Genomic DNA, 68,431 nt, shown 5'->3' on the forward strand with positions numbered 1-68,431 from the left:
GATCGTTGGTAATCAGCCCTGTGGTGTCGCATATTGGTCAATATACCCACCATCCCATGATGGTCGGAGCAGACTCGCAGCAGAATGTAGCTTCTGATCAATCCTCACGAAGCTCGACCCACCACACCTCTCCCTCCACCAATACCTCCCGATCCGCTGCGACACCTTCTGCTCGACCTCCAATCAGCCGAGCAGCTTCAGACCAATCCTCAAGGAATGCTACGCCTGTTGCTCCCTCACAACCAACAGTACAAGCTCCCTCTCAGGTGATGAATCCTACCACGTCTCCAGCGCAGGCAGCCCGCGCTCATCCCTCCTCACACCTTAATCAACACAGCCGAGGATTCGACCAATCTGGATTTCCCCTTACTAATGCCCCTCGACTCGCCTCATATTCTCCATCATCTCCTCGTCTGCAGCCTACATATCGGTCAAGTAGGTCACTGGGCGGATCGGAGGCCACTTCACCTAGCCGCATTCGAGTTCGGGATCTATCACACATACAGAGTTTTGCGAGCGAGGAGCTCTTGACCCGGCCACGGTTTCCTCATCGAACAGTCAGTGGGTTTTCGGATGCTGGCCGACAGTATGAGATAAGTGCCATGCCGGTCTGTGATATCATAGAAATGGTGGCAGGGCTTCTGACCAAGATTACCACCACCAACGACAAACAGTACGAGCATCTACACAGACCTGTTCCTCAAAGCGAGGATGGAGCTGCTATGAGCACACAGACTACCAGTGTGCTCGCCTTTCACGGAAAGAATGTTCCAACCATCACAATTTTGAGCTATCTCAGTCGAATCCACAAATATTGTCCTACAACATATGAGGTGTTCTTGAGCCTGCTGGTTTATTTTGATCGGATGACAGAGGTGGTCAACCGTAGATTCCTGCAAAAAATGCGCCGAGATACTGCTCGAACTCCAGTGTCGCCCATCAGCCCACCTCCTCCTACATCACCTGCGGCGAGCAGCGGGGACACGCCCAGATCCAGGTCATCACCAGCAGGCGAGGCCACTCCACCACCTTCGGGATCAATGGCTCCGGAAGATCCTCCTAATCGTCCGGCCTCCCTCTCAGGCCCCGGTTCCCTGCCTAATACGCATGGCGACCTCTCTCAATTCTTTGTGGTGGATAGCTATAATATCCATCGTCTTGTGATTGCTGGCGTGACATGTGCTAGCAAGTTCTTCTCGGATGTTTTCTACACTAATTCAAGATATGCAAAGGTAAGCAAACGCTACACAGTTTTCCTTTCCAGGCTAACCTTCCACGTAGGTTGGCGGCCTTCCCCTTGCAGAACTTAACCACCTGGAGCTGCAGTTTCTGCTTCTGAACGATTTTCGATTGTCCATTGCGGTGGAAGAGCTTGAAGCATATGGCACTATGCTTGTCGAGTTCTACGCTCGAGAAGTCGTAGTCCAACAGCAGCAGGCAGCCCAACCTCATGCGCAACAAATAAGCAGCATGCATGCTGGTGCGGATGAAGTCTACATGCGAGATCGGTCAGCCACGTCTGATTCGACACAAACACCAACACCGCCGTGAGATTTGTCTCGTCTGGGAGATGGGTTCGGATTATTCTTGCCCGGGACACTGATGATGGCGTTCGACGAAATGGTAATTCCTTTAAATTTTGCAGAGAACAAGGCATTACTATAGAGCCGTCATGTGTCCTCACCGTTTGCTACTGTGGATTCAACTGATAGACCAAGCATCTCCCGCTTCGTTCTCTAATTCCATTTGGTGGCCCGCCCCCGACCTTCTGGCCGGTAAAGGTGGACCTGGTCTGATGTTATGAGCATTGATGATGGGATGAATGGAACGATACCCTTATAGCTTCTCGTTGCTCTCATGGCTGCTCGTTTGCTTGGTCGAAGCCCCGACGGTGGGGATAAGGATTTAGATTCCGGTAGAGGCTTGTCGAGGGCGACTGCATTTCAAGTTGGGCAAATATTAGATTGTACAGACGAAAGATTGGCCGTATGCAACAAGAACAGCTTCAACGAGTCTCGAGCTCTCCTATTAGATTTGAATAGAGCGTGACCATCTGCGGGAACTTAGGGGCAGTTATGGTTATGCATCTCTTCAGCTGTTGAACGTTACAGTACATATGTAACCGGGAGAGAGCCGGAGAGTGAGTCACAACTCCGCCACTGGGATCAGCCACCGCTGGCTACAAGCTGGCTACAAAGACCATCATTATTCTATGACTCCTCACTCTGGTTTCTGATTTAACTACTACTTTTCAGCTACTTTCTTTCTTTTGTGCCACGAATCTCTTATCTCGTTCACGGGGCTGTTTTTTTGAAGCCTCAGGGTTGGTCAGGACACTTTCCTCTCCTCACACCGTGCACCCGAATACCTTCTCCCGAGTCACCTGAAAGTTTGCGTCAAAGCATAGTCCAGATGTCGTCTGTCAATACGATCCCTACTCCGGTTGCTACCCATGCCGCTACGGACACTACATCCGTCAACAGACCACCTAGGAACAGGAAAAGAGGTCGAGGTCCGCCCAAAGATGCCGGCAAAGATGGCCGAAGTATGCGGCTACATTCTTCCAATGCAGAACCAGCAGGAACGGCTGGAATAGCGGATTCAAGACTCAACGGGGATGCCCGAGAGTTTGTTCCGGCTTCGACACTTCCTACCGCAAAGCGAGAACGGCCGAAACGACATCAGAATTTGAAGCAGCCTCCGCAAGGTGGCAAGAACCATATTGAAGCGACTGCTATTACACCACCGACCGATGTGGCTACAGGGCCGAGCAAAAGACGAGCGTCTCTATTGCGGTCGACTGCGCCTGACATTGCGACTAGGGTTCATGAAGATATTGCGAAAAGCATCTACGAATGTGCGATATGCACGAATGAAATTGGCAGAAACTCCAAAGTGTGGTCGTGTCGTACATGTTGGACGGTTTTCCATATCGGTTGTATCAAGAAGTGGTCCACAAATGAAGGTTCTGCAGCACCGCAAGGTCAGGTTCAAGATGGACAACTCCCTCCTGCGAAGCAATGGCGGTGTCCCGGGTGTAATCTACCGCAGGAGACGCTACCTTCGGCATATAGCTGCTGGTGTGAGAAGGAATTGGATCCGAGACCTATTCCTGGTTTACCTCCACATTCTTGTGGACAAACTTGCGGCCGACAGAAGACTTTCCCCAAACCGTGCCCTCACCCATGCAATCTGATGTGTCATGCGGGTCCTTGTCCTCCTTGTCCACACATGGGTCCACTGCAAAGTTGTTTCTGTGCAAAAGAGGCAACATCAAGACGATGTTTAGACACGAATTATGAGTCTGGATGGAGCTGTGGCAAGACTTGTGGTGATGTGATGCCTTGTGGCAAACATACGTGTCCTCGACCTTGCCATGAGGGGCTTTGTGGAGCTTGCGAAGCTGTTGTTGAAGCACGATGTTATTGCGGAAAAGTCGATAGGAAGATAAAATGTGGGGAGTTAGGTCAAGAGAAGGAAAGCTACGACTGGATTGGGCAATTTGACTGTCAGCAAACCTGCGACCGTCTCATGGACTGTGGAAAGCATCGATGTGAGAGGACTTGCCACCCGCAAGATCATGAGGTTCCGCGTTGTCCTCGGTGGCCCAGTGCAGTCACTCATTGTCCTTGCGGAAAGACAGAATTGGTTGAACTATCTCAAGAGCCTCGGTCCTCTTGCACAGATCCTATACCTAACTGCAACAAGTCCTGCGGGAAAAGACTGGCTTGCGGACACAACTGTGAGCAGATATGCCACGCTGGGGATTGTCTTCCGTGCCTGCGAAGGGTCTCAATCAAATGCCGCTGTGGAAGAAACGCATTCAGTACTATCTGCCATCAAGGGGTTGAGGAGCCGCCCCAGTGTTTGAGAGTTTGCAAGGTCAATCTAAACTGCGGCCGGCACGAATGCGGAGAGCGCTGTTGCACAGGAGAACGGAAAGCCATGGATCGTCAAAACGCAAGAAGGAAAATGAAAACGATACAGCTCAACTTTGGCGGTCTGCCGAGGGACGAGATCGAGCCCGAGCATATCTGCACGAGAATGTGTGGCCGCACGCTCAAATGTGGCCATCATGCATGCCAGAATCTATGCCATAAAGGACCTTGCGATAGTTGCAAGGAAGCCATCTTTGAAGATTTGTCATGTAACTGTGGTCGAACTGTCCTTCAGGCTCCTCTACCTTGTGGCACTGGACAACCACCTTGCACGTTCCCTTGCAACCGGCCAAAGTACTGTGGTCATCCACAAACTGCGCATAACTGTCATACAGACGAGGAGTCCTGTCCGAAGTGTCCGTTCTTGACTGATAAGCCATGCATGTGTGGCAAGAAGACGCTCAAAAATCAACCTTGTTGGCGGTCAGACGTTTCCTGTGGACTAGTGTGCGGCAGAAAGCTCAAATGCGGCTCCCACTCTTGCCAAAAGCTCTGCCATCGAGCTGGAGACTGCGAGGACGCACACGCATCGTGTCAACAGCAGTGTGGAAAGGCGAAGAAGAGCTGTAGTCATCCTTGCGAAAAGCCTTGCCATGCACCTTCGGCATGCAAGGAAGACAAAAATTGTCCCTTTAAGGTCATGATAACATGTGCATGTCAACGGAAAAGGGAGGAAGTGAGATGCAATGCTCGGGCGGGTTTGCCGGAACCAGCTGGGCGTTCGAGCTCTCTCAAGTGTGACGAGGAATGTGCAAGACTAGAGAGAAATCGCAATCTAGCGGCTGCTTTACACATCTCAGATGGCCATTCAGACGATCATGTGCCCTACTCAACCGCTACGATGCACGCATACCTTGAGGATGTCAGTTGGGCGCATGCCCAGGAGGAGCTGCTCCGAGCATTTGCGGCCGATCCCAACGAGAGGCGGCTGCGGTTCAAGCCAATGAAACCACACCAGCGCACCTTCATCCACAGCATTGCAGAAGATTTCGGTTTCGATAGCGAGAGCATGGATCCTGAGCCACACAGACACGTGATGGTGTTCAAGACACCAAAATTTGTTGCAGCTCCCATGAAGACACTGCAGCAGGCGGCCAGGATCAAACGTGCAGCGCTCAATGTTGGAGCACCAATTCACAATGTTCCAGGCACGACCTCCACAAGCAGTCGTGGGACCAGCCCTAGGCCAGACCAACCGAAACCTCACTGGAACGGAATCCTCTTGACTGGGCCCCGCTTTGCCTTGACCGAAAGTGAGCTGCTGCCGCATCTGGTGAAAGCCGCTCCAACGACTGTATTTGATGTGTTCTTTCTTGCTGAACGCGATCAAGTAGTCCTACGTCCATCAGGCTCTTCGACCTCGGAACGCACACGCCAGTCCGCTGGAGTTCTCGAGGCTCTTGAACCGAGAATATCAGACGAAGTCAGGAAGCACGGTCTGGCAAAAGATGTGTCACTCGCTGTTTTCGATATGTCGACTGCGGCAGAGCCGCAACTCATGCAACGGAAGGAGGGAAAGGAGTCAGCGCTGAGCAAGTCTGGTGCAGATGGCTGGTCACAAGTTGCTGCGAAGAGCTCCGCACCGGCAAGGGCACCACAGGTTCAGGCCATTGGCCAGAAGCCCGTGTATACCGTGCTCGGGAGCAGACTAGCAGAAGCGAGGAAGAAGAAGTTGGAGAACGAGGAGAAATTACGGAAACAGGCTGAGGTTGTTGATGATTGGGAAGAAGAGGTTGAGAAGGATGAGCTAGTCAACAAGGCTGGTAGGGAAAGGGAAAATGCCGGGACTGAGGCTTCTCAGGATTCCGATGGTCATAGTGCAGATGACGCAGGCGAAGGTGTTCTAGTGATGGAGAGTGGCGAGGGCTTAGAGCCTGTCGCGCGAACAGTATGAAGATGGTTGTTGGTATGGCAGAGGATGACATAGTCATAGCTGTACGAACTATTTTGCCATCACTGCACGCAATACTCCGTACTGACACCGTAATTCCATACCATGATTCCTTGGATGAATGATCCTCGGCTAGATATCCGCTTGATTCAGGGAGCAGGGAGGCCAAGCCGCACTCCCTTGGTTATCGATAAACACTTGAAGCTCAGGCAATCCCGCCCTTGACATCTGGCTCCATCCTCATTCCACCCTCCTGCCCACCTTGATCGATTGCCAATGGGTCAATCACAGTCGGGAGAAGCCCCTCACCAGCTATCCACTGGTATGTCTCGTCTTCTGCGTTCGCTCCTCAAACCTTGCTTAACCACAGGCTTCCATCAGAACAACTGTCCCACGAACTTGCCCTTCGCTTTGCCTCGAAATGTTTTACCCACCTTGAGATCGCCCACTTTAAAGACAATTTCAAAGCTCTAGCAGACCATCAAGATGGCGTCGAGTACTGGAAGGAAGAGACACTCGGTCGATTCTTACTCCTGCCGGATGCCCTTCGTGTTGGTTCAGTCGTCTACCAGATGGCCACCTACCTAGGCGCCTTTCCCTTTCCTAGCCTGGCCCCCTGCATCTTGACAAGAGAAGCGATGCTCAAGGTGGTCACGATCATGACGGAAAGATACGGAAAGGTGCTGAAAAGAGGCAAAAGAGATCGCGTGAGGTTGTTGTTCAGGAGCATGGCTGTCTTCGATCGAACCAGGGCGCTGTCACTTACGGCAGAGAAGCCGACCATGGAGCAGCTGGTGGCAGAGCAGAAGCCAGACGATATGATGGAGGGAGAAGCAGCCATCAAAGAGGTTCGGTCAGGCGTGGCAGGTTTTGCAATTGACGAGCCTGTCGACGATGACCTTGACGAAGAGGAAGACGACGATGAGCTGGCTTTAGCGGCTTTGGATTCACTGGATGCAATTGAAGTGTTCAAAGAGGATCAAAAAGCCACAAGGGAGAAGAAGATACATCATGCACAAATACCAGTCGACAACTTCAGGCGGTTGCTCATGTTGCTACTTGTCCTGGCTCCTCTTAGACCGCAAGAGAACATGGCAAAATACGGAGAAGACTTGTCTGAAGCAAAGCTTAGAGAACTGGAGAGCGAGGCAGAGTGTATACTAGCAGCGTTCGATCCAGATGAAGCGACTGGAGCAATCAGATATACAGCTTTCACAAGGGCGATCTCAGCATCATTTCCATTTCTGTTCGATCCCTTGAACGCTTTGTTCGAGCACTTCCTGTTCAGCAAGAACATCGATCTATCGAAACATAGGATTTCTTCAATCTCAACACCCCCACCATCCATGTCACCAAAGATCAATCCAATCACGTCTGACTCTTCAGATCAGTCCTGTATCCTGACTTCTGAGCTGGTGTCTCACCTGTCCACATTCCTGGTCACCAAACCGGTTTCGACATCTCCAGTAAACCTCTTCCACACTGGTACCCGCTTTCATCCCGTCTACTCAACCACCGCTCATGGAACCTCGCTCACTTCATTCTCTCGACAAGTCATGTCATGGCAATCCGCAACTCTCCTTCTTGTCACAGGAACACCAACTCCTCCTGCATCAAACACCTCTGACTTCTCGCGTCCCATCACAGTAGGCGCCTTCCTCCCAAGTCCGTGGTCTAAATCCTCCTCATCCTCTTCTAGCGATTCCTCCTCTCCCCAACCCCTTCTCTTCCTCCTTTCGCCCCGCCACGCCCTCTGTCCTCATAACCCCTACAACCACTCTTCTGCCTCAAATTCTCACTGCAGCCCAAAAACCGGCATTGCACTTGGCTGCATCATCCCACCTGCCAGCCGTACAAGTGCAGCGTCTCAACCCCCAGTCCTCGGACCTGTAAGTTTGAGAATTGATGCCGATATTTCGACCGCCATATTCCAGCATGATGCGGGAGCTGGGACTGGAGCCTTCTTACCCGACCCAGGGCTTGAAAAGGCCCAGGCTGAGCCCAATGCTGGCAGAGGAGCTGTAGGAAGAAAAGTGGAATTCGACATCGACACCTTGGAGGTCTGGGGTATCACGAATCCTGAGGCAGGCGAAGAGGGCGAAGATGAGGTGGTGAGGCAGAAGAGGAGACTGGACTGGGAGGAAGCCGAGGCAGCGAGAAGAGCGGGAGTCAATTTCGGTGGAGACAAAGATGGCGCAAGAGCGCTCTTGGAGATGGCGGGCCTGGTGGGCGACAAGGGGAGAAGTGGAGGGAGTGTCTGAATCACATGCAACAGAAGGACTTGTGTATTGCAGTGCTACAGGAACAAAGGCCAGTCCTAAAAAGTGACGTAAGTGATCCTCCTTCACTCTGGATCGGCTCTTCGCTGGAAATTGTCATCGTTCTAGCCAGCCATTCCTGCTAGCTCCCTCGACAACGACGACGACGACGACGGAGCACGTATCAAGCTGTCATACCAAGCCGGCCAGAGCGCCAAGCAGAACCAAACATGACTGCTCGGAACTGGCCGCCAAATCTCTTTTTTTCCTACCGACCCCGAAACCGAACTGGGCCCGGCCCTGCTCTTGATTTCTGGCACCGAAGTCATACACCACACCACACCATCCAACCTGCTGATCTGGCACCCCATCTTTCGCAATCATGTGCGAGTCTCGTACAGTATGCAGCGAAGCACTATCATGGGGGCTGATACCCAGCAGCTCCGGACCTGCAGCGCGCACCCTTACAGGGAGATACAGAAGTGGTCGTTTTCACGCCTCGAGAGCTGGTCGACTCCTCCCAGACCGCCTGCCTTTAGCCCCAAACTAACTACCACGCCAAGCCCCGCCAACGACGTCGGCGGTAAGTTCAGCCAGCAGAACGTGACCGTCTGCATTATGATGAATAGGTAACCTCTTTTTTCTTACCTTGGAGGATTTCTCCGGCATAGGGCTAGGGCTAGGGAACGTGGAACGGGGAGCGGGGCGGCTAGATCCCTCCATCCAGGAACAGGAATTGCATGCTGCTGCTGCCGCCTCATATTGCTTTGGGCTCGGCTCGGCTCATTGTGAATCCCCAAAGTTAGTAACTTAGTAGTCGATCATATAATCAAAAGGAAATCTTTGGCTTAGGCAAGGGCAAAAAGCAAAAAACATACCGTACTATATTCTTTGGACTCTTCTGGCGTTTTTCTGGACGGCCCCCTTCTACGTCTACGGAGTATTTCCTGTGCCCCTGAAGTCCAGAAGACAAAGCTCGTCCCTGATCTTTTTTTTGGTTGCTGACATGTTTCCCCCAACGTACCTGGCTGGCTACGGTAGGCCTCCATCGGGACAACTTAAGACGTACTATATACAAGCTTCCGCCCGGAATCCTGCGGCTTCAACTGATACGGAAAAGGGTCTTCGGCCTGACTATAATATAAAATTCGGGAAGTGTTGGATAAGTGGGCGCACTAATCATGGCTAGTTAGTTAGCTAGCCATTGCTAGCCAAAAACGAGGCATAACTAGCCATTGCTTCACTAAGCGTGCCTTAAGTGAGTTCTCAGTGCTGATGACGGGGGGCTGAACAATGCTTTACAATGGTTAGGCTGGGTCAGGTCAGGTTAGGTTGCTTTCTGCTGGGCTCGTCCAATTTGGTTGTGAGGGATTTCGCTATCGGTAGCTGGAGGTAAGTGGACTGGGAAGTTTGGTGCCATTTTATTTATTGGCCCTTGAAGACCTTGGAAGCTCTCATGTGTGCTTCGTGTCCGCAATCGGTCGATTCCTGGCACCTGCGGGATGGGGGGGGGGGTTGTTGACGGCCGGGTTCTTCTGTTTCCCCCTCCCAGGAGAGCTGACGATCTTGATGATTGATTGATAGATTGATAGATTGATTGATGGGAGATCTTTCTTCGCTTGCAGAGAAGACTGCATGGCTTGTCTGAAAGGATCAGGGAATGTCATCATACTGAGCTTCTCTTCTTGTGCCGATTATTCCCGGACAGGGAAGCCCACTTCTTTCAGATCTAGTTAGCACTCGACCAAGACACTCCGCCGTCGACTAGAAGTTGCTGCTCAAACCCATCCGTATTGGTCATGTCTTCAAGCTCTAAATCCTAGGTATCATCAGCAATCTCTTTCCCCTTGGGCAGTACCTTGATTCTCAGTAATCAGCGGCCGCAAACTTCCACTTCCACTTTGCATGTACAACGGCTTCAAATCCTCCTTTCAGTTCACATCACAGCTCATGTCCCGTTTCTCACAGACCTTTGGCGCTCTTCCAGCCATAGCGCTCATACATCTTCCTCCCCACCAAAAAACTCTTCTGCGGATGTGACATTTGATGTTAGCGTTCATTTAGGTTGCCATATCCCATTTGCCACTGTTGCTAAACGAGTGACACCAGTAGCTGCTCCTCCTGGGGAAACACCGATGGTATTCATCAGCTGACGAGTCATCCCGCAGCCAAGGATGAAAAATACGCTGTACAGAGGAACCAAGGCTTTAGGGGGACAGTCGTGAGCTCGGAGTGGATCCTGAAGAATCTTTCTTCTTGCGTTGATAACGTTACAAATCGTTTATACAAGACTAGGTCGGGAGGAAGAAGGAGATAGGACCAAATTGGTTACATTTATGTTCGGAAGCAGTTCCGAAGACGACGCCGTAGTACTAGCTACGTGCGCAATGCAAGGAAAAAAGGAGAATAAGGAAAGACGAGGTCTGGAAAATTCCTCATATGTTGCTAATTTTTGTGATTCAACCAAGTGGACAGAAGAGAAACCGGAGATTAGAAGGAACAGAATTCCAGGACTCCAGGAATTCCTACGTCCGTCAACTGGAAAATGAAGGTACAAAAGGGCCACAAGAGAAGCCAAGGGCCATCCAAATGAGGCTGATCATTTACACGACTTGAGCCGAGGGCGGAGCTGGAAGACTTGAGATTCTGTTACAGCTTCGTATTGCTCCTTGTATGATCGATATAGGCCAAGTCCCTCCTCTGAATCGTCCCATTGTAATGATAGCTGCCATGACCGGTAGTCCCCAGAACGCTGGAAGCTGGTACCTGAGTAAAGCAGAGTAAAAAGGATAGGTGCAAATCCAGGCGCGAGAATTGAGTCATGAAATCATGACTTTGAGTGATTGTGAGAGAAGTAGATACAGAGAGAAGAAGGGCCGAATGGGCAGAGAATGGAAAGGGAAGGACAACAGTGAAAGCGATACTACCAGTAGGTGTATGATGGTAGATGTCATCCACTCATGTCAGCATCAGCTTCTCCGGAGGCTCGTCCGCGGATATACATATGCAACTCGGGGTTCAAGTTGTTGCCGCTCAGAAATGAGATTTCGCCCTAGAGGGTATAGTGTGTAGACCAGGATATTTGACCAATCAGATGCCGTAGATCCTCTTCGTTGGAGCTGAGTTTTGCTCTCTCTCCTTGTTATAGCTATCTCGTACAAAATCCTTAGTGTTGTATCCTTCGCTTGGAGTTCTGTGTAAAACATAAGAGCGATAACAACTTTTATGGATGAAAATGTGCAGTTTGAGTGGTGTATTAGAAACGTAATTAATACCCAGAAACCAGAAGACTTGATGGAAACTTGGACAAAATGGCGTATCGCTCATTACAATGCGCTTGTATCAATCTAGGCGGCACCTCATAGCAGCAGGAGCTGTCAAATCAACGTGTGGAGTTAGGGGTTCGTGCGAGAGCCAAGGCTGTACTATGTACGCACTAGTACGGGGCGCATGAGTTATTGTTAGTTCAGCGCTAGAATTTCTACTCGAAAACGTCTGTTGTACATAACAGCTAAGCCCAGATTAGGTTAAACGTCAATTTTAACTCGTTAGAATGGATGTGCTCAAGTCAAGCTTTGCAATACCAAATCACAGCACAATGATAGAGTAACTGTGACCAGTCGCTACTAGCACCAGCCCAACAATACTTATGCATCCCCCCACACGGGTAGTACAGAGTAGTACGTAGTAAAGGCTGTAGCCTGGCTCGTCTGGGGCGTTGGGGTGGACATGCCCGAAACAGTTAGCACGTAACGAGATGTCAACTCGATCAGTGGTCACATCACACTACCGGATGCAAATAGTCTGGAAGCTCTTCGAACCAACCCCGGATTCACTACCAGAGCGCAGAGAAACCCAATGCTGCTGTACTTTCCGTGCAAGGCAGGCAATCACAATCACATCGGGTATATGAGCGTGACTGGCAGGAATTCGCTGCCTGGGAAATTTTAAATGTCGTCAGCATGAGCTCCTCTCGATCGATCATAAGCGAATCCAGGATATACAAGCGCACATGTCGGGTCAATTCCTACTCGCTGTGTTAAGAGTACTGGATTCCTCGCGCCTGCACTTACCTCGTGGTGTGGGGAAATGGTGTACTTGGTACTGCCTGTGAGTGGTCCTAGGGCATGCACCCCATCGAACATTGAGGCGATAGGCTGCAACGCCAAGCTGATGGAGTGTCTCAGTTCACAGGCGAGCTACTCATAGGCCCTGTACCGTTACCCTTTCAGGGATACTACACCATTCACAAACTGCACAAGTGCAGTGTGATAGGATCTGCTCCACAGCGGGGTTGAAAGGTGGCCCATCACATCAGCTGATCTTTCATCAAGTAGCCGGAGCAGCATGTGCTGTATATATTGTGACAGTCTTCCTGATCAGCACTTCTTCTCTTCATCTTCACCATCGTCCAACTCGCAAACAACTTCTCCTGAAAACCAGCATCATAATACCTCAAATCTCAAACCCCCCAAACCATCAACAATATCAATCATGGGTGGCTGTGCCTGCTGTTCTCACGAAGGTGACTGTAACGGCTGTGGTTGCTCTACTTGTGGTGTATGTGATGACGCCCTCCATTGTTCTGTCATATGTTCTTCCATCCTAGCTTGGTATCCTCAAGATTAAAGGACCTTGACTGATTGTTATTCTTCGCGTAGCATTGAGAAGTCGCTCTCATAAACACCCATACAGGCTTCGTCGTGCCATGACTCGTTGAACGGAGAATTCGGTGAGCTAGGAGGTTGGACTGGTTGAGAGTTGGCTGGACATATTACAAATGTCGTATGATGCTTTTGGTCGGATATGTAGTTACCTTCAACAGGCACACTCATTTGGAAGGTTGAATCCAATAAATTCAAGAGAGATCTTCAATTTGTAGTTGAAATTGACTTGCAAGAATGCTCTTACCATTTCTCCTTCCAAGAATAATTGAAGTGATTTGCATTGCCTGTCTCTGTCGGCCTGTCCCTCCAGCTCTTCTGCCGTAACCGAAGGTCCGGTAGGAAGGTTCGGTACAAAGGCCCTTTGGTGTGGAGAAATGCCAAGGCAGAATGTTGCAAGCTTCTTCCTCAAGCGATTTGATAGGCGTTTTGAGGGTTCTCCTGGGAAGTCGAGCCGTGGACGTCACTTGGGCCGGTAGCCATGGCAATCCGCTCACTTCGCGGCTTGAGATGGGATCGATGCGTGAATACTTGATGGGGTATAGTCAAAATGCTGATGGCTGTGAATGGCATTTATTAGACCTCAAATGAGCATGTAGAGCTTGTAGGTTTGAACCGCGAAATGAAGTGTCTCTGTTCGAGAGTAAGATTCAACAGAGATTCGGTAAGAAGACGCGTCGATCTTCCAAGTAGACCTGTACCATTAGTATGATTGCCACGCATTTCAATCAAAGTTGCGAGCATGGACGATACAGGGGACGAGACCTGAATCGCAAGAATGTAGATGTGAAGGATGCGGATTTTGGGGAATTGAAAGGGAATGATGAAGTACACGTCTGAGCAGCTGATAGACCGAGGCTGTTGAAGTGCTTTGCATCGACTCAGCTATCGTTACAATGGAAAGTTAAGGCTGAGGACTCCGAAGGTTAATCTTGCGTCAATACAAAAGGACACAATGTGTCAAGCCCAATTACCAAGTAAGGCCATCAATCCTGTTGGATCCAAGATTAGCTCAATATTGGCAAGAATTTCAGAGACATAACTGACCAGCTCCCAAGGACATGAACCCGAATGCAAGTAAAGTCAATTTTATCGGCGCATTCATCATTGCACGGCTAAACATGAATTCATGCGCAATGAGCTCCACCAGACCAGTGTAGATCAGGATACCCGCACTGATCGAGTCGAAGACGCCGTTGACGATCAAGGTGGCTTGGCCACCAGGTGGGTAGCTTTCCCTCACACCGAGACCTATGGCGATTGCGACAGGAGTGGTGAGACCATAAGCCAAGGCGAGTATATATGGGGTCCAGCTCTTCTTCTCTGGCCATGGTGTCACCGCAAGCCGACTACCCAGACCTAGGCCCTCAAAGGTCTGATGGAACACCAATACAACATACAGCGTCCTGAATTCTTCGCCAGCCACCGCAAGAGTTAGACCAATAAAAATCGAATGGAAGATAACACCAAATTCTAGGACGAAAATAGCAGTCATCTGGGCAGCGTAATTATCGAGTGTCGGATCGTAACGGGTAAAGGCATCTTCGATGTCAACATGTTGCTCGCTATGGCCATAGTGATCGGCTCCTGGCACGAAGCTGGCTCGACGTGAATTGGATCCGTTGCTTGCACCTTTGGCAGCAAGCATATACAGGGTCTTATCCTCCTTCTTGATTGATTGTTTGTTATTCGTACGCTCTGCTTTCATCAATACTCGGGTGACCATCAATTCAATGAAGAAGAGGACAAATATCATCATCAAGGAGATACCCTCTGGCCATGGGTATTCGGCAATGACGGTATCGGCTAGACAAGCTTCGCCAAGGGCCTCGTTTGCAGGAGCTAACAGCTGAGTAATGTTAGCTTGCAATAAGCTGAGCGTCCACCATGATCTAGGAGCCATAGGAGCCAGAGGAGTGAACATTCTTTAGGCGGCTTGAATCAACAAACTTGAACCCAATACCGTAGAGCCGAAGCTTGGCAATCCTCCACCTGAAAGCATTGCAATGGAGACAGTCACTCACATGAATGAAGGCTGTGGCAACGATCACCCCCGAACCAAAAAATTTGACAAAAAAGAAGACCCAATCTGGTACTCCTAGATTTCGATGTCGATTGGCAAAGATGGGAAATAGAGCACCTGAGAAGGTCAGCTTCCCCAAGATCACAACCAAGGAGCCGCTTGGGTTGTCAATATCATGTACGGACCTAACCCCGAGCCAACGAGAATGACAAAAATGGCAGAGATTCGCAAACCCAACTGGCCATCATATTCATTGCCAGTTTCGCATGCGGGAACAGGCTCGTCCATATCGAAGAGAAGATCTGGCTCAGCCGGTTGGCAGTTTACTGTGGACTGTCTGGGCTTTAAAGAGACCGAAGAAGAAGATCAATGGCTATCAGGCTTGCCTGGGGCCAGGCTTGGATTTATCGAAATCCATGCCGCCCAGCTGCTTGCGATTTGCATTCCTAGGACAGCTGGGCATGCAGAACGAGTCCGCGGGCCGCGAGGATTAGGACCCATTCCTACGCTAGACATGTTGGTAAACGAGATCCACCCCAGAGGCACCCACTCAGATGTCAAGTGGAAACGATTAGGTCGCACGGATCTTATAAGATAGTGTGGCAAGCGGACAAAACGAGTCAAACGTGGGAGTGGTATCCTTGGCAAAGGAGATATTCGGTGCTCTAGTGGTACCTCCTTTTCCACACTGTACCGCAGACTACATCCTCCATTTACACAGCGGTCATTCTCTAAATAGCACCAAAACCCTTCCATTTCAGTAGAGAAGATAGGTGTGCATCTACGATGAGGAGTCGACCATGTTATGCAATCACAATTATTTAAGCAAGAGAATCTGGGATACCACGTGCCACTGGCGTCACGCCACGCTTCTGCCACAGCTTTTGCAATGCTTCTCAAGGTCCTCAAAGTCAAAATCGGCAATCCCACTGCAAGGGGGCCTGCAGTAATATTGGTAGTTGTCATTACAGGACTATAGCGCTCTGATTTGTCATTGCAAAGCTCAGCTGTAAGTAGTCATTTTGACTAGTCAATTTATTACATCTAACTTTTTTGAGACATGGTTTTTCTGTGCAAAGAGCATTTCCTGGTAACATCATTTCAAGGCCCCGGTGGTGGCGTACCCGACCTTGGTTCGCCTCTGCTACAGAACATGGATTTCATGGTCCTCAATCAGTAGACTGGGAGCTGTGCCAAATCATCGAGGCCAGTTGAGATTGATTGATGTTGGTGCTGTGATTCGGTCTAGTCTAGAGTGTTGACACATTCTATAGCTTCATTGTTTCCTGGATCTTGCCCAGATACCCATTTTGGATCAACCAGGCCCGGACGTCCTCTCCGTCTCTTTCGAGCCAACTGTTCCTCGCCTTGATACTATCCAGCGTCTGATCAAGTGCGCGATCGAATCCCTAGATCACAAAGTATCAGTCGTCAGTATAATTCCTGGACTACCAACACGACATGTAGAATCGACTGACCTTCGTGTCTCTTGTCTTGAAAAACTCCTCTACCCTCTTCATCTGCTCCATCCTTGTAAACCCACCCGCACACATTCCCACTACGGAACTCAACATGTTCCCACTTGGCGGCAGCCTCTTGACAAGCTCATCCCAAACGCTACACATCCACTCCCACCTCTTTTCGATCCCCTCCCTATGCGCCCTCAATCCCGCAATAGGCATATAGATATCCTGCATCTTAACTTCACCGCTCAACGTAAGCCCCAAAGTCCTATCAATCAGCTCCGGGGACTTCGCGCGTCCAAGCACGCGCAAACAGGTATTTCTCTCCTCGGCCGTCGATGCGGAATGGTATCTCGCTAGGATTGTGTTGTATTCCTTCTCGCCCCCATGGACCAGTGCCAAGGCGAAGACAGCAGGTTTGAGGTTGGGATGCACAGCTTCCAGATCTCCATCTTGGAACCTCTTGAACATTTGGTCGGCTGCGTTGATGATCTTCTCATCTCCAGCCATCCCTGCCGAGCCGAACATGAGGCTTTTGAACTGGGAAAGAATGTGGTCTTCGTTCTCCGTGAATTCCCAACCCAGCTCATGAGCTTTAGCGGAGCAAAGCTGTAATTGGAATAGCTTCAATGCAGCTTTGGTGTCTTCGTCCTCAAAAATCCACGTGCTTCTTACAGCGCTGATTCGAGTGAGAATCTCGTTCCAGACGATATACGCGGATTCCATATCAAAGGACTTCAAAAGGTGCAAAATACCGGACGTCTTTTGGTAACCCGCCGCAGCAAGTGAGCCAGCGTCAGCGATCATGCCAGCACGGTCCTCGACTGTAAGGAGACCTTGTTTGGCTGCTTGTCCCAGTTTTTCCAGGCGGGAGGTAGGATATGAGGTACGGAACAAGGAACAATGGTCCGCGTTAAGCTTGTAAAAGGACAAGTCTGGGAGCGTGAAAGTGGCCGACCGAGAGCCGAGCATCAGATTTTCATCAATCCCTTCCTTCGTCTTCAGACCGAGGATGACGGGATAGATGGTGGTGTCCTCTTCAGGTTTCACATCTCCGGTTCGCAAGAAGCGGTTTTGCTTCAGGGTGATGGCCTTCTTGGCTTCGTCTTCTTCCACGGTGATGACAGGAAAACCAATATGCTTGGTCCAAACATCCATCAAGGTGGAGACATCTTTACCACTGGCTTCAGAGAGAGCTGCCCACAGATCACCGGTTTGTGTGTTGCCCCATGCATGCTTTTTGATGTAGCGTCTTACTCCGTCAATGAAAACATCTTCCCCAAGATATTTTGAGATCATGCGTAAAACAGCAGAACCTTTGGCATAGGAAATGCTGTCAAATATCTGATTGATGTCCTCTGCTCGATGGACTGGTACTTCGATTGGGTGTGAGCTTCGCAAAGAGTCTAAACCCAAGGCGCCTTGTAAAGTGTCGATAGTGAAGGTTTCCCATACCTTCCATTCTGGGTAGAATTCATTGCAAGAATACCATGACATCCATGTTGCGAAACCTTCGTTGAGCCACAAACCATCCCAAAAGTCCATCGTAACAAGATTTCCAAACCATTGATGAGCAAGCTCATGCTGCACGACCTCAGCAACGCGTTCTTTGGTCGCAGCACCAGCAGTCTTCTGATCGAACAAGAGATCGACAACCCGATAAGTGATCAATCCCCAGTTCTCCATGGCCCCAGCGCTGAAGTCAGGAACAGCCACCATATCCATCTTTGGCAGTGGATATTCACTATCGAAAGCCTTTTCGTAGAATGCTAAGGTCTTTGCAGCAACCTCGAGGGAAAATCGACCATCTTCTAGATCCTGCTCAGGTGTCATCCAGACCTTGATGGGGAGCCTGAACTTGTCCGTAGATATAGACTTGAGCTCGGCAACGATAAATGCAAGCAGATATGACGACATGACCGGTGACTTGTGGAACTTCACAGCTTTCCTCTTGCCTCCAGTGATCTTGGAATCTACCCATTTTTCCGACTCGACGTCCATATTACTTAGACACGTCATGTGTTTGTCGGCAATCAGGGTCACGGTATATTCAGCCTTCAAAGCAGGTTCGTCGAAGCAAGGAAATGCTCGTCGGGCGTCTGTCGGCTCGAATTGTGATACAGCCAAATACCTCTGCTTACCATCTTTATCTTTCGAGGATGCTCTATAGAATCCGGCCATCTGATCATTCAGTTGTCCTGTGAAAGTCTGCTTGAGCTGTACCTTCTGTCCCTTGGACAACTTCTCGTCAAATTTGATCGTTGTAGTCTGCGTGTCTTCATTGTAGGAGAGACGTGGACTTTCGATGACAAGGGCACCAGGTTTTTGGATGGTAGTACTGTGGATGTCGAGCTCGAGAGTGTTCAGGCATACTTGGGATGAGTCTTCTGCCACGTCAAGGTCTATAATGACCGTGCCTTCGAAGGTGAACTTCTCAAAGTCACATTCGAGGGTAAGGTCATAGTGCCTAGGGACGACGTTTGTAGGAAGAATCTCTCGGCTTCTTGAAATGTCAATGCTGCCCGCAGTATCGGTGTAGGCTGCTCGACACATGTTGCGGGAGAAGGACTGCTGCTCCTGATGATGTGCAGGGCCTGGAAGAAAAGCCTTGAGGAGGACCGACAGGAAGGGACTTGAGGGAGTGGACAACGAGGGTCGTGCGACCGGAGAAAAGCTTCTGGAGAATTTCGGGCGGTGAGTTAAGATTAAATTCCTTCGCAGCTTTGGAGATGTGTGCGACCTCGCAACGGACTTCCCAAGTTGGACCGGACAAACAAGAGGGAGTCTCATCGACCCCAGTGGCCATAGACTTGGAGGAATGATGTGTAGCAGCGCATGAAAGACCCAGTGGCAAGCTCCAGCATCATGCAGGGGAGCGCATAGCTTGCTCCGCAGTCGGAAGGTGTACCGACCGCACTGTGGATCGCTCAAGCTATCTATTAGTTATTGATCTCCCATCCAAATCCTTCCACAGCCCAACTACACGCAAGACAATTACTGCACATTCTGTCATACTTCGATTGGCACACAATGTTCCTTGGCTTCATGGCCATTCCTTGCTAGAGTACACCAGCATGTTTGAGGGAACTACTATCTCTTGTGGGTTGATTTCCATAAGTGTCTGGGACATGAATTAAACAATATGAAGTTCCGTGAACGGCGTCCTACCGGGTTGGTTTTCTCCAGCGTTATAGTTTGGGAGTATTACAGCAGGAATACAAGTACACAAAAACATGATATCCTCCTGGATTTCATAAAGTCTGAATTTTAGAAGAGTCAATGCTAATTACAGATGTTTGATGTCTTCCAAGAGTTATCTTAACCTCAAGAAAGAAATTTTACAAGTCCATCGCAATATAAGACCTGCTAAGTTGAAACATATGAACGCCTCCTCCATGTTATTTTCCAGTATTATACAGAAATTTGAGAAGCCCAAAGCTCAGAATGATCAATCTTACCCCATCCTCATTAGCCTACTCCAGTTCTCATCATGCACTGTGTGTACCGCTACACAAATCATGATCAGGGTAAACCAGGCTGGGCGCGCCCCAGGAGTCCATGTGAGGTATACTACAGTTTTCCTTACATCGGAAATAATGACACCCCCAGAAGGGCACCATGAGTCCCAAAATCCCACATTGAAACTCTATATGAAAATCACAGAAAAATCACAGAAATTTATCAAAGCTCATCGACCATCGTTTTTCATTTGCTATCTGCAGTACTCCACTACTCTAAGAAATGACGGCTGTGCAATATGCACCGAGGGCAGGTTCTTGACTGGCCCCATATCTCCCAGTGTTCGTAGTGATATTCCATACCTTTCATCGCATTGTTTGATGCCGTCCATGCGAAGAAGTTCCTTGCTGTGTTACCAGCACGTCCTGCACATTCCTTGAGTAGAATCTCCTCCCAGTATCCTCTCTCCTTTGGAACGTACTTCCCACAGATCTGGCAGAACTTCAAATGGTCGGGAAACCAAGACTTCAACGTGTTTCGGAAGAAACGTCTCATCCCATATAAATCTTGGTCTTGGTGGGGAGCAGGAAGTTGGAGCATTGTATGGAAAGAGGTGACTTTCTGGGCGAACGCTTTACAGACCAGTGCAAACGAAGCACGGTCGCAGATGGTGAGATAGTCCCTCATAACCATGACAAACAGCTCCGCGGGAAGGCCAAGTATGTCGAAACCCTTCTTACGATGTCTTTGGCGGGGTCTATGAGGGATCGGGCGAGGTGGAAGAACATTTGTAAGCATCTGCCAAAATGTCAGCCTTCTTTCCCTCTTCAGGCCGCCTTCCAGCATGGTCCGTTCATTGCCGGGCTTGTCTTACCTGGCGAGGGAAGCGGACCAACTGCATTTGGACAAGGCCAGGGTTTGATGCTGTTGCTGGCTGCTAGCATAATCTTTGTCAGTATTCTTGCTGGTGAGGTCTCGGTGACGGCTAACTCACGTTTGGTGGAACCGCTCCAGATACATTTGAGGGAGTTGTTGTGGTAGCCATGATAGCTAGCAGTAGTTGTATCACACAAGATCTTGTTGACTTGCAGGCGAGACAAGTAGCAGATGGGATGAAGTTGATGATACTAAGTTGTGGTACAACGAGAAGATCGAGTGACGGGATGTTTGCAGCAGATGCACTAGTCGCATTAAATATTCACTGTATCAGTCTCTTCGTGTGTTCCTCTCTGCTTCCTGCTGAACCACGTGATATCACTGGTAATAGGGGTGCCAAGAGATGGCATTTCAGCATAACAAAACTGCAAAGATATGCATCCGTCACGAAGAACGCTTCGCTAGTAGGTTCGATGAACCTAATACAAACCTTGCGATTGGAAGCCAGAAGGCCAGGAAATCAGCAGCTCAACCCTGTACCTCAGCAGAAGCGCTGACGAATGACGATGGCAGCCGATCGCACTAGAACGCAGAGCAATCCCCCAGATTTGGCAGAATGAATCGCATCAGTAGCTGAGGGCTTGTGACCCAAAGACCCGCCCCAGAGAACGAAGGGCCTGTTACAGCCTGCAGAACGTACACTTTGGACCCAAAACCGCTGTGCGCGGGCAAAGCAATGTCTGGTATATGGGTGTGCTCCCACAACCTGTCCGGAAACTGTTCCCCTTGCTGGATGCAGAACAGATCTCGAAGAAACGAAGTGGAGCATATCACAGGTATATATGGAATGGCATCTGCAAGTACCAGCTGGGGATTGACATAGACAGCAAGCATGCAATACGGTCAGCGGGCTAGGAATCTCCTACCACCAGAAACCGTAGGCGATCAGGTTGCGATACTAGCGAACGGAAAGGATTTGGGACTCTCGCCTGCAATGTTGATAGGGTCAGCTATATTGAGCCAGTGAGGCTCAATAACGAGAACCCTAACGCAGCGACATATAGCACATTGTGGTCTGGTATCCAACAGTTATACCCCTGTCATGATGTGGAAGAACTAAGTCGTTGATGATGTAAATAGGGGCGGATGGAAGTGAAGCATTAGCACCGATCTCTGGTTCTCTTCGGCACAACTGCCTATCTAGGATGGAGCACCTACCACGTACTACTAGTACCTAATGGGCATGCGACTGCTTGTCTTCTTTTCACGGATAAGTACTTAGTCCAGCATAAGGGGCTGTCAATGTTTTACAAAGGACAGGTGGGATTAAGTGTATTGTAGCTTGTTTATCATGTTTCACATTTTCCTATCACACAGCATATGACAAAATTGGTGATGGTATCTCAGCCAGTGATGATGCACACAATGTAGCATTTACGACAGAAACCTTCCATCCAAAGCATCATGGGTATGAAAATTGGGTCTGGGGATGCCAGAATGGGTGCTGTTATGAGATGGGAGTTGAAGATAGATCAGGGAAATGTCATTATAGAGGGTAGCAGTAGGGATGCAGAGGAGCGAAAGGAGGTTAGGCTTGGCAATATGCCTTGGCACAACTTTGGTCTTGGCCAATTTGAAGGAGGGCTTCAACTACTAGTTAGTACTAAGTTAGTTAGTAGCATGTTAGAATCATCCTAATGATGACTATGGAATATCACCACCATGCTTTTGCTGGATGGAGCATACATCTGGGCTTTCAAGGATGGAGTTTCGCGAAGAATGATAATTCAAAGACCACCACAAAGTCTCTCCCGGGAACTTGAAGTCGTTGTGGAGAGTGTGGTGAGAGTCCAAAGCTCTGTTCTGCATGTCCCTGGTCAAGAAAATCATGCCTGTGAGGTAAGAGGATTTGTGGCCACCGTACAGTTAATCATAGTTCACTCTGAAATTTGATTCCTTGTCAGATGCCAATATCATCTTCCAAGTTCATGCCAACAGACAGCCGGCATCGAGGGCAGCTTTTACGGCTTTGAGTTGGTTGGAGGGTTTCAATAGAGGTGAACTGGAGTAGCTGTGGGGACAGATCCTGGTTGGCTGCCCGGGGTAGTGAAGTATTTTCTATCATCGACTGCAGGATATCAGGGAGATCCTGGTTGGAATGGTACCAGAGTGGCACTGACTACACGATTGTCGATAAAGTCAAGCTCACACATAAATTAGGAAGACAGTAGAGCTTCAGCTATGGGATAAGTCCCTTTCAGGGAGGACATCCATGGGCATTTCAGCACTTTGTGCAATTTAAGCTAGCTGAGTGCAAGCAAAGAGTTAACGACTGCTGCCCAGCTGATAGTCTCTCATCGCCATCACCCTTCCATAACCATAACTCGCTATCACTAGCGTTGCCCCTATGGAGACCATAGACACCAATAGGCACAGAGTGCCTGACATCGCGGACAAGCACCATCCAGGAATAGCTGCCAAGGGCCCTGGATGTTTTTGAGATAGTAAAGCCCGTATGGATCAATCTTACCATCAGTTAAGAACTCCCCCTCGATGAACCGACTCATAATGCCATGTTTCCCTTCGAACTCCTTCTTGACCCTGTTGAGCCAATACTCATTATCGTCGCGAGGACCGTATTTGCCGCAGTGTTTGCAATACTTCAGCGTTGAAGGAATCCAGCCGCTGGTTAATCTCTTTTCAAAGAACTCGAAGAGTAAATCAGAGAAAGAATTCTCAGGAAACGGGCAAGGATATGTCGATGGTCCGTCTCAGTCAAGATGATTGTGAGCATTCAGCTTCGCCGCCAGGCCCTTGCAAGATAGAGCTAGCGCAGCACGATCCAGCACATCAAGGTTTTCGGAAATCTGCAGGATGACTTCAGTCGGCATGTTCAACAACATAGGTTCCTTATTATGGTCATTGATCTTCTTGGTGTTTCGTGTGATACGTCGCGTTGGATCATAGGCAAGCATCTGAATTCCAGAGATTAGTAAGCATCGATTTCAAAGACCTCATCCATCCGTAGTCGGAACATGAGATAGATTTCACTTACTGCAGGCGGAAAGCGGAGAAACTTAGGACGTTCATTGACAGGAGATGGTGCACGCTTCCTCTTGCAGCCAGCCTTTGGAGTTACCTGTGACATGCTGTCAGATATTGAACAGAGTTGAAGATCGGCTGAGCCGATCGGACAACGATAACTTACCTTCATTGCGGACGGAGCAGGTATGAGTGCAGTAACCAGAGCCGATCAAGGATAGTGTTAATACGCGAGACCGGTGGGAGGTCCTGGGTGGATTAAGTTTGGTGGTGAGGTTGTGGGAGATGAGGGCAGGATATAGGAGCAGAAGAAGAAATGATGAGGGTGGAGGAGATCAACCACATGTCACGTGGCAGCTTCCGCTGATGAGTAGTGAAGGAAAGCAGAAAGACAGATCCTTTCCTGCTAGAATGAGGACTATGAACCTAAGCAGATTTGATGAATCGGAATTCCAGCTCAGCATGCTTCACCCCCCAACCACTCCATGACAATCGCCATTACTAGCTCCGCATTTGCTCTGCACCATGATTTCTGTCTGCAAAAGAGATGAACCACCGTCCTAGGAAAAGACCTCAGCTCAAGCATTAGCAAGCACATCTTGAGCTATATGGGAACCGCACGCTCAAGCATTTTGACCCCCTTTCAAGCAAGCTGCCATACCAGAATTGGTTTGCTGAAAACCTCCTCCCATTCAAGAGACGAGTGAGAATCCATCCCGGCAGTATTTGCACCTTGGGCATTTCAATGCCTTTCCTTTGTCCCACTGGGCCAGCATCTGTTGTGTCTGAGAAGTAGCCCACCACTCCGCAAATGTCACACGATTACGATCACGACCTCGTGGACGACTTTCCCAGCATTTCTTCCCAAGCTTGCGTTTCCAGTGGCTTTTCATGCGAGGAACGTAGATCTTGCAACCCCAGCAGTATCGGAGACGCTTGGAGAAGAACCTGTCCCCAACTCTCTTCTTGAGGAAGTCTGCTGCTTCGTGTGGCTTGTGGGCGCGGTACTTGCATGCCTTGTCTTCAGGAAGGTCAAGTTTGGAATAGGTTGAAGCAATACCGGCCAAGTGCTTGCATGTCAGTGCCAGGGTGGCGGAGTCGAAGACATCCAGATAGTCAAAGATAATGAGGAGGATCTCGTTGGGCAAACCAGCGAGGTCGAATTTCTTCTTTGCTCTATACCTACGTCCCGTTGCGGCAGGCGGCTGTGATAAGACAGATGTCGTATTGAGCATCTGGATCATGTAAGTAGGAATACGGCGCCATAGAAAGGCGCTACATTTCGTCACAGTAGAGGTGAACTCACATTATCAGGGAAACGGATCATCTTCATGGGTCCATCAGCAATAAGGTGAGGAAGAACAAAACCTCGGTAAAGAGCATCCTGGTAGGTGTTATGGACAGCACATGGGACAATTACTGACTTACTCGTCCTGCTTTCAACCCTGGTACAGCCCAGATGGAAGCTGCCGAACGAGGCATTCTCGCTGAATAGATTGCTTTGTCGATCGGTGTTAGGAAAGCCACTTGTATGTAGATGATGAAAGGTGAATCCAGAAAACGCGGATGAGATGATTGTCTAATCGCAAAGGGCAAGTTCAAACGGGTGAAGAAGTAGGAATGTGATGCTTCGTATGCAACCGATCTCTCTATGAGTGAGTTTTCCGAAAGACGTGCCAGTGAGCGATAGAAATCAGGTAGATGATGGTTAGCGATCAAATGCCCCGCATGCAACCGATCTCCACCATCAATGTTCAGAGAGATGTGCTGCTAAGTAATGAATATCAAATGGATGATATGGAAGAGAAGAGCTGCTTCTGAGGTAGCCGGCCTTCACGGTGAAGGTTTAGAGACGTGAAGGTAAGTGCTGAACATCAAGTAAATGAAGTGAAGGGAGAATCTTCTCTCAAAATGTGCTCTCAAAGCAGCCGATCTCCGCCAGAGATGATGAGAAGGACGCGTAATCAACTGAGGGATATGATATGGGAAGGAAACCAAGGTAGGGTAGTAGGTGGAAAGAGTTGTCAATGGTTGTGGTGATAAAGTGCAGTAGATTAACAGAGGGAGCAGATGCCGACCACGCCAAGCCAGGGAAAAAGCATCAGTGACAGTGTAGCCACAGTAGCAGTAATAGCAGTGAAGATTTTCACTTGTGAAGTGAGCTTGTCATTTCTTTTGCCAGTGGCAGACGTATGCCCAGCCTCGAAAATGATCATGTGCAACAGAGATATCAAATATCAAATATCAAATATCACCTTCGGACTTGCCTGAACTCCTGCAACAGTTCATTCGGTTCGATGGATGGGTATCTGTGTCCAATCCCCAACCGCTGGCTAACACTATTCCCCAGTCATGTCAATCTCGTACATTGGAGTGCGCCATGTAATCCACTGTAGTGTCCAGACTCACTCAACTCCAACCTCCTGCTCTGCCGCAACAGACGTGTGACTGCAGCCGAAGCGATGGAACACAAAACACCGGAATGGACCAATGCACTCGCTATATAAACCAGGTATATATACAGGAAGCTCTGCCATACGCCAGCGCTTCGGCCAAGAACAATGCCGCCCACGTGGACGCGTGGATTGTATGCAATTTGGTGAACTCCGGTTAAAATGGGAATAGTGGGCACACAGATGGTCAAAAGTGAATGGAAAACCCGTATTGTCCTTTGGCGTTATCTGCCAAATGTGGTTAGAATCTGTCACAAATTCGGCGAGGTCGATGCCATAGGGGGACTTGGACGATGTGGAATAGCTGTACTCTTGGGCACAGCACCGTTTGTTGGTGTAGAAGCACGTTTCTGCATAGTCTGCAACTTCGTTCGTAAAGAAATGAGACGAGCCCGTATGCTTGAAACCACTGGTGGTATGTCAGTGACCACTCAAAGAGGGTGGCATAGCTTTATTGTAAAACTCACAATTCCGGACAGCCTTTCGGTCCTCTGCCTCCAACCCATTGATGGGCACATCATCTTCATCAGCACTGGCCTTACGTCCCTTATCAGAAGTGCTGCTGGACTTCGTAGAGGAGGCATCGTCATCGTCTTCTAGAACTGCTTCCAAAAGTCGGATTGCGGTCAAGTAGTTGATTTCGCAAGCTGAAAGGTCTTCTCCTGTGAGCTCATTGATGGCAGAAGTCTTACTCATTTCTACCGCCCTGTCATACATGATCTTCTCTGCGGTCACCCCAGAACTGACTACAACGTGATCAACGGAGGTGCCCATACTGTCGCTAGAGGCGGCTTCCATCGAGTGGTTGTTTGGGTGGCTTGGATGGGTTGGAGGCAACTTCTTCTGACTCTCAATAAGAGTCAGTCGTACTACTTCCGCTTTCTCCAGCACCTCATTGAATCGGGTCCGAATCCATTGAACCACATTGTTGACACGAATGCCCATCCCTTGATTGGTTGGAGACACAATATGAGACCGTTGCGAGGGGGTGTCTCCGAGTATCTCTCCACGATTCTTCCGCGCCCACCAACGCCCAGCAATATCCATTGACTTGGCCAGTAGTGACAGAGCTTTGACGTACAAGACCAGTGCTTCCTCCGACACATTCACCCTGGCCTCAATCTCGAGCACAACTGGTCCACCAGAATCACCGTTTTCAGCATTTTCTAGCGAGGTCATCGCTTGTCGGAGGCCGAGCCCAGTCTTGGCAGAAGGGGCGGACGGAATCAATTGCTGATACTTCACTTCAGCAAAACCATACACGACATCACTCCGGGTTGCACATTCTTCGATCGTTTGCACGAACTTTGTATCCTCGTCAAGGGTGACTTTTTGGCGGTCGCCCACAAGTACCAGACTGCCTTGTGGTACAGGGTAGGCTGGAAAGGCATTATAGCCACCGGGAGGAGACCTGCCACCCCGTCCCAACGACAGCGGTGGAGAAAAACCAACACCAAATAACCGACCACTCGCCAGGTTCAACGCTTTGGAGATTGCAGATGATGCGGAGTTCGGACTTGGAGCATAGCGTCTTTCGAAAGAGCTCTGACGGTGGTGTAAAGCATCAGGCCTCGCCTTGCTAGCGGCGATCTGTACTGCTTTAGAAGAGACTGGCTGGGCTCCAGTTGTCAAGGTTGGCGCTCCTGGCGTGGTTGCCCGACGGACCATGGCGCCGGATTGAGGCGAGAGATTCTGTCGAGCACCGCGTTGGATCTTAGGGCTGGCAGCCAGCTCATCCGCAAATGCATTCACCTCTACTGCTCGTTTTTCAACCATGACATAATCTCTCTCAAAGGCAATATCTTGCGCGGCTCGTTCCTTTTCTTTTTCCTCGTTGGAACGTGCTGTTGGTGCGTTCTCGTCCCCTTCTACTTGTGCTCGCAGGAGCGAAGGATTTGCAAGAGGACTACCCCGACTCAACCCAGGCTCCACAGGTGCAGCCGAGTCCGCACTCTGTTGCTGAAGCTCGGGGCGTACCGGAGCGGTTGCATGCGATGTCAGGGTAGGTCGCTGGAGCTGCGTAGGGCTTGATGTCAGTCGTCCAACAGGCCTTGAATCGATTTGCTCTTGCTCGGTTGATGCTCGCACAGCGACTGGACGTCCCAAAACTGCAGCTGGTTGGCGTTGAGGAGTCCTCGGAAGCGGCGACTGAGATTGAAGGGTTTCTTGCGAAGTATTTTGTGACCTGGAATATGGCCGTCTTTCCTGACCTTTGCTGTCTTTCCGAACAAGCCCGACAGGATCAGTCAAGCTTACTCTCCGCCGCTCGTTATCACGAGCCTGGGACACAGAGGTCTTTTCCGGCGGCCGGTCTTCGCCAATTAAGCCGGGGATTGGGTCGAGGATCACCTCGTTGCTGAAGAAACCTGGAAAGGAAGACCTCTCCTTTGGGTCTCGCTTTAGCAAACTCCGAATCAGCTTCTTCATAGCATCAGACACGATGACTTCATCTGGAAATTTGATCCGGTCTTCCCCTTTTTCGATCCTCCTCAACAGTTCGACGTGATTCGAGGCTCGAAACGGGGGCTTCCCCGTAACCATTTCATAGAGAACGGTTCCTACAGACCAAAGATCTGCCTTTGCATCATACTTTTCGTACCGAAGTATTTCGGGGGCCATGTACAACGGGGAGCCGCAGAGAGTCTCTGCCAGGGAAGTTGAGGGTAGAGAACGGGCGAAGCCAAAGTCGGCGATCTTCAGCATAGGTAATGATTTTATGCCGCAAACGGGAAGAAGTGAACTGTCGTCCACCGAAAATGGCATCATCTCTGGCTTTTCTTTCGCATAGTACAGTGGAGAAGGATTGAGCAATAAATTCTGGGGTTTTACATCTCGATGAATCAGGTTCTGAGACCGGAGAAATGATAAGGCACTGGAAAGCTGTTGTAGAAAGTGCCGGACGACCACCTCATTCAGACCACCAACCCGTGGATTTGGATATTTCTGCATCATGTCTCTCGTCATCGGATTGTTTCCCACAGTGTCTCTCTTTTTGATGAAGTAAGACAAGTCCCCTAAAGCACAGTATTCCATAACCAAGTGTATGTGAGCGCTTGATTCTTTGCAATCAATAAGGGCAACGATGTGTGGATGGTGTAAGCCTTTGAGAATTGCAATCTCCGACGTGAGGTTGTCCTTCAGTTTCTTATTGAGCTTCGACAGATTTACGGATTTGATGGCAACTAGAGATTTTTCTTGCTGGGGATTCTGTTGCAGCAGTCAGCAATCCCTTCCGTCAAGAGGTAAAAGATCGGATGGAATAGGCATTGGACTAGAGTCCTGCAGGGAAAGAACATACGATGTGCATCGCTTTGTAGACAGTAGCAAAACTGCCTCTGCCAATCTCCTCCATCTTGTTAAAGACTCCAACGCTGGATCCTGATTTTGTGCCATCATGAGACCTTGCTGAGGTATTGGGTTGGACGAGAGCGGCCGCCATAATGCTTGCAGGAGGTGCTACCTCCGGCGTTGAGGGTACAAGGTAGGGGTAAAGTCGTTGTACATGGGTACGCTAAGGATGTTGCGATGTAAGAGCACAATGACTACCTTACATGGAGAATCTCGAAGACAGGAAGTGGTGGAGGGGTTTGGTGCAGGTACGAGGTTGCAGTTGATGCAGCCTCGCGTCGATAGCTGTGACCTAGCGAGTGATGTGACGCACAAAGTGCAAGTAATGATTGGCTGAACAAGGCCGAGCCCGGAGCACGATTGGCGAGGCCACAGAGGTCGGAGCAAGTGTTTATAACGAGCAGGTTTCAGTCTTGTCCTGAAGCCTGACCACAAGCGATCTTTTCATCAAGTGGCGGGGTATAGCAGTCTCAGCGACTCGTTATAATACGGAGGATTGAGCGAACTGCGGCGTGGAAGTGTACTGACGTGAGGTGACAGGGGTGCCAGATAGAAGAAGATGCATGAATAAGTTGATGGGATATAGGAGAGAGTGTCGTCGTGGATGATGATGATAAAGAAGATGATGATGATCAGGGGGTAAGGCTGGAAAAGAACGGAAAGAGGATGGGGGAGTGATCGATGGGCAGCTGATTACCGAGTCGAGTTGAAGTCGATGGCGCCAGTGGCTCGCTGATCGTCTGGGGATGGCGAGAGAGTTGAGAGCTGTGACTCCACTGCCAAGCTCAGGCTAATTTAGCCTTCCCGCGTCACTTTGCCTTATCTGCTTATCGCACGATTTGGAGACGGTGCGAACCAAGTACCAGCCCCAGGGATTCATCTTCATAGGTCCACAAGTCCTGATGTATCCTCCTTCGATGAGCAGTATGTTCGGTCCGTTCGAAGAGTGAAAGCTGATATTGAAGATGTGATGCATGCATCGCCTAGATGATACCAATCTTCATCTCACTTCTCGGCATACTCGGTACATCATCCAAGACACACTTCCCCTGTCCATATGCCTGCTAGTACGGAGTACCAGGCACCCTTTCCCGTTGCTTCTGCCTGAAGACAGCAGGAGCACTGGCAGCAGCAGAATGCCTGAGCTCGATATTGGTTGGAGGAAAGTCATGTCATTTTTCACTACTCTTGTCTAGACCAGCACTCCGAGCTACCATAAGAAGACCTAGAGTCTAAGCCCTCTGACCAGTAGCCACAGCACAACCGGAACGACCACGTTGTCGTTTGCACCGGTGAGAACGGCTTCTGTCAAGCTAGCCCCCGTGGCTGCCAAACAAGCCTTCCCCAGCACAAGGACAGAAGGCCGCCAGTCATAAACTACCCATCCTCCAACTCTCAGCCATGTATAAGCGGTAACCAGGCCCACAGTCACCGCGGCCGCAAACGCCAGGCTGCCCTCAAGACTTTTTCCACCACCCCAGTACCATTTGTGGCGACCATAGCGCCTGCCAATGAGGGATGCAGCAGCATCTCCCATACCAACACAAACAATGCCGCTAATCATGCTAACATCTCTCGCACTGACATCCCATCCACGCCAAGGATATTCTCCACTTCTAGGAACGGCCGCCAGAGACAGCCAGAGAGGAATGGCGCAGCCGATGAGAAGAAAGATGTGCGACACAATAACGGGTCCGCGATAATCTCTGCCATCCACATACGGTGCCAAGAATGCGGTGAGAGGCTTGGATATTGGCGGTAACTGAGACGCTCGGAACAGATCCAGCAGCAAGAAGATGGCGAGAATCAGTATAAGAGCCAGAGCGATGAAACAAGGGTCTATAAAAATAGTGGGTAGAAGCATGACAACCATGACACCGTGAAACACCTTGCGTCGTGTGTCCACTTCTGCTATAGAGCTGAGCTCGAGCACGGTAGCCATGCCAGCAACAAGGACAAGGATACAGTAAACACAAAGGATAATGCGCATATTGGCCGGCCCCAGAGTGATCTGCCTCAGCCGTTCCATCCAGCCCATTGGAGCAGGAGAGTGATGACTCGACAAATGGGGTAACCGAATCCACGTGTCTAGACATCTTGACGAAACCCAGAATCGAAATCGAGAGTTGTTGCCAAGCAGGTAACCAAGAGCCCAGCCGAATGGCTCATACCCTTCCAGAGCAAAGAAACTGACGTAAGTACGGATTGGGCCGAGTACGATGAAAAGCACTGCTGTGTAGACAAACGCAGCATATGCCCACTTGCGAGTAGCCGCTTGTGCTGGCGTCAAGGTGAGGAACGACTGTGAGCCAATGGTTACGGAGCGTTTGGGCCGACCACTTGATGTAGTTCTGTATTTCTGTACGGAATTCGTTCCACCTGCCGGCATAGTGTGTCGTCTTCGAGGAGTGAAGTCGTGATCAATTAAACTGTCACCAACCGACTCTGATCGGCGAGATTGCTCATCTTCCTGCACGGCTGAGGCGCTGATGTGGTCAATGAAACCGGACATTGGGTGCTTGAGGAGTCCACTTGTGGTAATCGACAACTTTGGAGCAGCTTTGCCCTTCTTCACAGTTGGTTTAATGTCACCATCGTCATCACTATCAATCGACTGCCTAGACTTGTCCCTTGCCACCAGCCTTACGAACTGAGCGCAAATTGTTCTGTCCATTGTATGTAATAGTGACTTGCTCGAATGAGGTCGCCGATTGCTCTTCCGGAGACGCCAAGATGGAATTCTTGCCAAAGCTAATTCCCACTGAAGTGGTTTGAGACAGGCGACGAAAAGCAGCATAGGCCCAAGCCAAAGCAGGGCCTTCAGTATCTCGGATTGAGCGGACTCGGCAAAGAGATACAGATCAACCAGAGCCGCAACCAGGAGATGCCGCTCAGTAGGGTCGAGGCTTGTGGTAGTCAGAAATTCTACGGTCCGATTGGTGCAAACGTGCAGCGGGTAAAGCAGAGTCATATTTTCAAGAGAAGGGTGCACTGGCACATTTACAAAGATGAGGGGCACCATTGTCAGGAGCCAATGAAAGGTATCAAGACCTGCAGGATATATGGCAGTAGGTATAGCCCGTGGGGACAAGGAGGAAATCCCAAGAATAACATTCGGCAACACAAAACTCCGCGATGCTGATATAAGCGATATGGACACCACGAGTGGTAGGAAGACCGGGTAGAGTAGCGGCGCAGGATCGAACCTTGACGGAATGTGAAAAGCCCGGCTGATAGACGAGTTGACACTGTGACCTGCTTGCCTTGCCTGAAATGCCGCGCGGACAGGATATAGCAGGTAGAGAGAAGTAACAAGAGCGAATTGACAAGCGATTGCTATGACAGGTCAGATGTAGGACGAATAGAAGACAGACCCAGACCCAGACTCACCCGAACCACAAGCCAGCAATGCATCCTCTGACAAGTGACCATAGCTTGCGACGAGGCCGACCAAAAAGAATAGTACTATCTCTGTAGTTCTTCGCACTACTTCGGAGCGCCTCCTCTTTGTATACTTCTCCCGGATTATCTGTTCTGTTGTCCCCTCATCAACTATCCATGTGTACTGCTTGCTCCTCACCTGCGGAACGAGCTTCCGTGCAATGTTTTCTACAGCAGGTGGAGTAGCTGAGGGAGTGGGCTGTGCTGTTGAGTCTTCAAAAGGTGTATCACGTAGACCTTTGTGAGACCTCAACACTGGCGCAGGAAGACCTTTGAGAAATCGGCCGCGCTCATCGTCCGCTTCAGTACCGCTCTCACTCGAAGAAATGCCACTTAGAAGCTCATTGCCTTTGTCGCTTGGTTGTGGATGCTCATCATCTCCGTTCTGTACACTGAGAAGGCTTGTACCCCGTCTGTGGTATGGATGGGGAGAGCGAGAGAACTTTCGTTCCTGACCTGCAACATGATGTGTAATGGACTTGGTAGAGCTCCCATCCTCGCACGTAGTCGAGTGCTGGAGGTCTGCCATGAGAAAGGGTGGTAGGTATCGAAAAATCGAATTCTGCTAGGTCCATGGCGTATGTTCTTGGTTCGAAGTCTGGCTTCTTGATGCAAGTTGCATCATTGTCTGTGGTGTCAACCTGATGGCAGAAGCGCCCCTTCAGTCCCCTGTCCTCTCGCAAGCGAAAGTATCATTTTTTTGTTGGGCGAATCTTCATTTCACATGCAGAGCAAATAGCTGACGCAAGCTGGCAGCTTTCAAGACGATCCCGTCTTCTCCGGCTTGGCATTCTTCCCCTACTAAGTACTACTACTACTAGTAGTACTACTCCCCGGGAGTAGTACCACTGACCGGAAACATGTGCTCTCCAGCTTTCACTGTCACAATTATCTTCATGATATGAATTTTTACCTCCTTAGATGTCCATGATAATTCGTCGTACGTCGTATGTTAGGAGTTTTCTGCACATTTCCTATTGCAGGTGATACTTGTGCTACATTCGTCTCTGATTCCAGACACGGGCAGCCAAGGACATCTGGTAAGGGCACCGTCTGCTAGACAAGCAATCAGTCGTCCAGGAGAAATTCTAAGTACCTGAATGGTATTGAGAAACCAAGAGAACGCAGAGGCTAAATTGGTGCTGTCTGCAAGCCATCTTTTGTGAGGTTCTCTTGTTTCTTCAGGATTCAGGAGAATGTGTGGCAGGAGGAGCCAAACGCTTTTACCAAGTATTCAATCACTATATCGATATTTGCTGAGTGGCTTTCACTTCGGCTGTTTGAATCCAGCTAAGTGGTCCAAATGATCCATAGCATTGCCCGGCTCAAGCCTCCCATGTCTCTTAATGTGATAGCTCTCATATCTGGCGGAAAAGACTCGCTGTTCTCTTTATTACACTGCATACAAAATGGCCACAAGATTGTTGCACTTGCAAACCTGTACCCTGTTTCCGCAGAACCCTCCACTGATGGTCCTGTGACGCTGGAAGGAGAGGATCTTAACAGCTTCATGTACCAAACAGTTGGACATACGATTGTTCCCCTGTACGCGGAGGCACTAGACTTGCCTCTCTATCGACGCGGTATTGGCGGCAAAACAGTTAACACAGAGCGAGACTATGCTTTCGAAGAGGGTGTGGACCCTGACGAGGCAGAAGACCTCATTCCTTTGTTGGAGGAAATCAGACAAGCTCATCCAGAGGCTGATGCTCTCTCTACTGGAGCAATTCTCTCTACCTATCAGCGGACGAGAATCGAATCGGTGGCCGTGCGACTTGGATTGACTCCACTTGCCTTTCTATGGCAGTATCCTTATCTATCTCCGCCGAAAGAGCGAGAAGACTCCGTTACTGGTCTGCTAGACGATATGGAGGCTGCAGGCTGCGATGCAAGACTAATTAAGATTGCGAGCGCTGGTATGAAGGATTCTCTTCTCTGGTGTCGAGTGTCCGATCCATCAGTGAAAGCTCGAATTATTGCTGGAATGTCTCGATTTGTTGATGGCAATGGGTCATCGCTCAGAGGCGCTGTGCTTGGTGAAGGAGGTGAGTATGAGACACTGGCTATTAATGGGCCATTACGAGTGTGGAAGAAGAGGATCGAGATTGATAGCAAAAGCAATATCGTTGTTCAAGATGAAGGTGGAGCTACACGCTTGACGTTTGGTAAAGCAAGGTTGGCTGAGCAGTCTTCGGTGCAGGGAGATTCCGAGTCACCATTGGTCCGTGTGCCAATGTTGCTGGATGCTAGTTTCAACATATTGCGGCAAACAATCTTACAAGCAGATAATCTTCATTCAAATCTTTTGGATCCTCGTGACTTTCATGCATGGACGTGCTCAGAACTCCGGGCGAGTACATCACAAGTCTTGACGAGCTCTACTATCAACAACCTAACTAGTCCAAAACTCTCCAGGAACGTTACAGAGCAGACCATTGCTATCATTGACCAGCTTGATGCCATACTTAAAGCTACCAATAACTCCCAGGACGTGACCGCTTGTGTTGCTTTTGCAACTATCCTTCTACGACGCATGTCCGATTTTGCAGCTATAAATACTCTCTACGGAAAGCGATTCAATCACACTAATCCCCCAGCCCGAGTGACAATCTGCTGTGGTGACGTTCTCCCTCCAGACGTTTTGGTCAGCATTTCGTTCACCTTGGCTAGGGCAGGCCCAGCAAGGGTGCATGGTTTGCACGTTCAATCAATATCTTACTGGGCGCCAGCAAATATCGGGCATTATTCGCAAGCAATCAACGTGCCAATGCTGCTGCCCGGAGGAAGCGATGAGGAGGTCGTTCATCTCGCCGGCCAGATTCCCCTCATACCTTCAAGTATGCAACTCCTCGAGCAAGACTTCTTAGACCAAGCAATCCTTTCATTACAGCATCTCTGGCGGGTGGGTCAGTGTGTTGGAGTCGACTGGTGGACTCACGGTGTAGCATATCTAGCTAATGCTGAGATACCGGAGATCCATAGGAGAGCGAAAGTGGCCTGGGAAATCTGGAAGGGAGCGAACACAGCAGCACCGAATGCAATATGTGAGAAGCAGGACGACTCAGAAGGTGATACTGGTAATTTTGATGTGTGGGACCTTAAACACAACCACCAGATGCAGCCAGCTCTGGTATCGTCAAAACAGCCCACAAGTGCACACGTCCACAAACTGCCAAATCATGACGTCCTCTCAAGATCTTCATCCTCCCTACAAGCCACCAATACAGACATTCCACCTCTCCTCGTTGCGCATGTGTCTTCTCTGCCACGCTCTGCAGTCATCGAGTGGCACAGTCTGGGTCTAGCCCGCCTGCCCAGATGTTCTACCTCCAGGCCGCCTCTAACCGTCTCGACGACAGCAAGAGACTCCCTATCGATCTCTACATGCCTTTTGGGCCCAATCAGCCCTGAAGCCGCTGCTGATTCGGACGACGACTCTTTCACCCAGACCGAGGGCCAAGAACAGAAGTCCCAGCTTAGAGCGATCGCATTCTTCACCATCCAGATCTTCGAGATCGCCGAATCTGCTTCATCCAATAAGGGCCTCAGTCTAAAAGATCAGCTCCACCTTGCCCTATCCCGCTTGGAACAGCAGGATGACGTTCCGCTTATGGAAGGCACACATTGGACGTTCGGCGATCTCACAATCTACGTCTGCTCCGAAGGTGGCTACAACGCCCTTAACACCTCCGGCTTAGCCACGATGGGAACGCTGATACCATGTCGGAGTCTGTGGGGCGAAGAGGGAAGAAGAGTCGCGATTGCTGTTATGGGTCGCAGGGAGAGAGCCAGTAGCGGCAACAGCACAATAAATGCATTAGTCTAATCTCTCGGTGATGCGCGTGAACCTCGCCATGTCCGCTGAACAGAATGTCCCCCAATAGAGGCTGGGTTGCCCGAAGGAGGCCGGCAGGCCCAGATCAAAACCAAAGCCGAGCGAGGCCGAGGCTGTGATGGTGGCTTTGAAGACTTACACTATGCAGTGAAAAGAGCGTGTCGCTGTCATGCATCAAACAAGCCATCGACCACCACAACGGAGTTACAAAAATATAGACGAGACAGGAGCATTCGGAACTGTTAGCAACGAAATTGATCACCGTCCATCAAGGACATGCAAGTCAACTCACCTCATTCCAAATCATTCCACCCCCGGCCTCCAGGTCCCAGGTCCAGAAAACAAACAACACCAACACCGAGGAACTCACCGACCCCCATCTCACGCTGTACTGCTCAAAAAAAACCCCCGGCATCAGTGTAAGATGAGGAGAAGAACAACAATAACAGGCAGAGGCCTACCCGAGAACCCAACAATCTACCCCTCTGCCACTCAATGCTTGCTGGCCCCCAACCATGTCAAATCAAAGCACCCACACTCCCACCAATAACCCGTGTCCGTTACCACATCCATATCCCACCCGATACTCTTTATTACAGACAAGAGAGACTTTTCTCGACGAGAGAGACACCAAGAGAATCTCCATTTGGGGTAACTATATGTGAGGAAGAGAGAGAAAAAGGCTGGGTTCAGTTCTCTGTTCTGGAGATCATGGTAAGCAGCAGAGCAGGAAGAAGCTCGGTGAGTTTGTTTTAGGGGGCCAGAAAAGAGATGATAAGGATGAAAGGGAGAGGGGCTGGGTGTCTGTGTCGGTGTGGTGTCAGTGGGTTGGTGGTTGATTGATTGATTGATTTGGTGTCGAAGCAGAAATCTCAGATGGAGGGAGATAGGTCTCATTCACTATCCGGATGGTTATTCCTAAAAGTACTTGAGAGAGAGGAGATTGTGTAGTAATATATATTGAGGTAAGGCTCGGCTAGGCTACTAGTAGGGGCCAACGTATGGAACAATTACACAGCATGCATACAAGTCTCTTGATGGGTGAAGTTCTTCTGAAAATTTCTCTTCTAGCGAAGCTGTCGTACCTCCTGATTGACCGACTGTAGGTAGAGAAAGCTGTATCATCTCTCTCTTCTCCGCTATCCGTCGAGTACGAGGCATTTCTGTGCTGTGCAACGTTGTGATGCGTGTTAACGTACATGTGGGTGCTGGGAAAAGTGCGAAAGCAAGAAAAAAGTAGGGTTGTAAAAGTACACAGATCGCCTTGGAGCTCGACCAGCAACCTCATCAAGCATAGCGAAGTTTAGAATCGAAAGATTGTGATAGCAAAAAAAAGTGGGGTACAAGAAGTTTGAAAGAAAATTCGAAGGCGCCTCTGCTCATCCACCACATCTCATGCCCGCCCCTGTTCTGTTGCCAGTCATGATACAAGGTCTAGTTTATCGTGCTTGTCCAGCTGAGATTGGAATGGACTTTGATGACTTTTGTGTATGTTCAAATGCTGCCTCCTGTTTGCCTGCCCTAAAGGAAGTGATGAGCAAATACCGGTGAGATTGTGTCAGACAGTAAGCTCAATCACCGAAGAATGTTCTTTGGTCGCATGTCCTCGTTGTAACCGTTTCCCTGACGCCGCTCTTTGTCAAGAGCAAAAGACCGCTATTCAGAGTCTTCTCGCTTTCTCTTCTTGAGTGCTTTCCTACCATCACTTGCTGGTGATAAGCTGTGAAGAGAGCGGCCGGATTCGGAACCACTGCTACTTGTTGACTGTGCACCGGCGGCCTGGGCTGCTTCGAAAAGAACGGTGCCCAGAGCAGGACGACCTTCTTCATCATATGCCATGTGTGGTGGAATCTCTCCGTGCTCAAGGACCTCCATAACAATGGCGCCACTGCCATGAGTGCGGGCGTGCTGAGCAAGGTTATCACTTCGGGAGAACTTCTTGCCACATTCGTTGCACTCAAACGGCTTGTCATGTGTGTGGAGAGATCGATAGTGACGTTTGAGATGTTCTTGACGGCGGAAGCGACGCGAACAAAGAGTGCAAACGAACGTCTTTGATGGATCTTCGGTCAAGGACTGCTTGCGGCCACGGCGATTGACAGGAGCAGGTGTTTGGCCTTGGGCGTCCGAGCTAGAAGCGACAGCATGACCGTCATTTGAACTTGTCTGACTCGGAGCGGATGAAGAGCCTGCTGGTTGGGAGGAGCCTGCGTGGTCTTGACCGCTGGTTCGGCTGGCGACACCACCAGACGCCATATTGGCGGAATCGACGTAGTCTGAACCACTTTCAGAGGGAGTAGATGCCTTCTTGAGCTTGCGTGGGGATTTCTTCTTGGACTTTGTAATGTTCATCACAGTCTCCGCAGGGGGTGAGGGAAAGCTGGCAACTGCAAAGCTTTCGTCTTCCTCCAAGTCGTCGAAACTCTCGCTTAAAAATTCGTCCTCCTCAGAAAATGAAACGACTCTTTGTCTCTTGTCTCCGTTATACACAACGTTGTCGCCGGTGGTTGTGAACGCAATGAACGGATTGAATTCGTCCTCCGAGTCAGATTCGAGCAGTGGCTCGAAAGTAGGGAGCGCAGTTTGTGTCTCTTCAAGCGTGCAGGTGAAGGAAGGTTCAATCGTGACTGGAGTCTGCAAGGCTCCTGTAAGCGCAAACTTATGTTCTTCGTCTTCAAAGGCAAGAGTGGGCAATGGAGGGAACTCAGGTGGATGCGAGACTGTGATGGCCGGTTCTCCAGATCCAACAGTAAGATGTCGAGGATCACAACAATCAAAGTTCGAGGAAGTTGAAGATTGTGGAGTCGAGCATGGAATTGGCGAGGGAGAAGGTGAGAGAGATGGACAGGAGACATTGGCGGAGAAGAGCTCGGGCAGTTCTAGCTGGTTAGACACCGAGGCCGGGTGGATGAAAACTAGCCCCACAACCAAAAATTAGCATATGCCCAACCCACACAATTCCCATGCAAATGACGAACGCATTTTCATTTTCGTGTTTATTGTAATGGTGAGTCATCCGATCGTGGCTTTTATTGAACAATGCAATGACTTACCAGGTGTCATTGGTGGCGAGTTTGAGCGGCTCCAGTCAGTATTGGCAAAGCTCTCTGCATATAGATCTACTTCGCGATTCTCCTTGATCACTTCGTACGGCTGGAACCCGAAATGTGGTCCGTTCACGGGTGTCGACAGAGGGATCGAAGTCGAGGGTGGGCTGCTGATCGTGCTTCCGGCAGTCGATAGCGGTGGAGTGGATGGCGAGTGTGAGGAACCAATGCAATATACATTTGTATCCAAGTGGTACAGCGATGAGTCCTGCTTGAAAGGCATTGAAGGCTTTAGTTGACGTGGTTGCGGAGATGCCATTGGGGTCATTGCCATGTTTCCGTGGAACGCAGATTTTGGGTGCAATGGCGGCTGCTGCTGCTGCTGCTGATGTTGAACCTGGTGGGCTGTATATGGTTGTTGATAAAGCATACCGTGCTGGTGTTGCATGTGACCGTTGTAGATGTGTTGCTCGTTCGGTGATGGCATGAAATGGCCATGCTGTCGATGCTGTGGATTGTTCGCTGGCTGATAGACGAACCACGAGGGCTGAGCCTGCTGCATAGGGTATGTGTGCTCCATTTCCCAGACGAGAGATGGGTATAGATGAATTATTTGGTCAAGAACTGTTGGATAATATCGTTTTCGTGGTTGGGCACTGTCTGTACGTTGAGGTGATATGGACTGGGTGGGTGTTTGCAGAGGTATTGGTATCAGAATGAAATGTCTCGAATGAGTGAGTGGACAACAGTCTCGGGATTTCCAAAGGCTGTCTACGTTGCTGTGAGAACAGATAATGTCTCGGCAGGTGAGTCGAGTCTTTGGGTTGGATGGGCCAGAATGGATTAATTGATTGTGGTATTGGATATTGGTGTAGCAAAGGAAGGACTGGTTCTATTCGGAGAGCAAGACAGTGAAGCCGCACAATCACGAAATTGACCCTGGATATGGAAAGAAAACAAGGAATGTGTAGATGAAAAAGTAAAAAAAAGGATGGACGTCAGAAAGAGTGATGGTCCGATGGAGGATGGAGAGCAGAGCGGAAGGGTGGACACATAGAATAAAGAGATCTTCGACTGAGACCCAGCGACCACCAACAAGGCCTGTCCAGGAACCATCAGGCCAACACGAAAGAGGCAAGGGTGCTAAAGACGGACGACTAGGACAGGGTCTGGGGCGGCATCCGGGATGTGGATAGACATCGAAGGGTCCAGTCATGGATGCCCCTGGTCACCATGCTAAGAAACATCACAGGCAGCCAGGCGTGCCAGACAGACTCTTTCGAATTGACCAAGCTAGACAGCTAAGTTAGACACACTCAGCTTGCAGCCTTCGCCTCTCTCTAGGGCGGTAAAGCGCGCATTGCTGCTTTTAGCTACCCATCACACTACCTACATGGATGGCGTTGGCTGAGGACACAGCTGCCGGGCTAAGATCCGCCTGGGAAATTGCGATTGACATTTTTGCTCCCACACCCAACATGTGGCCTGCGGAAGGGTGTGGACGACTCTGGGATGCCTCTCAAACGTCATGAGTATTTCTGTTCGTAGGTTATGTCTTAGAAGCTGATTGCTGAACCACACCAACACCCCGTTACTCAAGATGAGATTTGCATTGTTGGGTCACAGGACTTTCTAAACCCAATGCAAAAGTAGAACCAAGTCCAAGGCCTGGGCTTTGTGATTCAGTAGGTGCATTCGCCTTTGACCACATTATTGGCACATCTAATAGGAAGCTTCTCGCATTTTCGCTCAATAGTGATAGGCATTATGCACACCCGCCATTGGGCCGACCATAGGGCGTGTCGAGGCTAGGCGACACGCGATGCATTGGCTGCTGGTTCTCAAATCACAGCGTCGGCGAGTCTGTGACACGATATTTTGGGTTCCGAACTCATTGATGGCCGGGTGCTTGTGATCGGCCAAGCATGCTGACGCCGTGACTTGCCGACCAAGAAAGCGAATCAGCAAAGAACAAAGAGGAAATCAACCTCGAATTGCTCAATCCTTTCCTAGCCGATCAAATCCTGTGGTAGACCAAAGGTCTCAAAGCAAACCGAGCGGTATTCGGGATATGCTATTGGTAAATACTGCGCTGAACCAAACCACGAGAGTGTCCATAATTTCTCATTGCACATGCCTTCCTTTAAGATAGAGAAAGCCAAAAGATGTGACCAACTCCATTCAAGGCAGCTTAGTGGTTACGTGGCAGCAGCCCGCAGTCTTTCCAGCTGTCCTCAAAACATCGACTGCAGTTTTACCACAGAGTTACTGAGATAACAATATACAATTCGTCAGTCGAGAAATGGTCCCCAGTGGCCAAAAGAGCAAAAGGATGGAGTGGAAAATTAATGCACTTTAGCACGCGAGGCAAATGCACTTGTGTTTCAGCGACATGCAGGTACGACAGGACCAGCACCCCAACATTGGTTAAGAAGTCTGTGGCGGGTCGCCCAGGACTAAGTTAGGCGACTGCGGAGAGATTGATAGCGACAATTAATGGACTGCATCTGCAGTCTGCTCATTGAACGTTATGTGCCAAAAGAGCCATCCTCTATGATAGAGTAGGACGATCGTTGAAGATGAAGTAGGTCCCAGATCAAGTGCTCTACTACTACGTAAGTAAGATGTCAAAGAGGTGTTGTCAGTCACTTGGTAGAGTCGACTTGAGTCCTGTGCAAATGCCTCCGTGCTTCTGGCCGCAGTCGCTGAGATAATCATGTCTTGTTCACAACCACCACCACTGTCGTCGTCGTCATCATTAGCAGAAATCCCCTCAGATCAAAGTTATCGATACAAGGCCGCCACTCGATAAGCACCAACGGGTTGGGAAAACAACATTTTTGTGAGCTGCTTTTCGCCTGAGTTGCCCAATGGCAGGCATAGCCTATCCAGCCAATTTCACCCTGCAGTGAGCGTAAGAATCAATGCGATCCTAAAGATAGGATTTATGCGCGGACCCTCATTGGGTAGTCTGTGCCAGTGGGTACTACGTACAGCAGTTAGCTGAAGCTTGCCACGCCGAATTCACAATGTTGCTGCTTTAACTGAGCCAACCACATCCTGCAGCAATGTGTCAAATAGTGTCATGGGGTGGCAGATAGACTTTGGCGCCAACAAAGTCTGAGCTTCGAGAAGACTGCTTTCTCATTCGACCACATCGACCGACGGTCCCGACCCTGGTCGAGGTTAAGCTCGTCAGGCCGAATCCATCGAATCTCCTCCATCGTCAGCCAATCCGGATGCAGGTGGGAAGCCCGTTGACGCTGCTTCTGCAGGAACAAGGACTACTGCAAGGTACGCTTCGGACCAAGTTAGAACGATAATATATGCACTGCCTCAGGAAACGCTGGTTGCCTCTTAACAGACAATAAACCTTCTCGCTGCACATGGGTACAGAGAAATATTCGAACAATAAATCCATGACGTCGACATGCTTCCCCTCGGATTCTGGCAACTTCCAGTCAAGATGTGTGATGGGTGATGTTTCTTGATGAGATGAATGATTTTGGAGGCTCTGGTCTGATTGGAGTGCTCGGGTCATCTTCCTTGCTACAGGTGACACATCTCTGGGTCCCGGGAGCTTCCAACGACCCACCATACTATCAATTTTGTTAAGTGTCATGTCATCGGAGCGTGCTGCGTAGTGAAGCAGCCATGACAACCCGGCTTTTCGAGCTCTACTATGTAAACAGCATACTACGGTAAGGGTCTTGTTTAGCCGGCATGAGCCACGACCTGCAAGCTTCCCCGGCGCCGGTGTTGACAGGCGGCCACACCAGCAGAGTGTTGGGAGCCGGACAAGGCTTTTGAGGATGACATGTCCCGGTTTAGCCAGGTCATGTCAATCCTGAAGCCGCATGGACGATCTGATATATAGTTGCGCTGAATTCAAATATCAAAGTGAGATAGAGAAACCTGACGAGAATAATAAACTATAACTAACTGGCATTCAAGCTGGGTATTTGCAAAATTTGTGCGACGACCAGATCTAACATAGGGTTAACCCCAATAGCTCTGAATTAGTACTACGTACTACGTAGTATGGAACGGAGTAGGAGATAGAAGTATCCTTAGCACGGTGCTAAGAACGGTTAGTAACGATTACATTGTGTCAGACAAAAGCTATCATTCAGTCCTCCGAGGGCCGCGGTCCTTTTGGTCCAACACATTGCCACCACGATTTCTTGAAGCTTCTCTTGTCAGTATCGACAGGATTGACTTATTCCAGCACAGCCAACTCATGATATCACGTGAAGTAGCTGTTTTGAGAGACAATCACTAGCGCCGTGCTGGGAATACTTCAGCCCGATACGATAGTATAGCAAAGTCGAGTTGATACCGCTAGGTCGAGTCCTCTGAACAGCCAAGTAAATTGGCCACTTTGCCGTTGGCTAGTGCTGGATCCAGACGACCCAAGTGAAGCAAGTTCAAAACGAATCGGAGATCGAAAGATCGTCAGGCACAGACTCATAGTTACAGGCATGCTCAGCCGAACCTCATCCGAACAAAAGTGCCGGAAGCCTTGTTGGCGGTCTCAATTACACACCGCCAGTAACTGCTTTGTACGCAGATTTGCTGCATGATAGACCGAGAGATCAGATTGTTACTCGTGATCTAGGTGCTACCAAGATCTGACAGGTAAATTAGATAATCGAAGAAATGATTGAGCTCCGAGCACCCGAGCCATGATTCACTAGCTTCACTGGGGCTGTTCCGAGGAGGATTCGGAACACGCCAACTAGTAGTGAATGCACCACTTTGGTTTATGGGGAAGAACAATTCAGCGAATGATCGAGGGATCAAGCGAAGGTCCAGAAAGTCGTTATCATATGCCTGCTTTGTGTTTTACATACGGAAAATCCCGACGACGAGTTTAGGATCGTCTTGGCTCAAACCATACTAGTACGTAGCGGCCAGTACTTCCACCTCTTCCTTCGGAGAGCGGTCAAGCAAGAATTGTCGATCCGTACGTAGTACTGAATACAGGAAATATGGCTTATGCAATGACGAACGCTCCTGCCGGGGCAGGCGACCGTTTTCCAAACTAGCCTGGTGGGTTTGCATGACAAGTCTTGCAGAGAGGTGGGCCCCGTTTCGTACATGGAAGACAAAGTACGTCGCTCTGTCACCGACGACTCGATAAATCCCTCATTACGTGGAACGTTGAACTTCCGTAGTAGCTTTTGATTGCCGCCACCGCCCTTCTGGCTGGGGAGAGGTGGCTCCTGAGTAGTTAGGGAAGCAGCACTCTCTGCTCTAATCATCATCTTCTCACTCAGGCTGACCTCAGACAGTGCGACAGAGCTCACTCTACTCTACCAGGAGGTCAAAGCCTGCATGTAGCGCCGCTCAATGAGTGCTTGGCGCATACCTGTTCTCTGGAGGGAAAGTTCCGCTGCTTTGCACCACTCTCGTTTCAGGTTTCAGGACACGTGCTGGAGACATGATTGAAACCTCATTGGTGCTCACTCATACTTAGCCTGTTTGAGGGATGGTCGTTCGTTGCTTGTTACATGAGGCCCAGAAGACGCATTGTCCACAGGTAAGTGCGTATGATGCACCCACGATGAGCCTTTCAGAGTGAACGATGCGCTGCTGCTCCGTCTGGAGAACCCTGCCGGATGATTCAACTAGAGAAACTTGTAAGCTCTTAAGGACAAATTTTATATTTGCCAGGGGAAGACAGTGTTACGACACAGAAAGCGTCAGCAAGAGGTACTCAAAATACATCATGGACAAGCGTCCTTTCAAGGGGACTGGCGGTAGTCCTGTAAGCTGTGACGGCTCTGTGCTTATTGTCCTCTGTATAAACATCTGGGGGGCTTGATAGAAAGCCAGCAATTCGTTGGCTCGGAGTGTTCTCCAGGATAGGAAATAAAGAATTAGAAGTCAAACATAGTATCTTCGTACTCACATGTATGCTTAACAATATCGATAATAAAGCATAAGAAAGCACCAAGAGCGAGCAATCTGGTTTCCTGCTTTTGTGCTGTTAGGACCCTTTCCATCTCAGCAGCAATGAAGAAGCAGACACGCAGATAAAAAATCACCAGCATAGCCAAATGAGTAGACCTCACTTTGCCCTGAGTGGTCAAGTCGAGGTGTAGCAATCAAAACATCTCAAAGGCTCAGAAGTTTGTCAAAGTTGATATCAAGCTCTGTTAGCAACAGAGTATTCATCCTCTTCCTATTTATGAATCACTGCAGTGTAGCAGCACTTCATCATCGCCATGTTTCGAATTTCGAAGTCAAAATCCTTGTCTCATTTTGAAAGACGCCACTGCAGTTCAAGTTGGTGGTTCTTCGTGGTCTTGGCACGACTGCGGTCTTGGCACACTAAGCTGAGCGACAAGACTTCAAAACACTGCCCACAATCTGTTTTGGTCTTTTTCTTCTTTCTTCGTGCGGCGCCATCATGGATAATCTCGTGTTGCTTGGACAGCCTTACTACATGGCGTATACCAGGTGTCATTGATGGCACAGAAGAAAGCTATTGCACATCGATCTCCTCTGGCTGTGGCTCACCGACGGATATTTACTTTGCGGTGGGTCACGCTGAAGGTCCTGCGCCCTTTACTTGAGCGTGGGGTCGAACAATCGAATCTGAATAAGAGAGAAGGCGTCTTTTGGACCTTAGCCATGTTCCCAATCAAAGGCTGAGTTATGGCTTTAAAGAGCTGAGAGAGCTCTACTACCAAGGACGAAGAGTGGATCCCCATCTATAGGGACGTTTGGTATCAAGATCTATCATCTAAGGGGCTGATGCCACCGATCTTGTCCTGCTGCGTTCACTCATATCCGTATAACACGCTCAATCATGATCGTCTCCAATTTTCTCCAGCTTCCCAGGATCTCGCTTTTCTCCAGACTCTCCAATGATTCTAATTCTATCAAGTCTAACCTTCTCCCCTTCCCCATCACCATTAACAACGAAGATCACTAAGCTAGACACATTCTGGAACTTGACGAATCGTAGTTCTATCTTTGCTGTGCCTGTCTTGGGATCCCAATCTCTAGCTTGCAGTGTGATTGATTGTGTTGGGGTTATGTCATCTGCTTCCTCGAATCCTAGGATATGCGATCGGTTCGTGTAAATTTGCACTGTTTTCGGTCGCATGGGTGCCTCCTCGTCCTCGCCGTTCGATTGCACAGAGGTAATTTGGAGCGTGTGTATCTTCAAGGTAGATTGGAAGGGAACAAAAAGCATGAGTTGATCATCCGTGTCGCTCTCGACCCAATCTTTGGTCGAAGGTTTACCACCATCCAGAGCTTTTGGCCTCGTAGAGTCAAATAGTGTTCGGACATTACCAAACTCGCCATCGAAGTTCAGAAGCTCTAACCCTTTGATATCGACCTGATCCGTGACATTGGTATATCCTTTGGCAGGCTCCGACGCCACCCAGAATGAGTCTCCCGAGGATTCTGCGAAGCCACCATTGCCTGCGTCTCCTGCTGCTTCCGCTTCGTTTGCAAGCTTTTTGACTGCGGCAGATAATTGCTTAGGGTCAGCGCCTCGAATAGTCTGTATGCTTCGGCCATTTTTGAATATCATGAAGGTTGGCATCCTGTAAGAAACCTGAAGTTAGGAAGGGCAGACCGAGGGCTACTGCCGGCTAAGACTTACGCTGTAACCCCGTAGGATCCTGCGAGTTCTTGTTGTTGATCAACATCAATCTTCGTGAAGGTAATTTTTTGGGGTCTCGAAAGCTGAGCAGACAGTTGCTCATACATTGGCGCGATCTGTTTGCAAGGGCCACACCATGTTGCGTGGACTGCTTTTATCAGTGCTCTGTGGTACATGCGGGGGGGTTATTTCCATACAATCTGCGACGACAATTTTGGAGGAGGCAATCAACGAGCTGAATTGCGCCGTAGATTCGATGTGTACTGTCTTAGACATTTTGGCAAAGGCGTCTATTGTAGTGTGTGGGTGGCAGCCGGAATCTCCGTATGTCGTTGGCCTTCGCTGAAGATGGGGTGGAGAAATAAATATGGCGCGCTCTCGCCGCCTCGGCCCAGCTTGGAGATTGGCAAACGAGTGGGGTGACAACAAATATTATCAGGCAACTACAGATGCAGGCGGAAACATATACCATGAAGTTGAAACAGAGCATTACCTTGGCTCAGTTGAAGATCGCACGAATGGAATGTGCTGATTATTCGGCATGGACAGCCATTAGGTGCTCATGAATTGAGATAACGAGCTGTACCAGAAGTCCCTTTCCCACAGGTCCACTATTGCCATAGCGAAACGCAATCAGCGACCCGATCCTCCAGAGCTAAAATCGCTGCGTTTCTCTAGCGACAATGTCGCTCAAAAATATTCAAGGGCGTAGTGCTGGGCAAATATCCCTAGTCTGAGGAAATCATGAGCATTGGTCCATTTGGGGCCTTCTTTTCGCTATCGGTACACAGACCGCCCAGACAAAGCAGTGCGGGAGAAACGGGAATCTCAAGGTTTTCATATTTCAGAGATGGGTCTGGTCCCTTGAGGAGGATCCTCCGTGTCATTGCTAGCTGAAGCAGTATCAAATAATACTTTGATGAATAAACTGCAGCCGTTGCAACCCACGTAGATTTCTCCATGCTCGCTTTCCTCTTCCAAGTCTGACTCAGTCACATTGTATCCCAGTTCATCCCCACATCTGCACTGCCGGGTCCAGGTGTTCGTCTGATGGTTAAGAGAGAGCTCCTCCAAATCCAATATTTCTAACCCAGGGTGGTGTACCTCCTTTGGCGCTTTGTTCAGCCTCCTGGCGTCCTTTGCCAACAACCTGTCATATTCCGCCTTATCAAGGGTGCTGGACAGAGTCTTGTATGCCTCAGTGATCTGATCTATAGAAAGGGCATACTGGGATATGTGGGTAGTATTCAAGGTTGCCGGCGAAGACGAATAGTTTTTGTCAGGATGATGAAGCAACAAAGCCTGGCGATACGCGAGTTTCAGCTCGGTGGGATCGATAGGCTTGCTGTCGTGTGGTATTTGCAGGATCTCGTAATATGTTGGTCGCAACACTCTCGTAGATCTGCCCATCGATGGCTTGGGATGGAACGGACGTGCGAGGGATTCCTATCCCATGAAACGCAGACTCGACATCGTGCCTAGAGTCTCATCTGATGAAATAGTGTTAGCAGTCAAAGACAATGGCTCTTGCGATTAATGGGTGAAGCCTACTCGAGTAAAAAAGGTTGTGTTGCTTACGTCAACCATGGGTTCCCCGGATTTTTACCTTGCACAAATGACGACAACCTTTCTTGCAGCAGGTTTCGCTTTACTACGTACGGGTCCCATGGCTGCTACAAAAGAACATTCTGTTCAGCTTCTTCCCCCCTTTTGGAAGGTTTTGTCACTGACTACTATAAACCTCTATGCTAGTGACTTCGACGAAATCGATCATGGCTAGAGAAAGCCAATGATTCTAGCACAAGCCTAACACAAGCCTAACACAAACCTATCGATGTCGTCCTCTGGCGAACCCAATCAGGAAGATGGTCACAAGCAGTATGGAGGCCCTTATACCTCTTCACATCCAGTTCCCACCGTGCAAAAGTACAAGGAGGAACGTGGTGAGCGCGAAAACAATGTCAAGAAGCGGGAGGATGCCCAAGCTGAGGATGGAGAGGAAATAGAGGAGGGGACTTTGCATCGAGCAGAGAACGCGGTGAAGAGGATATTTGGCCATGGCCATGTAGAGAAGGTTCCTGGCGAGCCCTATCCATCCGAAAACCGGCACACAACGGCAGATTCGGATGAGACACCGCCTGTTCCTGACAAGGAAGCTCAAGATCAATCTGAGCCACCTCAGGCTCCATCGAAGGATGACGCGGAAATATCCCATCAAGGAGAAAGGGATCAGAAAGATGATGGTCAATCTCAAACCGCTTCGCAGGCTGCCGCAAGCCAATCTGATCCCCGCCAGAAGAGGAAAGCCATGAAGCACATGAAAAGGGATGATGGAGGTCGAGAAGTAACAGATCCTGTAACTCACTTACCAATCGTTATTCATGATTCAACCGGCAAAGATCTGAAGAAAGCACCAGAAAACGAGCCCTCTGCTGGGTCGGACCATCGCACCCAGACTGGTCTCACCAATGCCTCGAAATCAGATAATCAACTGGACGAAGAGACACGTGAATTGCAGGAAGGTCACAAAGGGATGAAGAGACTCTTCCCTCCTCCAAACTTTGATGAGACACAAGCTGAGTTGATGAAAACGTACCAATTTGCCATTTCTGTTAGTATTGGTTCGGTGGTGGTTTGTGCGACTTTGGTACTACTTGCTGGACAATTGGTGTGGATTAAAGGATTTAAACGCCAAGAAGATGGTTTTAATCAGTGGATACGAATGTTCATACCAGTTTCCATTACATTTGTTCTGGCTGCGCTGTTTGGCGGCTTTCTCATCTGGGGCATCGGAAATTGGGTCAGCAGAAGAGTGGAAGAGATCTGGGAGGATGAAGTATGGGATGCTTCTCGCGCGAGCGAGACCCAAGAAATTGAGGACCATGACAAGATGCCAGAATCAACACAGTGGCTGAATGCCTTGTTGACATCAGTATGGCCGTTAATTAACCCAGATCTCTTTACTAGTCTTTCCGATACACTGGAGGATGTCATGCAAGCGTCATTGCCCAAACTTGTGAGGATGATCAGTGTCGAGGATTTGGGCCAAGGGAGTGAGGCACTGCGAGTTCTAGGTATACGGTGGCTTCCAACTGGTGCTGCGTCGCGCTCCGTTGACGCCGAGGGCAATCTGAAGAGCAAGAGTGATAGCAACGACAGAACCTCACCAGGAGAAGGAGAGATCCAGCAGGACGTTGAAGGGTCTCCTGCTCAGGATGGTGAGGGTAAGAGCAAAGATGCGGAACAAGAAGATGAGAATATTGCTTCTGGTATGGAAGCTGAGCAAGGAGACTTTGTGAACATGGAGATCGCTTTTGCATACAGAGCTCGATCTAGTGGGAAATCGCTCCGAACCAAGTCCAAGAATGCCCACCTGTATCTCAAATTCTATCTGCCAGGAAGCATAGCATTGCCTGTGTGGGTGGAGATGCGAGGCATCATCGGGACAATGCGTGTCCGGTTGCAGCTCACACCAGACCCTCCGTTCTTTTCTCTTGCTACCATCACATTTTTGGGGCAACCAAAAGCTGACTTGTCTTGTGTTCCTCTGAACAAGCATAGCTTGAACATCATGGATCTGCCATTGATCTCGTCTTTCGTACAGTCATCAATTGACGCTGCCCTTGCGGAATACGTGGCACCAAAAAGCTTGACACTTGACCTGAAAGATATGCTGGTAGGTGATGACTTCAAAAAAGACACTTCTGCTCACGGAGTGGTCGTTGTGCGTATCATATCAGCCACTGGTTTCAAAGAAGGAGACGGGAACCTGGGTCCATTCAAGAAGGGATCTTCTGACGCCTACGTGACAACTGGTTGGGGAAAGTTTGGCAAGCCTATTGCGTCAACTCGGATCATTATGGGCGAACAAACACCAACTTGGGACGAATATGCGTATGTTTTGGTTGGTACAGAGGAGCTCAATGCGCAAGAAATGCTTCGTGTGCAGTTATGGGATTCTGATCGCATGTCAGCAGATGATGACCTGGGCCGGGTAGAAGTTGATCTGAAAGACTTGATGCAGAGTTCGGATACCAAAGGAAAGATGTGTGATCGTGAAGATCGCTTTAAAGGGCCTGATGGTGACGAAGAGATGCCTGGTACACTTTCCTGGAGCATCGGCTATTTTTCAAAAGCACACATCACGGCAGAACAGCTTGCAGCGCAGAGCAAAGAACCTGACATCAATAGCATAGAAGACTTGAAAAAGAAGGTTAGCCAGATGGCGGAGCATAAGCTGAGAGAGGCCACCGCAAAAGACGAGTCAAGAGAGATTTCGCAGCAGAAGGCTCAAGATTTCAAAGAACGAGAAGACACCTTGATTATATCATCTCCCCCAGCTAGAGAGTATCCCAGCGGTATTCTATCCATACAGATCCACCAGATCACAGGACTTGAACTCGAGCAGCTGAACAAGAACCGTTCGGACACAAAGACCGTCTCGGATTCCGGCGCAGAGGAGGAAGATTCTGATGATCTGCCTACGTCCTACTGCAACATCATCCTCAACCATCAAAAGATCTTTAAGACTCGGACGAAGCCGAAGAATTCCAAACCCTTTTTCAATGCCGGTTGTGAACGCTTTATTCGAGACTGGCGTTCTACCGAAGTCATGATCAGCGTTCGTGACTCTCGTGTTCACGAGAATGACCCTCTGCTCGGCATGGTCTATCTTCCTCTGTGCCACCTCTTCGAGAAAAGATCGCAGATTGTCGACACTTATCCACTCGTCGGCGGCATTGGCTATGGCCGAGTTCGTATCAGCATGGTGTTCCGCTCCATCGAGCTACAAGCACCCTGTGAACTCCTCGGCTGGGATTACGGGACGCTCGAAATCAGCCGCGTGGAAGCCGGCAGAAGCCTCTCAGAAGACCTCAGAAATCTTAAGACCAAATTCCGGAGCTCCGTCGCGAGCAGCAAAATGGCACCAGACAGTGAAAGTAAGGGTAGCTGGATACCCAAGCACCACAAAGACTCGATTTTTATCGCCGTCAAGAAACGTTATAGCACGCCCCTGATTGTGGAGTTCTACAGGTCCGCCATCCTCGGTGACAGCATGCCCGCCTTTGCCGTCTTGTGGCTCAAGGACATCCCTGACGAGGAAGAAAAGACCATAACCATGCAAGTATGGAAAGGCAGCAAAGACGGAATCAAACGCGCGCGGTCCTGCGTAGGCTACAACGGCATAGACGAGAACGAGCGACCCCTAGGCGAGCTGAAAGTGACAATGAAATTCTGGCGCGGTCTGAGCGGCTACCACAAGGGTCTAGCCAGACGAGGCCAGGAGTCAGATCTGAAAGACGTGATGGAAGTCCTTGACACCGCGAACGATAACAAAGAAGGAAAAGGCGATGAGGACGATCTCCCCGACGGCGACGCAAATGCGTCAGACACATCGTCCTCATCTTCCGAATCCGAAGCCGACTCGGATCCCGAAAATGGTGTCAAGAAAGCTACCTCGACGGTCAAACACAAAGCCATGGACATTCTGGGCGGGCACAATGACCCCGAGGACGGCAGAAGGGGGCCCAGTGCTCAGTTGCAGGATTACAAACAGCATTCGAAAAGCCTGCATCGCAGGCATAGGGGCTTGATGCAGTGGAAGGGAGTCCGGACCGTGGATTGGATGATGGGGAAGGCGAGTCGGGGGAAAGAGGGCGTCAAGGGGGTGTTTCGACACGGGCATGGGAAGGGAGAGGCGGGCGTGGAGACGGAGGTGTGAATGAGGTTATATATTATTTGGAGGAAAGGGGCATGTGGAGGGGGGGAGTTTGCGGTGAAGTAGCATTCTTCCTGATTGTGATTGTTTTTCGCTGATCTTGATGAAATTGATACCCTGTATTTTTGTTCATCCAGTCTTTTTTAACACACTGGTAGGTCTTGAGGCCGTTGTTTGTTCGCTATGTAAGAAGCCAAGTGAAGGACTAATCGTCCGGAATGATGCACCAAGTTGAATGGACGTCTACGTCACGAGGAAATACTCAGTCATGTTGTTGTTCATGTCTCGTCTGAATCGCCCTTATTGGGTAAGGAATCCTGGTCAGCACCTCTCTCTTGTACCGAACACGATCTACACGGGCACTGATCGTCTCGCTCTATTATCTTTAGTCACGACTCCGTCCGCCAGACCCCACAAAAACAACAATAACAATCCGCTAATTCCGCAACAGTAACCAAGTCATTCAGTCAGTCAATGAGTGAGGGCAAGGCAGGGGAGGGGTCAGCGTTTCGCCTCCTCGGCGATGGTAGGAGAAGTCTCCGTGGTGGTGGCGGCGGCTTTTCCCCGATCCAAGAAGGCAGGATGGCCGATATGCAATGCATAGACTGCGAGGAGGACCATGCTGTTATATCGTTTGAGGTCAGCATTTTGCATGGAACAGCAAACCCTTCTCCAAACAGACGATGGGATGATAAATAGGGCGACTTACACTCCCTCTAGCACAATGAAGATGCGCTCATTCCTGATCAGATCTCCATCCCAGCCCTCGCTCAGCTCGATGACGCGATAGATACACCGGATGAAGATACAGATGACTGCGAGCGAGAATAAGCCGACGAACAACCACAGCTTGTTCTTCGACACGGGTAGTCGCGACACCTCTTTCCCCTCGATCCGCCTCACCCTCAAGATATACTCCAACGCCAGCAGAATAAACAGAGTCATACTGGCGACCTGAAAGCTCAACCCGGCCACCATGATATTCGTGCCCGTGGCCGGATCCTCGCCGTTCTGGCTGCTCACGCTCGCCATGCCGCCGCCCGTTCCCTGCAGGATCAGACTCATGACGTCGCAGGGGATGAAAATGGCCGCGTAGCCGCGCGGCTTCACCCGGCTGCTCCGCAGGCTGACCGCCGTCACGATGTCGCCCAGGGTGAAGTAGATGGCCGCGCTGAAGAAGGCGGGCGCGATGGTGAGACAGCAGATCTGGATCAGGAACCCGTTCTCCGAGAAGGGGTTGTAGTGCGATATGATGCGCCCCGCGTAGCCGATGACTTCGGCGATGCAGCCGAGGACGGCGGCGATCCAGAAGGCGCGTTTACGGCTGAGGATGCCTTGGATCGTGTGGAGGAGGCCGGTGAGGGCGAAGAGGGCGAGGAAGCTCGCGTTGGCGGCGAGGGAGGGTTGGTAGGAGAAGATGGACTCTTCGAGGGGGCAGGTGCTGAGGGTGCAGACGACGTATTCGTCGGCCATGGTGGGGGTGGATTAATGCGAGGGAAGGGCTCCCGGGAGATGTTGTGAGGCGGGTTCTGCTGGCCGTCTGATATTCTTCGATGATTGGGAGGGGGTGTAACCAAGCTCCGTTGAAGGTGAGTATGAGAGAATGAACAAGAATAAGAGCAAGCAGTATGAATTGAAGTGAGTATCGGATGCATCAAAAACAAGAGTCATGATTGCCTGAACCCTCCGGGCTGAAGCAAGCAACGGCTACATTTGACACGTTGCCCCAATGGCAGACCTTCAAGTCAACAACCCCCTCGAGTAACCCTGCCAGGCAGCTGCGCCAGAACACTGGGAATTCGAGTCGAGGATGCCCCCATGATGAGTCAAGATCAAGCGGGTGGAAATCTGCATGATAGACGAATACGGGGGCTGCGGCTTGCCGGACTGATGACGAGGACGATGCTCGCGACTAACTCGGGTGTGGTATCTTTCTACCGTGGTGTGGGGAGTCATGACATGTTCTAGCTTCGTATTTGTCATGTCAGGGGAAGCGTTGGCAGGGTTAAATAGTTATCAGCCTTGTTATCTCGCTTCTCGCTTCTGGTTTGGGTTGGCAGTGAGCGGATAAAAGCGAAGTGGGTTCAATTCCTATTGGCGCTCTGATGGTTTGCTCGTTTTGCTCCTCTTTTCTCGGTCCGCTATACCTACGTAAGCATCTGGTCAGCAGTGTTGAGATTGGTAGTACCAAGTCGCGCATTATGAGTTATTGATATACGCTACCATTAGCACACCACTAGTTAATGAACACGAACTCTACCGAAGGTTTAGCGCCAGCATTGATGGTGCACTCTAGAGGTGAACAGTCCCCTGTTCAGGATATTCCTAGGGTCATGTTTAATCACGATTTCAGACATACTACGTAGTAAAGAATGTTAGTACTAGTAGGTGATGACTCTGTATCTTCACATAGCGTTACTAGTACCATGTCCACAATAATTATGCCTTCCCTCATAGTATTCCAGAACAGCCGCTTAATCAAGCTTGTTAGGGTTCTAAGGTGGGGTAGATGATGCCATCGGGGGGTGTTCCATACTGCACGTGCGGGTGCGCTTACCTAAAAGCGTGGGGCTTTTTTTATATAAAGAGACCGCGTCTTGAAAAGATGTGATACACAAGCGAGCATCTATGGTTCGGCATGCTCAAGTGCCGCCGCGCCCGCCATGACAGCAACCACAGCGACCTGGAGGAGAATTGCATCGTCGGAGATCTTGCGAAGATCGTCCCATGTCATCTCGGCAACGAGCGACTCTGTCTTCGTCTTTGGCGGCGAGCTGCTCCCGCGACAACCTCGTGATAACCACGTCCATATCGTCAAGCTCAACGGTACGCTACCTGCATCTTCACGAAGACCAACCGCTGACAGAAATTTGACTGCCAGAACAAAATGCCCTCTCCTCCATTCCATCCAGCGAGTCCAATTCCCCTACGCCCCGAGTGGGCACCGCATCCGCCTGGCTTGATGGTAAGATTTATATCTTCTCCGGCCGCGGCGGAGAGGCCATGAGTCCGGTCGAAGAGAATGGCGCGCTATGGGCATTCGACTCCGCCGTCTCAGCCTGGTCTGTTCTCTCTCCCTCGAGCGACAGCGCCCCGCATCCACCAGCTCGTAGCTACCACAGCCTCGCAAGCAACGGTGTCGACCAGATATACCTCCACGCCGGCTGTCCCGAGACGGGCAGACTGTCCGATCTGTGGTCCTTCGACGTGAACGCTCGGGTCTGGACCCAGCTCGCCGATGCACCTGCCCCACCTCGGGGTGGCACGTCTGTTGCATTCAGTGATGGGTTGTTGTACCGGATGAACGGCTTCGACGGCAAGACGGAGCAGGGTGGATCATTGGACGTCTACGAACCTACGACGAATAATTGGAGCACCAAGACATTCGCTCCTGACGGCACTACCGGGCCTACTCCACGGAGCGTCTGCGCGCTGTTGCCGCTTAAGCTCGGTGGGAACGCCACGCTTGTGACGCTGTTCGGCGAGCACGACCCCAGTTCCCTGGGGCATCAGGGTGCGGGAAAGATGCTGGGAGATGTGTGGGCGTATGACGTTCAGACGGCGGCGTGGAGCGAGGTGGCTGTGACGAATAGCGAGTCAGATAGGCCGTTGCCTAGAGGATGGTTCGCTGCGGATGTGGTCGGTGGAGATAAGATTGTGGTGCAGGGAGGTCTTGGGGAGACAAATGAGAGATTGGACGATCTGTGGATATTGAGCTTCTAAGGTAGGTTGTGAGCTGTATGGGTGCTGGGTGTCAGGCGCCTACAAGGCAGGACTGACATGGCAAGCCAATGATGAGTTAGAATAGTGCCCATACAACCCTCGCACTTCACTCACACACAGTTTTTGGTCCACCAGGCCTAGAGCGCCCTGATACATGGCAGATTTCTCAGGAATATAACTGTCAATCATGTATCTGAACTAGCGACGTCCTTGAGTTTTGATTATCTTGATACCTTAGCTTCTATGCTAGTATTGGTTTTGTTTTCAATAAATACAATTGACTATTAGAGATAGCATTTATGATGATTTATGCTGATCTATAAATACTCGATTGGACTTTCAGGCTCGTAAAAGCATCTTTGAATGACTAGGAAAACATGTCCAATTACTTACTAATGCAAACTAATTTGACGGTGGGTCATAAAGCCTATCCCACGCATTATTTACGAGGTGGGGGGTGCAGAATCAACAATTTTTTTTACCGTGGTTGTAGTGGCTCGGAGTCATTGATACTGAAATCTCAGTCCAAGAGCGATATCAGCGAGGATAGCTACCACAGATTCCATTGGTTTCATCAGACACATCACGAGTGGGAAGACTGCATGAAGTCCCAATTTGGATGCAAGCTACGGATTTGTCATGGCCAGGTCACTCTTGAGATTCCGAGATGATGCGAGATGACCCCCAATCGAAGGCCATGCATTGGAAGCTATCTATCTCACAGCAAAGGTTCGGCAGAACTTATTAGCCGCCTTCCCTATTAGAGTCTCGCCTGAACTGACAACCAGATGAAATTGCTCTTCCGTTACCGTCGTCCGTTGACCGTCTCGTCAAGATTACAACTCTTACTCTCCAGAGGTCGGCAAGGTGCTGTGCTATATGTGATACGCTACCGCTGGTGCCCGACTACACGTCAAAGAAAACTTCACGCACTTTGTGCAGTAAGCCCTGGTTAGTCAAAGTAAAGGGGATGCCCGCCCGGTACTCCTTTGATCTGGGGACGAGGCCCATCTACACAATTGGTGTCGCTCTTGGCATAATATTTGATGACAGATTAGCTGGTATTGTTTGTATAGTGATCTGCTGACTATAATTCTCTTTTTTTCTTTTCTTCGCTATCTCGTGCTGTGCCAGGAGCGACACCAATTGTTTCGATGGGCCTCGGGACGTCACCCGTTGAATTGTGAACTACTTCAGTGGCTGGCTTGCTCCTAATGGATCACAGCTACTTGAAGAGTGGAGAAGCCCCCAGGGACTTAACTGAGGCACGAGCAGATCTTTCAGGACTGGACACATCTCTCCTCCGGGCGGGCTCCGGTGTCTTTAGAGGCGATACAGTTGCTACACCCCTGGACATCTGTCAGTCTTCTTCTTCAAGACCGCAAGTGCTTCTTCTTTGGAGCCCCTAGAACTTTCATGATCACTTACCGACCTTCCCTGATAGCCTTCTCTGTCTCTCTTGCTCTTTCTTTCACACCCCCTTCACGTAATCCTTCAGCTGGGGTTTTAAGTCGAGGGCTAGCATCCCCCTTTGCACTTCCTCCCTTGGAATTCCTAGACGTAGCCTCAGCAAGGCCGCCATGGCTGTGTGGAGGGTCATTGTTTTGTGTTGAGCTTCTTCTGCCTTCCCTTGTGCGTGGAGGTACATTCTGGTTTGGGCTTCTAGGGGGCGGGCTATCACCTCCGGATGAGCTTCCACCACCACCTGAGCTCTCACTCCCGTTCGATCTTCCACCAGTCCGACGCTGGCCCGTAGTCGGAGACTCGGGAATCTGCAGCTCTACTTCGTTTCTTCTCAAGTTCTGGTGGGCGGCAGCAACAAGGATACGCCTCTCTCGATCGCTATCGCCAAAATTTTGCTCTTTTGCTGAACGTTGAACACGAGTTGGAACTGCACCTCCAGTCGACTTGGAAGCGGTCCTTCGAGCTGTGAGCTGAGAGACAGAAACTGCAGCTGTAACTTGACTCCCTACCCTAGAAACTATTTGACCCAAATCAGAGACTGAATCGACGACTGTACCCAGACTTCTATCTCTGGGAGGGTTTGCTAAACCTCCAGTCACCAACCTAGAACCAACATTTGGGTCGTCGAAATAAGATTTAGGTAAATGCTCAGAGGCTAAACTGGGGACCACAGAAGCTGGTCTAGAGGCTGCACCTCCAGGCTCAGAGACACCCAGCATTGTCCTTACTCTTAACCCTGTGGCTTGCGCTGGTATTGGCTCCATTGCCACTAAGCCTGCTTGGGTTGCAGAACGAGTTCTATCTGGATTAACCTGTGCTCCAGGGTTCGGCGGTCGCCCCAGAGGTGTCGCTTCGCTACCCACATCTGCTCTGCCTTCTTGAGTAGCTAAGGACGACTGACCGGGATCGAATGGACTCTGTAGATGTGCATTTTCAAGCCATTTGCGAATCACGTCCCCTGGACTCAAATTGGATGCTGGAGATAGGGGTGGATTTCTTCGTTCTGGACCACCTGGACCGATATCTCCTCCTTGTGTGGATAGGACTCCAGAACGATGTGCTTGCGGATGCCCCCTTGAGCCACGTCCAGTCATACCCATGTCAGCTGGGCCGGCTCCGGATGGCCTTGTTCCAGATAGGTCTCTGTGCGCAGCTTCAGCTTCTTTTGCTGCATGATCTGCAAGGATAATGTTTTCGGCCAAGTCTATGGCCAAGTCACTGTGCCTGAATACCTTATCGTTTAGTATATGTAACTGTTCTTGCACGTCTCTCCTGTAAGTTGGAGTGTGAGCTGCCTTCGGCTCATTATCTCCCCTTATAAGCGGAGGCCCTATCGGAGGCAGCCTCTGCTTGTGGGTGACAACACGTCTTATTGCCACTCTCAATCTTCTCGCCGCCTTGTTCACGTCCTCCTGGCAACATGAGCAACACCATTTTTGTTCAAGCGTCTTCTGCCAGAGAAACACTAGCTGTTTAAAGGTCGGATCGTTATCAAGCCCGTCCTGAATCATTTCCAAGTCATCCTCCCTGACCTTGTTGAATGCCATCCTATATATAGCCCAGTTTTGCTCAACAGTCCTGTTGGCCACATTTACTGCTGGGAGAATAACCGTGGCGACTGAACATAACTCAGACTTGTACTCAGTGTGGTTTGCGAGGGAGACATACGAGTGCATCCGCTAATGCAAGCTCCGGCAACAGCAGCCATAGCCTTCAATAATCAAATGATCTTGGAGTATGCCAGAGTACTCTCTTTGGGATGCTGTAATAGACGGATAGAAGAGAACGGGAAATGAGTTGACATGCAAGGATTTTTGTTTGGAAAAATGAAAATAGCTTATACTTATAAATTCGTACCGAGGTTTCTACCACCACACTACAAGACTTTTGAAATCATTGACCTCCACATCATCTTGTTTTCAACATGTTTGAGTTGCATAAGATCTAGGTTTCACAACCCATATACCGAAGATCTGTTCCACGTTCTGAAACCGATCGATCTATCAAACAACGTTATAGGGAGCAGAGCGCACAGAGCTGCAAAAGTATAGATGTGAGGCATGAACTCAAATAGTTTCTTCTGCAAAGGTTAGCTGTTCATCAAGCAACTGATAGAGGATCAACTATCTTCGCCGCTGTGGGGATTCGATGCTTTGTCGGCGAAAACGTATTGCGCGAACTGGAGCTCCACCGGTTACAGAAAGCAGTGCTGAAAAACAGCTCTTCAGCTCTAGTATAATATGCCAAATAGGTTTGCACATGATACTGAAATTTGAAGTTTGGTGTGACAGACAAAGTGATGTGCATGATGCTGAAACAGTCCCAGTTTCTCGGGTCGTCACGATATTACTCTAACTATTAGTGGTGCCAATGTTCGCTAGTTAGCCTATTATAGAAATAGATATAGCGTTGCACTGACGTGGTACTAGGAGTTCGAGGGATAGCTCTATGGATGTGGTACTATTGATTTTGATTTGCAGATGATGCCTAAGTGAAGCGGACTCCTTGTACCTTTGTGCCAATAGATAGATCGCTCCTTACTTCTTCTACATTCTTCGGGACCTGCAGAGCCAAGCAGCCTGCAGGTAGACATTCAGCTTGCTTCCGTTCTGAAACCGTATCATAGCCATTGGCATCATCCACCTTCGAGCTGATCGTCAAGAACACTACATTGGCACTCCGTCCTGCAACAGCCCAACTGGCCATAACGTCGAATCTAAAGCGGTCCCCGAGCAAGGTTGTGGCAATGGGGCAAAGAACCTCTAAAAGTAATATATCATATCAAGATATTGTCCAAACATGCCTCCTCGCTTGAGCCCCAGAAGATCCTGGATTTCGTTGGCTGGTACAAAAAGCTGGATAGCGGTACTATTGTCTGGCAGACTATAGGAGAGCGTGTCCTTGCGTGATGTTAAAAGGAACCAGAACACCGCAATGAGGAAAGAGGAAATAGTGACAGGAAGACTTCAGAGTCCGCACACGGATGCTAGGCAGCGTCAGTGGCATGTTGCAAGATGATGCGAGCAAAGTATGCTCTCGGACTGAACGTTGCGTATAGCATCTCAGTTTCGAGGTTCAAAGCTCCTCTCCCGCTTCTGCCGTCTGAATTTTGGACCTGCAAAGGCGTAGGAAGCGAATGAAGCGTAGATGAAGAGCAGTTCAGAGCTTTCAAGAGGCCGATGCCCGCTGCGAAGCCTCAGGTCAGGACTTGAGTCCATAAGCAGTACGCTACTACTTGCTATGGTACTCGTGGTCTAAGCAGAACTGTCTGAATGAAGATCCGAGTAGGAAGGGTCCGTCCAAGTGACCGAAGGGCTCTTCTTGCAGAATGATATCCATGGTAGTGTCGTTGTGGGCTGAAAGGTTGATGGGTCGTAAGGGTCTAGTATGATATGCAGAATCAATCTCAGACGACCAAGTCGATGTCAGAGTCGGTATCCACGAGCTTTACCGCTGCTGCGACCAAAAATCATCCAAAACATTCTGCCTGACCTCGAATGCCCAATGATGACATGTCTGGTGCATCACAGGACTGACTTCAGGCGCATCCTCGTCTGTACCGTCATCAAACACTTCTCGCACCCCTAACGCCCTGTACTTCTTCAGCAGCATTCGCCTCCAGCGTCCACTTTCTCCAACACATTTCTTCCATCTTGATACTTGTCTATCATCATCTGCGCATCTGCGACCCTGGAAGAACCGTATATACCACTGGAACCAGCCTCGGACATCGTAGTCATGATTGATCCAACCGGCAGCCTCCCATTCTTCAATGCTCTGGCCGCACGCAACTTTAAATTTGTTGACATCAGGATTATAGTCTGGCGAAGTCAGGTATCTTGAGATGTCAAGGCCAGTAGTCCAGGGATCTGGTAGCTCTTTGTGGTCGTCTTCAATCTTGATACTAAGCTTTTGAGATCTCAGAGGACGAAAGTATGAACCGCCGAAGCAGCCCTCGCGGAGCACTTCTTCTGGAGACTTATTTGGGAGAAAATCCGGATGCGACGCGAAATGGAAGGTGCCAGACTCGTCTCTTGTGGGTGGCGGTGCAGAAGGCATCCAATCTGTCCAGCGAGTACGTATTGACTCTACGTCGAGACCAAGAGCGACAGAAGGAAGGTGCGTTTGAGGAGGAGTCTTCGCCTGCCTGGGCCTGCGCCTCTGGACTTCAACATCCGCATCCTTGCTGACATCAATTTCGTAGATAGGCCTCGTCGAAGATGCAATTCGGGCAGAGGCGCGTGAAGGCGGTGTCTCGACCTTTCTTCGCTTGCGCGTGGGTTTCTTTTCCGAATAGGCATCCCGAGATACTCTATCAAGATCGAGATCTTTAAGCACCTGCCGATTGTGCTTGATATTCTCAAGCCGTTGCAATTCGTAAGAATTCATGTCCATAGTGAGAATGCAACTACAGCTCCACAAAACTGTCTACGCGTCAAGTGTCTAGCGTGTCTAGATGTTCTATTGCAGTCTAGGTGCCGGTGCGCTGCCTCTTTCGGTTTAGCTCTACCCGGTAAGAGAAACTTCGTCACTACGAAGTTAGTGATATCTCTGAGAAGGTGTGATTATGATGTATTAAGAAGAACAACTCTGACGATTTAAAAATCAGAGACTTAAAAAGGAGAAAAGAGGCTTTAAGTTTTAGAGTAGACTAGGTAATAAAAAAGTAATAGCACATTACATGACCCGTGGTGCAACAGACGCTGAAAGCAGCGTCAAAGACTGTCTAAAACAGCGTCCTATGTCCATACACGATTCACCTCAAGACCCCGAGTTTTCCCAGAGAACCACTTGTAACAACGTCATGCATTTCAATGGTAGATTTAGTATTTAGTCTGTCCCTCGTACTGATTTCATTTATTGTCTTTATTTCTCTAAGTACGCACTTCTTTCTGTCGTACTTACTTTGTACTAATACCACTACAATGAGAAAAAAGATCACTAAAGATAAGCAGAACGCTCAGGCTAAAGCGAATAACCAGTTAAAATGTATATGAGATAAAACTAGTTTTCAAGACCGTAATAAATATATAATATGATTGTGTATCACGGCGCGCTGGAGTCGCATCGTTCCAGTCTGTTGCTGGGTTACAAGTTGGGCGGTCAGGGTGCACCCTTGGACACTTGCAATCAAAATCAAAACGTCAGAGGCATGTATTATGTACCAGTACTGGGGCTTATCTATCATCTTGTCTATTTGCATTGTAAAGATGAAATGAAAGTTCCACTTGTCAATCTATTCGCCCCGCATGCCATACTCATAATGCAATAAGTCTCTTAGCTCATCATGTCGCTGGCGGGTACGTAATCCACATCTGGCTGTAGTTCGTGTAAAGATACTGCCCCGTTTGGGTGTTGTAAGTCAGATTCGTCTGCCTCACGCCCCCTGTTTGGAGATACCCGCTTTCAACGGTGCCGCCGGCAACGGGGCGTTGGAGGTGGTTGGCGCCGGCCATGACCGTGAAGTTGGCAAGGCTGAGTTCGAAGGGGTTACGGGTTGCTACGGTAGGGCACCCTGGCTCATGGAAATAAGGGATGAGTTAGTGATTGGATTAGAAGATAAGTGTGGTGATAGGACATCATCATCGTCTTAAGATTGAGAAATGGGGTTCGGTGGAAAAGCGGATGCTGACTCACCGAAATAGCTTGCATCGATCTTTTCACGAGAGATTTGCAGCTCAAAGTAGCCGCGGTAATAGCCTTCACTCCATTGCAATTCAGAATTATCTCTTACCAGATAACGACTCTGATTGGTGGCTTGGGAGATATTTCGACCAAAGCCCGTCGACGAGACAGCTGTTCCCGCAAACTCGACACCAACGGCACCGGCACCGGTTGCAGGGTCATAATCTGACTCGTCAAACCAGACGAGGTCGCTGACCCAGTTTGCGTGACTGTCTCCGGCAAGCATGATGTTGTTGCCGATGTTATTGTCGAAGAGATGTTGGTATGTCCTATTTCGGTTAGCCATGTACCCATCCCATTGATCGCCGTTGTAAGGATTCTCAAAAGTCCCGAACCAGGAGGTAGTGTTAATACGGGAGAAGACGAGCTGGTTGCCGATGATGCGCCACGTGGCCCCACGCTGAGCGGACTCAGAGAGTTGTCTGTAGAACCAGTTCTCCTGGTTCGAGCCCATGAGCGTGCGGCTCGCTTCGTTGGAAATATTGTAGATGTAGTTATTGTTCCAGCCCAAAGTTGTTATACTGCGATCGTAATGCCGCGTGTCAAGCATGAGCAGGTCGAACAGCTTACCCATCTTGAAGCTTCGCCAAATGCGCAGGTTGTCGTCCAATGACGCCTGACGGATCGGCATCCATTCGAAATACGCGCGCACGGCGTTCATTTTGCGTTGGTCGACACTGATCCCGCCAGCACGAACGAATGACTCTTCTGTGTTGTTCATTGCGCTGTATCCGCCTCTCCATCCGTTGTTCGCAATCTCGTGGTCGTCCTATATAATTGCAGAAAGCAAATCAGCCACCGCTTCCTAAACAATTGGGTTTCCACCAGAAAGGTGAGAGACCTACCCAAACGGGGATCCAGGGGAATTGCTGGTGTGACAGGAGAAGATCGAGATCCGTTCGGTATTGGGCAAGACGTGTTCGGTAGTCATATAATGTGAAGATGATGCGTGGTGGATTCGAGGCACGAGGGTCACGTCCTAGCACACCAGCTCTAGTCTCGTAGATGTAGTCACCCAAATGCAAAACATAGTCAACATTGTCCTTTCTTGCACTAATGCTATTGTTAGCTCAGGGAGTCACGTGGTTTCGGACCACACACGCATTGCCATAAGCATTGAAATAACCAGTCGGGTAGTTACTGCAACTATAGACTGCCAACCCGATAGGCGTTTCGTCGTGTTCGGCAGGAGCTGTCTTCGTGCGACCAATAGGACTGCTCGTGCCTGCTCCACACACATTGAACTGATAGTAATAGCTGGTAAATGGCTCGAGGCCCTTTGCTTCGACCTGCGATGTGTTAATAATTGGGCAACTGGGACGGTTAAGCTGGAGCATGCCTTGACAGTGTAGTCAATATCTGAGGTTGTGTAGGCACGGCCGGTGGTCACAACAGCTCCAGACATGTTTCGATTGGCGCTGACACGCCAGTCAACACAAATCGGGCGTGTGGAAGCTCTGATGTATCGTTCGGTTTCGTGACTGTACAGAGGGACAGTTCCTTCGACAGTGATATTAGAGGCATCATTTTCTACGAAAGGAGAGACTCGAGTCCATAGGATGACAGAATCGGGGTAGGGGTCTCCCTGACGAGGATGTCAGCGGAACGTGTGATGGTGCCGCCCAGTTCAGTCAGAGCCATACTGAAGCCACCCCGTGGGTAAAGTTCAATGAACTAGTGTTCCATCCTGTGTAATCACGCTTCTCCAGATGTCGAGCTTTGACCTTTGGCACGTCGATGCCCAAAACAGCGTGATTGAAGGAGGGACTATCATAGTTAATGTTGCCCTCAAAGCTTGCAGTACCGGCGGCTGCCAGTGCTGCGAGAATGAGGAAAGACACCATTTGGAAAGGAGAATTTGGGATCAGAATTGGTGCCTGTCGAGCGAGTCTACAAATGCATCAAGGAGCTTTGGCTGGAATACTTGTACCTCCTCTCAGTCGGAGCTGGTTGGGGCTCTCTCTCTCTAGCTCCATGTCGGTAGATGAGTATTTCGCACGGAACAAGCAGCTGGCTCCAGGACTGCTTTTCCACGCAGGTACTAGTAGCGCGAAGAGGAAATGACCAGGACGATCACCAGCAGTCTATTCCAACTTTCCTATCTCGCAGTTGATGCTCGTGGATGCGGTGCGGACGAAGATTGGACAATCTCTATGAGCAGCACTCGGCCGGGAGCAAGGGAAATGCTTGGCAGGTGGGGTCGAGCTTCCTGTTGCGGGTGTAGTACCCCTTGGCGTGGAAGTCGTATGTGGAGGTAGCTGAGGTATGAGTAACACGTGTGCTTGTACAAATGCTGAGTCTGTCTCACTGTTCTGAGATGTGTAATGGACGCCGAAAGCAGCGTCAAAGACCGCCCAAAAAGCGTCCTATGTACCGGAATCTAGAGCCGAGAGATAATCGCTGCTGGTGCACTGTCTTTTCTGATTTAGCTCCGCCCCATTTGGGGTTGGCGCCGCCTCGCCGCCTTTCCCATGTATCCCTTGTGTCACTGAATTGGTGACCCTCACTTATTAAGGATTGCTGCAGCCTTGGTAAGAAGAACACCAAGAATTTTTAAAGTGAGTTCTTATAATTGAATGTTTGACATCAAATGTTAAGAGGTCTTAAAAGCCTAAGATGTGTAGATGATCAGAATTCTTAGGGTTATCAAATGATGTAGTTTTCATTATGATAAGTTGAATAAGTAGGGTAATGCAGGCAGAGAAAGAGTCAGAAGCCAAGCACCTTTGGTGTTCTCTTTGCCAAGACTGCAGTAGAATCATCCGCTAAAATCTACTTTAAATCATTTAAGATTGCGGCAACGCTATTCTCTAATAAGAGAGGGTCACTAATTTAGTAACAAAGGGGATAAAAAGTCTACTTCATCTTCTTTATTGTCCGCTTTTTCCAGTCATTTGCTCCTGCCACTTTACTTGAAGTTTTTCTATATCCCTTGTGACCCCGATTAACCCCTGTCGTGAGTATCCTTCCTTGTAGAGCTTAGCGTTAAGAGATACCCGCGTTTAGCGGTGAGGTTATTTCTGCAGCCTTGGCATTAGGAACGTCAAAATTATGAAAGAGTGCTGCAGCCATAGCGTTAAGAACATCAATATTCGTTCAGACCTGGCTGCAGCCTTGGCGTCAAGAACACCAAAAGTGAATTATAAGAGTAAAACTTAAATTAGCTGTATTAGAATTATTATTAAAGCTAGAGATCTAAGAATAATATTATTCGATAGCCCTTAACAAGATCTATCTAAATATATAAACATAAAGTTAATAAAGCTATTATTTATTATTAATAAATATAAAAAGTAAAAAGTATTAGTTTTTAAAATTATTTTTGAGATTAATTATAAGAACTAAGCTACGTCATAGCTTGGTTAGTGGCCAAGTCCCCTGAGGGCTAAGCCCCCAAAAGGCCAAGTGGCAAGGAGTCCGTCCCTAAGAGCTCTGTGTCACACAAGTTGCCGCAGCCAAGCGCTCTTAGTTAAAGCTTGGCATCAGGATCAACTAGAACATGAATGGAACTCAACCAAAGTTCACATAAGTAAACATGTTGATATAAGGGCATTGTGCCACAGATGTATAACTCATCTGCTACATATGAACTCTCATCTATGTTCTGGCTAACATTGACCAGTCTCATAGCTGTTTAGAGCTTCTTCATGCTCCTTGGCGGTAGTCTATATAACAGACTAGGTGCTCCCTAGATAGCTAGAAGAAGCAAGCAATTCAACCACATCAGTAAGACACTTCTACTTTATTGATACTTGACTACTCTTAGTTGACTTCTATCTACTTCCGTTATCACCTTTTTCACATTAACTTTATTAATATAAAAGATATAATATAGTTTATAAATAACTTACGTATATAAGTAGCCTGCGTACCTTTTTTAATATTATAACCTTCTAATTATTAGATATAACTATAAATAGAATAAGATGTATAATAAATAATATTAGAATGTCTTTAACTTAGGTATAAGCTAAGAACATAAGTCAATTATAAAGACTATAAAACTATCTAGGAAATAAGCGTGCTTATATAGACTAGGAGATTCGTGCTCATGAGTGATCAGACATGATCACTTCTGAGCATTGCTTATCAGTCCCTCCTTATGAACACCTTGCTCAAGGTCATCTCCGCATGAGCATGTCCTTTCGCTAAGCCCCTTGGGCATGGTTAGTTCCAGGGTCTCCTCACACAGGGTCCGTGCAGCCCTCAAGGCCTGTTGGTGCCTAGTGTGTCCACGTGCTGTAACAGATCAGATCATTCGAGATTGTCAGGAGCGCTAAGGGTCGTGAGCGATGTGACAATATAGCGTACAAATAGCATGCGTCTCGCAGACGTAAAGCACTATCAGTAGTGGCGACGAAGGATGGACTCCCGACTTTTATAAGTCGAACGATGGAGAAACTCTGACTCCTAGAGTGCAGAGTTCTCCATTTGTGTGTGCGCACGCGCTAGGTGTGCGTAGCGTGCTTGGTACGCTT

The 68,431-nt window shown here is 49.4% G+C and overlaps 19 protein-coding genes across 19 annotated transcripts; 7 read left to right on the forward strand and 12 right to left on the reverse strand.

Annotated features, from left to right (window-relative positions):
• Positions 1–59: 59 nt before the first annotated feature.
• EPUS_06427 (uncharacterized protein) lies at positions 60–1,551 on the forward strand (the record flags this gene model as incomplete). Its single annotated transcript, XM_007808131.1, has 2 exons — positions 60–1,232; positions 1,282–1,551. 2 exons carry the CDS (start codon positions 60–62, stop codon positions 1,549–1,551), a joined length of 1,443 nt encoding a protein of 480 aa, XP_007806322.1.
• Positions 1,552–2,412: 861 nt separating this feature from the next.
• EPUS_06428 (uncharacterized protein) lies at positions 2,413–3,196 on the forward strand (the record flags this gene model as incomplete). The annotated part of the gene is made up of 2 exons (XM_007808132.1): positions 2,413–2,895; positions 2,975–3,196. 2 exons carry the CDS (start codon positions 2,413–2,415, stop codon positions 3,194–3,196), a joined length of 705 nt encoding a protein of 234 aa, XP_007806323.1.
• Positions 3,197–4,779: 1,583 nt separating this feature from the next.
• Positions 4,780–5,832, forward strand: EPUS_06429 (uncharacterized protein; the record flags this gene model as incomplete). Its single annotated transcript, XM_007808133.1, has 1 exon — positions 4,780–5,832. One exon carries the CDS (start codon positions 4,780–4,782, stop codon positions 5,830–5,832), a length of 1,053 nt encoding a protein of 350 aa, XP_007806324.1.
• Positions 5,833–6,105: 273 nt separating this feature from the next.
• Positions 6,106–8,090, forward strand: EPUS_06430 (uncharacterized protein; the record flags this gene model as incomplete). Its single annotated transcript, XM_007808134.1, has 2 exons — positions 6,106–6,151; positions 6,211–8,090. 2 exons carry the CDS (start codon positions 6,106–6,108, stop codon positions 8,088–8,090), a joined length of 1,926 nt encoding a protein of 641 aa, XP_007806325.1.
• A 5,621-nt stretch (positions 8,091–13,711) lies between these two features.
• Positions 13,712–15,062, reverse strand: EPUS_06431 (uncharacterized protein; the record flags this gene model as incomplete). Its single annotated transcript, XM_007808135.1, has 4 exons — positions 13,712–13,743; positions 13,799–14,600; positions 14,776–14,891; positions 14,960–15,062. 4 exons carry the CDS (start codon positions 15,060–15,062, stop codon positions 13,712–13,714), a joined length of 1,053 nt encoding a protein of 350 aa, XP_007806326.1.
• A 980-nt stretch (positions 15,063–16,042) lies between these two features.
• Positions 16,043–20,741, reverse strand: EPUS_06432 (Aminopeptidase 2; the record flags this gene model as incomplete). Its single annotated transcript, XM_007808136.1, has 5 exons — positions 16,043–16,183; positions 16,253–18,831; positions 20,059–20,494; positions 20,571–20,633; positions 20,691–20,741. 5 exons carry the CDS (start codon positions 20,739–20,741, stop codon positions 16,043–16,045), a joined length of 3,270 nt encoding a protein of 1,089 aa, XP_007806327.1.
• A 2,602-nt stretch (positions 20,742–23,343) lies between these two features.
• On the reverse strand, positions 23,344–23,786 carry EPUS_06433 (uncharacterized protein; the record flags this gene model as incomplete). Its single annotated transcript, XM_007808137.1, has 3 exons — positions 23,344–23,547; positions 23,628–23,711; positions 23,781–23,786. The coding sequence occupies 3 exons, from the start codon at positions 23,784–23,786 to the stop codon at positions 23,344–23,346; spliced, it is 294 nt and encodes a 97-aa protein (XP_007806328.1).
• A 520-nt stretch (positions 23,787–24,306) lies between these two features.
• Positions 24,307–25,096, reverse strand: EPUS_06434 (uncharacterized protein; the record flags this gene model as incomplete). The annotated part of the gene is made up of 3 exons (XM_007808138.1): positions 24,307–24,849; positions 24,921–24,998; positions 25,043–25,096. 3 exons carry the CDS (start codon positions 25,094–25,096, stop codon positions 24,307–24,309), a joined length of 675 nt encoding a protein of 224 aa, XP_007806329.1.
• Positions 25,097–26,318: 1,222 nt separating this feature from the next.
• EPUS_06435 (uncharacterized protein) lies at positions 26,319–29,506 on the reverse strand (the record flags this gene model as incomplete). Its single annotated transcript, XM_007808139.1, has 3 exons — positions 26,319–26,476; positions 26,535–29,274; positions 29,366–29,506. The coding sequence occupies 3 exons, from the start codon at positions 29,504–29,506 to the stop codon at positions 26,319–26,321; spliced, it is 3,039 nt and encodes a 1,012-aa protein (XP_007806330.1).
• A 1,134-nt stretch (positions 29,507–30,640) lies between these two features.
• Positions 30,641–33,385, reverse strand: EPUS_06436 (uncharacterized protein; the record flags this gene model as incomplete). The annotated part of the gene is made up of 2 exons (XM_007808140.1): positions 30,641–32,751; positions 32,806–33,385. 2 exons carry the CDS (start codon positions 33,383–33,385, stop codon positions 30,641–30,643), a joined length of 2,691 nt encoding a protein of 896 aa, XP_007806331.1.
• An 807-nt stretch (positions 33,386–34,192) lies between these two features.
• Positions 34,193–36,682, forward strand: EPUS_06437 (uncharacterized protein; the record flags this gene model as incomplete). The annotated part of the gene is made up of 1 exon (XM_007808141.1): positions 34,193–36,682. One exon carries the CDS (start codon positions 34,193–34,195, stop codon positions 36,680–36,682), a length of 2,490 nt encoding a protein of 829 aa, XP_007806332.1.
• Positions 36,683–38,347: 1,665 nt separating this feature from the next.
• EPUS_06438 (uncharacterized protein) lies at positions 38,348–40,318 on the reverse strand (the record flags this gene model as incomplete). The annotated part of the gene is made up of 2 exons (XM_007808142.1): positions 38,348–39,606; positions 39,745–40,318. 2 exons carry the CDS (start codon positions 40,316–40,318, stop codon positions 38,348–38,350), a joined length of 1,833 nt encoding a protein of 610 aa, XP_007806333.1.
• Positions 40,319–46,549: 6,231 nt separating this feature from the next.
• Positions 46,550–47,638, reverse strand: EPUS_06439 (uncharacterized protein; the record flags this gene model as incomplete). The annotated part of the gene is made up of 3 exons (XM_007808143.1): positions 46,550–47,303; positions 47,363–47,510; positions 47,560–47,638. 3 exons carry the CDS (start codon positions 47,636–47,638, stop codon positions 46,550–46,552), a joined length of 981 nt encoding a protein of 326 aa, XP_007806334.1.
• Positions 47,639–48,090: 452 nt separating this feature from the next.
• On the reverse strand, positions 48,091–48,772 carry EPUS_06440 (uncharacterized protein; the record flags this gene model as incomplete). The annotated part of the gene is made up of 2 exons (XM_007808144.1): positions 48,091–48,255; positions 48,311–48,772. 2 exons carry the CDS (start codon positions 48,770–48,772, stop codon positions 48,091–48,093), a joined length of 627 nt encoding a protein of 208 aa, XP_007806335.1.
• A 424-nt stretch (positions 48,773–49,196) lies between these two features.
• EPUS_06441 (uncharacterized protein) lies at positions 49,197–53,084 on the forward strand (the record flags this gene model as incomplete). The annotated part of the gene is made up of 1 exon (XM_007808145.1): positions 49,197–53,084. The coding sequence occupies one exon, from the start codon at positions 49,197–49,199 to the stop codon at positions 53,082–53,084; it is 3,888 nt and encodes a 1,295-aa protein (XP_007806336.1).
• A 498-nt stretch (positions 53,085–53,582) lies between these two features.
• On the reverse strand, positions 53,583–54,554 carry EPUS_06442 (uncharacterized protein; the record flags this gene model as incomplete). Its single annotated transcript, XM_007808146.1, has 2 exons — positions 53,583–53,703; positions 53,791–54,554. 2 exons carry the CDS (start codon positions 54,552–54,554, stop codon positions 53,583–53,585), a joined length of 885 nt encoding a protein of 294 aa, XP_007806337.1.
• A 1,190-nt stretch (positions 54,555–55,744) lies between these two features.
• On the forward strand, positions 55,745–56,804 carry EPUS_06443 (uncharacterized protein; the record flags this gene model as incomplete). The annotated part of the gene is made up of 2 exons (XM_007808147.1): positions 55,745–55,907; positions 55,963–56,804. The coding sequence occupies 2 exons, from the start codon at positions 55,745–55,747 to the stop codon at positions 56,802–56,804; spliced, it is 1,005 nt and encodes a 334-aa protein (XP_007806338.1).
• Positions 56,805–61,715: 4,911 nt separating this feature from the next.
• EPUS_06444 (uncharacterized protein) lies at positions 61,716–62,663 on the reverse strand (the record flags this gene model as incomplete). The annotated part of the gene is made up of 1 exon (XM_007808148.1): positions 61,716–62,663. The coding sequence occupies one exon, from the start codon at positions 62,661–62,663 to the stop codon at positions 61,716–61,718; it is 948 nt and encodes a 315-aa protein (XP_007806339.1).
• An 890-nt stretch (positions 62,664–63,553) lies between these two features.
• Positions 63,554–65,797, reverse strand: EPUS_06445 (uncharacterized protein; the record flags this gene model as incomplete). The annotated part of the gene is made up of 6 exons (XM_007808149.1): positions 63,554–63,783; positions 63,906–64,722; positions 64,799–65,006; positions 65,055–65,242; positions 65,299–65,538; positions 65,597–65,797. 6 exons carry the CDS (start codon positions 65,795–65,797, stop codon positions 63,554–63,556), a joined length of 1,884 nt encoding a protein of 627 aa, XP_007806340.1.
• Between the last annotated feature and the right edge of the window lie 2,634 nt (positions 65,798–68,431).

Source organism: Endocarpon pusillum (genome assembly GCF_000464535.1).
Source record: "Endocarpon pusillum Z07020 unplaced genomic scaffold scaffold991, whole genome shotgun sequence".
NCBI lineage: Eukaryota > Fungi > Ascomycota > Eurotiomycetes > Verrucariales > Verrucariaceae > Endocarpon > Endocarpon pusillum.